The 72,089-nt window shown below is 33.0% G+C and overlaps 1 protein-coding gene across 1 annotated transcript; it reads right to left on the minus strand.

Annotated features, from left to right (window-relative positions):
• Window positions 1-4,487: 4,487 nt before the first annotated feature.
• LOC129913807 (neurogenic locus protein delta) lies at window positions 4,488-43,880 on the minus strand. Its single transcript, XM_055992672.1, has 6 exons — window positions 42,871-43,880; window positions 32,095-32,403; window positions 26,208-26,274; window positions 17,964-18,212; window positions 11,747-11,801; window positions 4,488-6,872 (listed from the first exon to the last, which is right to left on the minus strand). Exons 1-6 carry the CDS (start codon window positions 42,925-42,927, stop codon window positions 5,117-5,119), a joined length of 2,493 nt encoding a protein of 830 aa, XP_055848647.1. The 5' UTR covers window positions 42,928-43,880; the 3' UTR covers window positions 4,488-5,116.
• Window positions 43,881-72,089: the final 28,209 nt, after the last annotated feature.

The following is a 72,089-nucleotide window of genomic DNA, read 5'->3' on the forward strand; positions in this document are numbered from 1 at the left end:
TGATGGAAATCTTGGAACATTTTGGCTACATATATAGAGTGTGTTTCGGAATATTTTTAAACATTTCACTTTCGTGGTAGGTATCATAAGGGACTTTTTTGTATTTGGCTCTAAAAAAGCCATTTTTGGCTGTTTTCGCGGCTATGTTTTTATCTGAAGAAATTCGTTATAAATAAATCTGTAACAGTGCTTATAAGAACTGAACTTCCAAAAAATAATTAAATCTTTCCGATATCTCTTTTACTACCCGAGATATTTTGTAAGTAAGTCTTTGTCTCAAAAACACTACTGGTCTATCAAATTAACTTCTTCGTTGCCACAAGACCCAGAATATACTTTTCTGAATTTTTAGAGTTGGTAAACTCGAATCTGAAGTCAAACAAATTTTACTAGCTTCCGTTCTTGAAATTTTACCGTTATAAAATGCAAAAATAGGTTTTTTTTTAACGGTTTTAAAAAAACGGAGGGTAATAGAATATTTCTGACTTCGGATTCGAGAAGAAAATCTGTTCTTAAAAACATCATTACAAATTTGTTAATATTGAATTACACCGCATAAAAACATAAATAAATAGCCAAAATGACGTTTTTTGACATTTTATAACGGTAATATTTCAAAAACTGAGGCTAATCAAATGTTTCTGACTTCACATTCGAGTTCAGCACCTCAAAAACCTCTAGAAAAGTGTATCTTGGTTTTTGTTGCAAAAAACAAGCTCAATTGTTGACCAGTCTTAAAAATAGCTTGTTGTAGGTAGTTGAAGTTAGCAAGAGTTATTATTATGAGTCAGCTGAAGTGCTAAGCCTCAAATAAGACCTGAATTGCTTGCCAAATATGTTGTGAAACTTGGCTGATTACGGTCCTTTCTTAACATAACAAACACTAAAGTGCGACCCAGTCGTATAGATATACATTATTTTCTTTTAAAAACCCGTCGTAGGCGTTCAAATTGGTTAATTTTATTCAAAGCATCAGTTTAAAAAGGCTTCATACCATGTCTCTTATCACGTACGCACAATCTATCAGGATATCACACAAATTCTCGTAAAACAGAACAAATACAAAACAGGTATTTTAGTGCATCAGACATGAGAAACCATGAGACCATTTCGACTCTTTTTGAATGACGTCCAGTCCAAACACTGCAAAAGTAAAAAAACAAAACAAAAACAAAGCAGGAGCATTCAAACAACGCATTTCATTAATCTGAAGTTGCAATTTCTTATTAAATTGGGTCTCAATTGGTGGGTTGTGTATCTTCTTTGAAAGAGTTTTACGTGACCGGAGTTAATAAAAAAAAAAAAACCGTGCAAAAAAGTTCAGCATAGGTGGTCATTATGACAAGAGAGCTAACTTTGAGTCCACCAAACCACCACCGACGAACACATAAATATTGAACCACCAGGAGGAAGAATAAAGTTTTTGTTTTTATTCTTTTTTGAAATTGAAATAGGTACATTGCCTTGTATATTCCATATTAAGGGAACGGCGTTTGAGAATGTACAATTTATTTTGTTTTTTTTTTTGGCTACTTGGAGCGGAAGAGAACTGTTTCTGTATAGATACAATCAGTAACTCCCACTTGTAAAAGTACAATGCCCAAAAGAACATTTAATGTAAATGTAAGATTGTTTTCGTTTACGTTGTTCAACATTTTGTAGCTACTATCGGTCAGTTCTTATTTTAATCAGCCCTATCGTGAGTTTCAAGTGAACAAGATTCCACCCGGAAAATTTCAATTTAACTTTTCCCTTATTGTGAGTTCCGGGCCAAAAGTTGTTCACGTTCGGACATGTTCCTTTATTTTCAATTTTTTTCAGCTAATTTGCGAGGTTTTCGACAGCTCTTATCTCACTTAAATTTTGGTGCCGAACAAGAAACAAGTTTAGCGGAAAATGTAAATTCCCTTGCGGTGAAACTCATAACAGCTTTTGAAATTCCGGGCGAACAAAAATATCCCGTGTGGAAAACATTTCACGTGAAACTCATGATAGGGCTGAATGTGAAGTTTAATGTGTGCACTTCCGGTTTGTTGTGTGCATAGGTTTTTTTTGTCAGAGAACTATTTTTTTAACATTGCATGTTTTAAAAAGCTTTCAACCTATAAAATAAGGATTAGAAATACTAGCCTGAGTGAACATTTAATCTTTTGCCTCATTATTTTGTTCATGTTAAGAAGTTTCTTCCTCACATAATCTTTCATGGGGCCCTGTCATCTGTCGAGGGCCCTGGGGCACTGCCCCGTCTGCCTTAATGGTATGTACGCCCCTGGCTGAATCCCAATCCGAAAGCGAAATTGCACTGGCCTGAACACTTACAGGTCAAAAACGCTGTTTTTGGGTACTTTTAACGACGATTACATCCCCAATTAATTTTTGAGCGAAAATGTTCTGACTTAATTCTCAATACTTCATATTAATTTTCTGTAAATAAGCTCATTTTCATGTCTACATATATATTCTCAGTATCTTTGTAAATTTTTCGAGCTGTTAATAGACATGTTCAGGAAACAATCGGCCTTATCACGAATTCCATTCGTATCGGAAATTTGCTACGATACCCGAAAAAACAATCAAGGAATCCGTTCGTAATGGAAAATCCCATACAAATTGTCACTACGATCGGATTTTATGATTGTTTTTTTCGGGAATCGTAGAAAAATTCTGATACGAATGGAATTCGTATCGACGACTTAGGCGACTTAGGCTTTTCTGACTGCGCTAATTTATCGTAAAACCGGAATGTATCCCGATTTGATAGATTTCTATACGCACTTTGTTCATATTTATCTCTTACTGTTTAATTAATTATCACACTGATACGTGACGATGCGATGACACTACTAAATATACTGAAAGGTGCTTAGGATCCCTTCGATGTTCAAGAGATTTGTCTAACTTTTTGATCTAGCTATAATCCATACACTATAAAATGTATACATCCGTTTAAAGCTTAAGTACAGCACCATATCAGTGCAGGTGCTCTTTAAACTCACGTTTAAATGTAAGAAAATAGAAGTAAACAAAATTGTTCGTACATTCCTCCCCTTAAACAATAAATTTAGAAATCATTTTCGTGATTTACACACTCCCTATCACCATACCCTCGATCCTTATCTTTGTAAAAAGATGAATTTTTCGAATGTGGAATATATTATCCATGATTTCCGTTTCTTTTAATTAAATACAAACCATTTTCGTTATCTTCCCTTATTGCAAAGCTGAAATATCAGCTCAAAACCCATCCAGAACCAACAATAGAGTGAAAATAGTGAAACCAATCATTTGCAATAATAACACAATGCTTTTTTATGTTTTCATTTTTTTAATAAATTATTCATTTGTTTCTTTTTTGTTTTTGTTTATAATTCATTTGTTTTTATAGTTCTTTTTTTTTTTTGATTTTTGTGTTTTTTTTTTATTTCATATAATTTTAACTAGTTTTAACTTATGAATTAATAAATTCTATTTTTATATATATATATATTTAAAAAGTATTTTATATATATAATATGTATATATGAGAAATTTATTATTCGAGAAAATAATAACATACATATTTTTTGGAGTTTTTTTTTCAGATTTTTGTTTTTCATTTGTTAAAAATTATCATAAACAGAAGAAAATATATTTTTAAAAATTATATACGTAGTTTGATTTGTATAATTTGGTAGTTTTTTTTTTGTGACATATTTTTTGAGCATTCAATTTAATTTTTGAAACATTTTAAAAAATTATTTAAGAATCGAAGAAAAAATATTGAATCGTGCCTGATTATTTTTTTCGGTTTTATTTTTGTATTCTTTTGTTTGATTTCTAACTAGTTTTAAAAAATAGTATTTATATATATATTTAATTACATATATTTAGATTTCTATGTATAATTGGAATTTTAATTATAATATGTACAAAATTGTCAATTTAATTCTCTTTATTTTCTTTGCACAAAAAAGAAAATAAAAAGAATTTTTAATTTATGTAATTTTACATAATATTAGTTCACCTAATGGAATGAAGGACATATTTGAGGGAAAGGATAAAAGGGATATAACTGGCCAATGCAAGCTTAATATGCATTTTAATATTTCTCTTTTGTAAAATCATCATAATTTCCAGAACTTATTTGTCAAAAATAAAGAGAAAGAAATTAATTTTAACAAAAAAAAAAAAAAGATAAGAAAAGAATATAAAATAATGATAATGTAATTTAAAAAAAAACGAATTTAGGTTTTTCTTTTTGTTTGTTTGTTTTGCTTTTTGATTTTAAAAACTAAATAAAAAATGTCGTAAGTTAATAAATATATAATATATGCATGGGTTTCTATGTACAAATTTTTAGATTCGATAGGTACACATTCATGGGGATTTGTTTGATTCGTTTGTTTTTTTTTTTTGCTTTTTTTTATTTTTTTGTTTTCTTAATGACTATGAAAATATATATATATTTAGTTTATATAATCATATATATCGCACACTTAAAAAACTAATTTTATTTATAGTCACGTTGGTTTATTTTTGTTTAAGCATTTAAATCATTTTTATAGTATTTTGCCGCTAAGTATACAAGTTGTCCATATTTGCTATAACACAATCAATTTTTGTAGCTTTCAATAAATTTTTTTTATCATAAAATAAATTACATATGTAGGTACTAAAGCTAGGACTAGACTGTAAGTCGAAATATGGTTCATTGCTTGAAGAGAACATGTTTGAGAATCAGAATCGGGTTGTTTTAAAACATCCTTCAATTTAATATTACAATTTTTGATTTAAACCAATATTTAATCTCAGTCTAATCGAAGCCATAGCGGAGAAAAAATTTGTTTAAGTAAGACAATTATTTTTTGAGGAAACATTTTAATATCTACAGTCAGTCAGCGAATAATAATTTAAACACAATTTTTGTTTTGTAAATTTAACTTATTTAAGATAAAAATTAAAAAAAATTCCATAAAAATGTAAGATTTCGTTTGTTGTTGTTGTTATTATTTGTGGGAATCAGGAAGGTAATACTTAGGCTTACAAATGAAAACATGACTACACATGAGATGAGGGAACTATAAACCTTCAGTTATTTTTACAATTCTAATATAAAAAATATTTTTTTATTGGATAACTACATATGCGGGGTCCCACAAACGACTGTTCGCTGATTCTGCGATGACGCCGCCGCCACTGACGACGGCCACCTTTGACTGCAATACGCTGAATCACCAAGGACTGATATCCTTTTACTGCTGTCCTGCTGGAGCATGTATTCTTTGGTTGTAGGCGGACTACTGAGTATCTGTGATGCTCGATGCATCAATGATGGATCTGTGTTGAGCTGCTTTTGTGACTTTGCTCTAGCCAGCGGTGTTATTGTGCCAACAAAGCACTCACTATTGGCGTTGTTGTTGTCACTGTAACCGGAGATTACAGCAGCTCCATAGAGGCTGGTGTTCATGAGACAATCGTCGCCGACACCACCACCACCACTACCACCGCCTGTTACACTCGCGACATTGTTGACACTTTTGTCCCAGGTGTTTTTTATGATGTTTGGATTGGTGTTGTCGAACGCCAAGGCACTGCTTGAAGTACGTTTGGCTGAGAGTGTGGCAGCGCCACAGCCACCCATGCCAACGACTCCGCCAATGCCAACCATACCGCCACCCATGCCATGACCGTTGTGCATTCCATTGGCGGTGGCATTTTGTTCATTTTGTTTTCTCGCTTCGGCGTCATCTTTTTCCTGGGCACGCTTGCGTTTTCGCTTCATACAGATCACAACTGAGGCAGCAATCACGGCAACCACTGGCATGGCAACTGAGAGAATGGCTATTAGAACTACTTGACCACTTGTTAGACCGTCACTGCGAGGTATTTGGGGATTCGCTTCGTATTGTTGGGCGTCGGGTGATGCGGGTGAGTATGTATATGAATCTTCTTCACATTGTTTTCCCCCATAGTTATTGGCACAGATGCATTGGAAACTATTTACTCGATTGACGCAGGTTCCTCCATTGCGACAGGGTTGTGTTGCACATTCATTAATATCAACGCTGCAGTCTTTACCCTCGAATCCAGCCCGGCAAATGCATTGGTAATCGTTATTAAGATTTGTACAGCTTCCACCATTGGCACAAGGCTTTGTTAGACAGAGATCAACCTTTTCGCCGCAAACCAATCCAAGATATCCAGGTACACATTGACAACGGAATTGATTAACCATATCTATGCAAGTTCCTCCATTTAGACAAGGATTACCCTGACAATCATCGATGTTCTCTTCGCAGTGATCTCCAGTGAATCCGGATAAACATTGACACTTGAATGAATTTTCGCCAGTACTACTGACCATGCATGCTCCACCATTTTGACAAGGATTTGGATTGCAATTGTCTACATGAATTTCACAATGAATTCCACTATATCCATACGGGCATTCGCATTTAAACCCCGACTTTGTGTCCCGGCAATTTCCAGTTTTACAGGGTTTGTCTATACACGTATGCACCTTATCCTCGCAGTGTCGTCCTGTCCAACCTTTACGACAGTCGCATTTGTAGTTGTTATTCGCACTATCATCGGAACAGCTGCCGCCATTCAGACAGGGTTCATATTCGCAGGAAGTGACTTGGGTTTCGCATTCAGTGCCATTGAATCCAGGCGCACATTTGCAGGTGTAAAGACCTTGTCCCGTATTGAAGCAGGTTCCTTGATTATGGCAGGGTCGATGGTTGGTGCAGTAGTTGAGATCTTGGTTGCAAAACAGACCACCCCAGCCTTCGTCGCAATGGCACTCCCAGGGTGCGTTGCATGTTCCATGCACACAACCAGGATAGGGTTCGCATTGATCGCAAAGTGGTCCTTTCCAGCCAGGGCTACATCTGGAAGAAAAGAAGAAGAAAAAAAAGTTTTAATAAAAAAAAATCTTCAAAAAAGCTCCCTTAAAAAGCGAGCTGTTGCAAAAAAAAAAAAACAGATTAAGAAAAGTGTGAGAGGAGCAGCAGATTGCACGCCAAAAGCCCCTCAGGGGAGCACTTAGAGAGAAGAAGGTGCAACACAACAAGAAGACAACGAAAAAATCGAAAAAGTGAATGTGGGTCCGCCGAATGGCAAGAATGCAAATAAGCTAACTGGTGTGGTAGTGGCACTCTGGCACCGGTTGTTGGTGGCTTTCGATTCGTTGGCTTCTGCCGGCGGCTGTGGGACGCCGCTATAGTCACATGCAGTGTGCATGAACAACATGCTGCTGTTGTTGATGTTGCTTTTGCTGTTGATGATAATGATGATGGTGTATATTTGTGAGTGTGTATTCCTAACTGTCCATCGTGAAACAACCTGGAAAACTGAAATACGAACAGGTGATATGACGACGGCGACGAAGATGGATGAGAGTGCTGCTTGCTGCGCTGCTGCTGCTGCTATTGTTGCTTCAAAAAATATAATCTGCTTGTCTTCTTTTATCTCTTGTTCTTTTTTAACTACCTTTCTTATACCTATATGTAGTTTTATTTTTATATTTTTCTTTGATTGTTAGTTTTTTTTTTTTGTTGTATTTTGTTTTCTTCTTTGAATCACCAAACGTAGTGATCGCGCGTACGTGCGCCGTGTATGTGATTATATTTGCGAACAATTTTTCTCACGCTTGGCTTCTCTTTAGCCAGCACTGCTGCACTGCACTTCGCTCCTCTCTGCTCCACTCCACTCAGACCCCAAAAGAACCAAGAAAACTTAAACAACACAGAACCGGCTGATTGTGTTTAATAATGAAGCCACCGCCAAGGAGGAATATCTATGTGTGTAGAAGAAGTAGAAGGATGTGCGATGATTATGGTAAAGAAATTATGATGTATGCAGACATGATGATGATGATGCACTGGATAAATATGAGAAATCAAAGGCGCAGCAGCGAGTTTGATGGATTCTTTTTTTTTTATTCATTTTTTTTTTAGACGACTGGACTCGACAATGGACATGTGTCAATTTTCTAAATAGAAGTCAACTCTAAATGGCGCCTTTGGGTGTCTTGTTATTAGAGGACAATATAATCGGCGCTTTGGTTTCAAAAGGATAAAGGTATAAATGGTTTCATATTTCTTATTGTGATATCTTTTATCTATCTTTGACTCTCCCCAAAACACTTCCAAGAATAGTTGCAGTGTTAAAAGTCAATAAAACACTTAATATTGTGCAATAATAAAAATCAACACAAGTTTTCGATTCCATTTACCATTTACAGTTTGCCTAACATTATTTTGACATCTTTCCTGAGCCTAAAAATGATCAATCAATTAACTCTACAACGGAATTTCAGCATCAAATTCTTTAAGCTAACAACTAAATAATCGTTTAAAGCTTAAAAGAGGTTTCAAGACTCTTTAAAATGCCAAATACAAAAATGCCTTTACTAAGAAAAAGAAAAAAAAAAAAAAACAGTAATAACCTCCCTTGAATGGATTTATGTGACTTGCCATAAATAGTTATGTCGATCAGTTTTACGTGCGACTTTTTACTAGCTCGTTTTTGAGATTTCAAGTGTGCGCACATAGCATATCTACAATTATATTGATATTTTTTTATTTTATTGTTTTCATGAATCTTAAGCTTGTCTTGTAGTTTGTCCATTATTGTTTTTTTATTCTTCTTTTTAACAAACAATAAGAATAAATAATACTCTGCTGATGATATTTGCGGAGCAGGGAGGGGTTTTCAACTTGTCGATCAAAAGAGTTTTTTTTTTCATTTTTTCTTTAGAGTCGTTTTCGTGGAATCATCAGACGTTTTGAACTAGAACAATCGCGGGTGATTAACCACCACTAACCACCAACTGTCCCTTAGAGGTGGTTCGACTGAAGAACTCCAAGAAATACCGTTGAACAGTTTTTTTTCTGGTCTTCTTCATTGTAGTCTCTCTATCTGTTTATTCGTCTTCTATGGGAGTTGAAAGCAACATTATCGAAATCATTTTGCGCTCATTAACATTTCGGGTGGCCACTATGAATATCAAAAAGTGTTGATGCCTCAAGACAAGACAACAGAAAAACTATAAAAAAAAAAATAAAATAATACACAATCTGTTCCTAAAGTAGGTAGTAGGTATAGTGTGTGTGGTGGCTTACTCTGTGTGACCATAGCCATTGACAAGGTTGCACGATCGTACAAGAAATGTTGTTTTCCAAAGAAAAAATTCTTTCTGAAACTGAGTTTCCAATCATCATTGCGGCTGTCGTCGTCGAAGCGCGATCGTCACATTATTACCATCATCAGCAGCACATAATACACCCAACAAATATCACCATTGCCACCCTCCTCCCAATAGTAGGTAGAGGTACATAATATTATTAAGTGCGGTGTGCCCGTCCAGTTTCAGCAGTATTGTGTGTCTTTGCAACAACAACAAAAACAACACGAAGGAGGTTTGTCCGTCCGTCCGTACCGTCCGAAAAAGCCCAAAAGAAAAAAAAAAACACAAAAATAAATTCACGGTGTAATGTGTGGGAATGTTTTATCAATTCCAAGCATACACTTATGCTTCCAGAATACGAAAGTTTATGACATTGTTTTATGAGGTCTGCTTTCGATCGTTTTTAAGGTATTATTCGACGATGACAACTACGGCAATCACATAGTCATATTGTTAGTGTTCGTGCTGCGCGATGGATGATGATGATGGTGTGATGGGGCTTAACCACGTTTATTCTTTTCCTTATATTCTGGATGAGTTTTGGTGTCTCAAAAGAGTTTGGGGTTTTTGCGTGTGCGTGTGCATAGGAGTTATCAAGACTAGCTTTTGAGATGGAGGTTGAGGAAGAAGCAAGTTGTGATGAATTGCAAGTTTGTATTGTCATGTTTTCATAATTAATGTTTAAGGTGATGACAAAAGAGACATAAGATTCTGGGTTAGTTTTAGTTGAAGGCTTGATTTTATGAATCTCGTTCGTCAACTAAAATATCGATGTATGGTGTTCAAAACTTTTATTACAGAAATAGAATAGCTATCATCGGAATTTGAACAAAATACTATTAGGCAAGTTCAATGCCCGAGTTGAAAAGAAATTAGATATTTTGTAGAGTTAATTTGTTTTGTTTTCCTCTTTTGCCCCCGTGTCGGTGTAAATTTGAATCCAACATTGACAGTAGGTCAAGTCTTATAATAACGAAAGGCAGTATTTTATATATTTTTGTTCTGGAATAACTTCTCCACTTCAGAGTATTTTTTATAGATGAAGGTCAAATATTACAGCAATTGAGTATTCTGCATTTATAAAATCCCTTAGTGACCTTGCTTTAAGGCAATTTAAGTGCCTCATATTTGTGTTGTATATTACAACTGCATAACTGAATGGCTATCACCTGGGAAACTTTTTTTTTAAATTTCTTCATACAATCTTCTACCCACAAATTGTTGTATTTTTATGTATTTATGTATAGGTTGGGGCGCTGGACTTCACTGACTCATTTTTAGAGCTCGGTCAAGTTCCATCTTCGCACATGCATTATGATGACGGTTTCGGTGGCGATGGTTGTGGCGGAGCAGAATTGTTGATGACGAAGCTCTGGTGTTGTATATATCAACCTGCAAAAATTTAAAACCTCCCCAAATACAATCCTCACAAAACAAAAAAATATAAGTAAAGTAAAAAAAAATGTAAAACGAAACAAAACAAAACGAGAACCGAAAGATAAAACCTGAACACCGTACTGGAGTGTTGGGTCTGTGGGAAAAATTGAGAATGCACCAAGCAACACCAAAAAGGCATTCTTCTTCTTCTTGGAGCAGTATGTAGCTAGGCTCTCGAATGCTGGCATTTTTGCCCTTTCCTGCTTGCTCGTGCAGTATTTTTTTTATTTTTTTTTTTTTGTATGTTTCTCGGCGCGTTTGGTTCCGATTTTCTCATTTTCCATTTTCGTTGAGAGTTCTTTTTGGGTAGATAGTTTTGTTTTGTTGTTGTCGTCGTTTAGTTTTTTGTTGTTGGATGGATAGATATTCCTCTATTTTCCAGAGCTCAGTTTCTGTGATTAAATAACTGCTGAAGGTGTGTCGTCGTCTTCGTCGTAGTCGTTGTCGTCGTCGCCGATCGATGTATAGTCGGTTGTTAGGAGTCATAGCCATTGCGATCTCTGTTCGTCGTTATGTTGTTCCTAAGGAGGGCTGTATCGGTGGGGTAGATGGTTAGCTGGCTGGCTGACTTGGTGGTGTTCTGTGCGAGGTGCCATTGTAGCCGGTGTGCTGTGCTTTGCTTGCTTGCGATTGAGGCTCATCAGGTAACATCGTGCAATGCAAGCTAATTTATTATACAGCCAGGTTCAGTTTCTAGGTTTTCTATATTCTCAGACACACATATACAACCAAAGCACAATCACAAAGGGAAAATGGGTTCCTCAAAAGTTCTTTTTTTTTCCTGTTGCGCTCCTCTCACAATTCAACCGTTGGAAAATCTTATTGTTTGTTCAAGTTGATTTCGGTAGGGCAAACTGATGATATTTCGCTTTAATGTGGAATGAAATTTAATTTGTATTTGTCATTTACAATTTTTCTAATTTTTTCGCACGCATAATGATTTGATAACACGCATTCACATTCAACAGCCGTCAAACGACTTTCTTTTTCTCTTGTGCCATGGATTTAAACAGTGGGTGGGTTTGCATTACAATATTAGTTATAAGGCGGTGGCCGGGTGGGAACTAGGTTGGTCAATTCGTGGTAGAGAGGTAGCAGACGTTAAAATATTTGTAGGTTTGTATATATTATACTTACTGGCAAGTGTTGGGCTGGTCGCATGTTCCGTGTTCACAACCTTTTGTGCAGCGTGCTGTAAAGAGAGGAAGCAAATTGTATAAGTAAGTAATAATTAGACATGGTAATATGAAAAATAGGGTATTTGGAATAGAAGAAACAAACATTAGAAGACGAGCGATAAATATCAATGAATGAGATTATATTTTTATGAATGGTCGTACCCTTACATTAAGGAGTGTAACGCAAATCAAAATGTCATAAAAACTGTTGATTGCAAGACATTTAAATCCTAAGTGGGAGACGAAGACAATTAATATTATTTTTTCATAGATTAAATCTGAATCGTTTTTATTTTTGTTATTGTTTGTATAATATCACAAAAATGTGCTTTAATGAAGCTTTTCTATTTGGAAGATAATACATTAACGAATTAAAAAATTAAGAAAATGCGGTAGGTAAAGGTTGTTTTCCCTGCTCACTCAACGCATAAAGTTCTACAAAAATCCTATCAATCCATGAAAATACCTTATTCCGTCAAGTTTTGTTTTCCATGAAAGTATAATCTCGAAAAGATTTGTTTTTTAATCTCTATTTGATCTTAAATTTCTTGTATCTCCACAACACATCGACCTTAAGGATTAAGCAATAAAAGAATTTAAAAAAAAAATCTTATAAATCCTTTATTCCTTCTATTTATCGATTATCATCGCTCAATAAGATTAAAATAAAAAAAAGATATCAAGATAGCTTAAACAAAAATTCCAAAATCTCGCAGACAAAGAAATTCTCTTGTCCCCCAAAACACCAATATCAACAACAACAAAACAAAATTCGATGAAATGTGTATTAATGATGTGATGGGCCAGTTTGAAGAGTCTCAACAAAAACGAAAAATTAAAAACTGGTCACACTGATAAAGAGAATCTTATAAAATCAAATCAAATCCAATCATAGCTAAAGACATTTAGAAGAAAAAAAAAATGAAAACAACAACCAACTCTGATTTCCTTTGTCTGTCTCTGGCTGTGAACCCCGTCTTCACCAGGCCCAACAACAGCCTGCAGTAATATGTTGCTCACTCAATCAGTTAATAATTATGGCTACTTTGGAAACATTTTCTTGATTCCTCTTTCATTTCTTACACAAAATCTTAACTCTCCTCCTGTTTGGAAATAATCTTGTTTATTATTCAAATTTAGATCGATCCATTCATTCATAAAAAAAAAACAATGTGTCATCGTCACTCTATTATGTTTTCGATTTAAATCGAGAAAAAAGGGATTTGTATGACCAACACACACTATTATATAAACGATAAACCATACAAATGCCCCTCGTCCTCTATTGGGGTTCCCCCAAGACCCAACCGAGGCATAAGAACTTAACGTCAGCGGTAAATATTTTATTAAAGACCTTTAAGACGTTATGGGTTCTCTCGAGGCTATGAGAAAAATCTTCCCACGCCAGTTGAAAGGCTGACTAAACCAAGCTAAAGCAATACATATACATATGTGTATAGTGGTAATTGGTAGCATGGATAAAGGAGAACAAACGAACGAACAAACATATGACTGATCCAGGGATTGCTCCTATAAACCCTACCTGTATTTTGTGAATATTCAACAGATAGATGCCGCTTTACTTCTTCGTCTTCTTCTTCTAGAATTCTACATCATCTATACAATCGACAAATGCCTTCCTTTTTTCGATGTTCCTTTTGTATATACACTTCGCGTCACTTGAATAGAAACAACAATTTTTCTTTAGAAAATACCGATTGGCGCTTCGGTGAGGTAACTTAGTAGATTTTTGGTTTTGCATTTTCAAAGAGGAATTTTTAATAAACAATGTTGTAAAAACAAAAAACCCAAAACAGAAACCGTATGGCTACTAGTTGCGTTTTTTCGCATTACTTCACAGAAAACAGTGTTTTTTTTTTGCGTCACTTGAATAGAAACAAGCTCTTAAATTAGATAAAAATGATGAAAAATCATGGACAACACTAATTTTTGTAAAGCAGTCTTAAGCTTTGACATTATTTGCACATTATAACCAATTATGGGCTACGAGCTACCATTAGGCATCACAGAAAATGCATAAATAGAATTAAACATTGAAAATGCACTTGTACTGTACACAATCGTGGACCTAATTGGAGAAAGTGACTATAGTGTTTGGTAACTTCTTACAAATTAAGAAAATGACATTTTCTACAATTTAAGGTTTGAATAAGTGAAATAAACTTTCGTTTTCATCCGGAATGCATCTGTTTTGTTTCTATTGCGTTGTTTTTTTCTGGAACTCTCCTTGTGCAATCTCTAAGAGGGTTGTTTTCCACGTTCCTAAACTTCCCAAGAGCTTCTTCCATTATTTCTTTGTAAAAGTTTGCATCTTTTTTCGAAGCGTGAAGCTTCAATTTTCCTATTGCACATCATAAAAACAAAGCGTATTACTATAACACATTTTATTGCCCTTTATTGGCGATGCGATAAAAGTTATTCTTTCATAAACCAATGAAATAGGACTAATATTAACGTGGTCCATCTGAGTTGGTATGTTTTCCTTTAAAAAACCACTCTTTACCTCACTTCTTTTCAGTTCAAATGCAACTATAAAATAGTTAACTTTTTTGTAATCTTAGTAGAACTTAAAATGTTGTTATTTTGCATTTTGAGGCTTTTTTAATGTTGTGCACCTTTTATAACTTCCAGGATGGAACAAACCAACACGTTTCCATCGCACTAACACCACGTTTTTGACCGATTTTAGCGGCAAAGTGAAGAAAATTGCAGCTAGTTTTTAAGTTATTTTTTTCTCTGCTCGTGGCTTGGGTCTCACCTGTCTTATTTTTTGATTTGATCACTAGTTTACGATATTTTAAAAATTATCTCATCCAAATTTGGCAAATTTTCCAATATCTTTCTCGATTTTGCATAGTGCAGGTGCATTAGCTGCTATTTATGCATTTTCTGTGGTGCCTATTGGTAGCTCGTAGCCCATAATTGGTTATAATGTGCAAATAATGTCAAAGCTTAATATTGCTTTGTTATAATTAGTGTTTTTCATGATTTTTCTTCATTTTTATCTAATTTAAGAGCTTGTTTCTATTCAAGTGACGCAAAAAAAAACACTGTTTTTTGTGAAGTAATGCGAAAAAACGCAACTAGTAGCCATACGGTTTCTGTTTTGGGTTTTTTGTTTTTACAACATTGTTTGCTAAAAGTTCCTCTTTGAAAATGCAAAACCAAAATCCTACTAAGTTACCTCACCGAAGCGCCAATCGGTATTTTCTAAAGAAAAATTGTTGTTTCTATTCAAGTGACGCGAAGTGTATCTGGTCTTGAATCGCGTCTCGGATTTTTTCGTTCGTTTCCTTTGTGCGTGTTTGGACAAATCCCTATTGAGAACCCTTCTTCCAACTCTCTCTTGCTTTGGGATCCCATAAGGTTGTTGATACCTGTTTGTTTTTTTTTTTCTTCTGGTTTCTCTCTTTCCTTGTGTATTTATATTGTTTAACGATGGCGGATGTTGATTACACCTTGTTTGAGGAGATGTTCCTGTGGGCCTTCCAATTTGGATAGACGAATTTTTCGTTCATCATTTCATATGCTCGACAGAAAACCTTTTATTTTTTGTTTCTTGTCCCGGACATTCTTTAAGTCTTTTTTTATTCCGCGTGCGTGATCTTCATCTTTCCCGTTGAACGAAGGATAACAAACCCACAATACACAAACTATACCAGCTGCCAAATATATGTGAACCAATTATGTAGAGTTAAGCAAAAAAAAGCAAGAAGAGAACAGATGAAATGCCAAGTTGTCTTAAATCGTTGAGGAAGCACACCATCATCGATTTAGAGAGAAAGAGAGAGACGGGGTTTCCATATACAGGTGAAAGTGTATCTATAGATCCTTTCGATGTTCGCTTTCAAGATCAACCATGGGAGTGTCTGTGCCTTCAACTCACGATTCTGTGGGTTTACCTCCCACCGTCACCGTCGGTCGCGTCGCTGCCGCCACTGTTCATCATTTTTTTTTGTTTTTTTTTTTGTTAAGTGGTATTTCGTCTCTTGTAACTCGGTTTAGTGCTTTACCGGCTAGTGCTGCTAGATTAAGGAACTTATCTATATCTGCGCGTATGGATGGGATTATAATTTTTTATAAAAATCTATACCATCCATGCACATGCACGTAATAGCATCAGAAGATGATCGGTACAAAATCGAGTAAAATATATAAAACGCCAGCGATATCTTTTAAGATAGTCTTTTTGGTCTGCTTCTTTTGTAGTAGTTGTTGTATTCCACCACATCACCACCGTTTTTCATCTTATACCTTTTTGTATTCATGAGCCACGAATGCATGGGAACATTTTTCCCAACTCTGCTGGATAAGATGATGATGATGATGGTTAAAGGTTTGCTTTTTTGATTCTTGACCGTGGCATACATATTTTTGTGTGGCAGTCTCTTCCTCTGTGTTCCTTCTTTGCCTTCCCAAGTTCTGGTCTTTTCATGTCTGATTCTTCAAAATGAACATCTGATGATGGTCGGGGCTTTTGGACTTTTTTTTTGCACACACAGAGATTAGTGGATACACCACCAATAATTTCGATGAATGATGCAGCAGGAGTAGCAAGCAAAGTAAGCAGCAAGAAGAAGCAGCAGCAGCAGCAGAAGTTCAAAGCATTTCATTCAACTTGGATGACTATTGGGGAGAATGAAGAAGAGAAGACCGATTCGTCCTAAAAATACCCAAACCCGAACACACAACCATTTGAGCACATTTTTGTAATGAAAAGGTATAATTTTCTTCTTCAGTGCTCCTCGAGCTTGTCTTCCTCAACCTCTATTCTCGGTTGTTGGTCGAATGGTTTCGTCGTCGTCCGGTTTCGGTTTGTTCATCTTCTTCTTTATTTTTTGGAGAGTTGATTTTTCGGTTTTGGGAAAAAAAATATACAAAATTTACCAAGTGAAAAGGAATTTCTCAGAAAATCCCCGCCGATCAAACTACCGCACAACGATAATGATGCTAATGATAATGACGATGGTATGGTTGCTTTGGTAAGCTCTTGGTATGTGATGATGATGGCGGTGGTGGTGATGGTGGTGGCTATATGACCAGGAAAACAGTCAGTTGTCTCTCAAGTATTCTCAAACAGGTCTTGGAAAGGAAGTAGTAGATTTGATTCAGATTATGTGTGATTGTTTTATGTTTTCAATTGATTTCAAATTTCATATTTTTTTTTTCTTCTTTATATAGGTACCATTCAATGGTTTTTGATTGAAAGCGGACTGTGTAACAACAGAAACAGACATCATCTAACTCAAAACAACAACAACAACAAACTAAAAAAATAGGGAAAGATATCTTTGTATCCTCTGTACAGGGAAGGAGACGGGTGGTGGACACTCAACAGGTGGTTTTCTTATAATGTGATGGTATACCTATTAGATGTTTGTGGGTGTAGGTCGATGAGATTGCAAAAGCAAAGCTCAAGTTACAATTTTTATGGAAGACAACAACCACACTGTTGAAAGTGTGGCAGTACGAAGATAAAAAAGAAAACAAATGCAAAAGTAAATAAAAATGAAAAGTATCTATGCAGAGAATCAATTGGTAGGGAAAAGCCATGTATCATTCAGCTTCAAGGGGATATCAAGTCTCTTTGTCACTAAACTTGAAGGCTGAATAAGTTGACATTGTTCAGAAAAAATATTAAATTTACTTAAAATTCGACAGTAAATTAAAATATCTATTAAAGGATGCAGAAAAGATCTTAACAAAGAGGATTTTTTTCTCACAAAAAGGCTTGAAATTTGAATTTGAAATAAATAAAACCTGTCACAATCGTTAGTTCATCTTTTTTTAAGTAAAAGTCATAATTTGTCTAATATTTTAAGTTGCATTGTAAGCTTCTTTAAGAATAAAAATTCTAGTTTATATGATTGAAATTTAAACTTTTTGGATTTACTTATGATTGAAAAGAATTGTTGCAATAAAAACCAATACCTTATCGCTGTTACATTTTCATAATCCCTATGTTGGGCATTAAGAGCTATTTTACATAACAAAGGCAAAATTAAAAGAAGAAAAACAATAACAATAAAATCAAAATCTTAATCCGAACACTTGCATGGTGGGCTATATAGTTTTTTTTTTCAAATAACCAAAATGGAACATTCATGATATTTAACCCGTTTCATATGTTTTCAAAAAAATTAAATTGAACTTACGTTTTTCACAATAATCACCCTGCCATCCAGATAAACAAATTTTTTCACCATTTTCCGAACATGTATAATGACCAAATTGATCATCACGCGGACGACATAGATTCGCACATCCAGCACCATAATAATGCGGATCGCATGTTACGCGAAAATCATATTCCAACCATGTATATGCAGCTTCGGATTTATTGGTCTTCCATTCGGGTGAAACTTCTAAAACCTGTTGCACTGATAGTCTTTGGATTAATAGACCTGCAAAGAAAGATAAGAAGAAATATATTATTATATCAGAGAGACACACTAGAGAATAAGAAAAAAAAAAAAAAATAAAATAGTAAAAATTAATTTTAAACTTTTATTGGAGAGTTAGAGAGAGAGAGATAATTTATGCATAGATAATGGCTAAGTTATTGTAAAAAGATGTAAAAATTATATTTTTGTCAGCCAGCTATACAGAGAGAGAGAAAGAAAGAAAGAAAGAGACACGGGACACATGCAACAGTTGTTAATTAGATGATTATTAATTTAAAAGGCTTTTGTGTAGAGCCTTTGTTGTGAGAATTTTTTAGACTTTACTATAGCTATTATGGTACAGTGAAACACGCGAGCTATAGGTTTTTTAAACTCAATCTACACACACCTTGAGAGAGTTATCCAAATGACCTAGTTAGATAGTGTGGTGTTAATTGGGACGAATAGGAAGCTTTTATGGTGGTTTTTAATGAGGTTGGTGTTAGCAACAGGTGTTTTCCGTTAATAGATTTGGTGGAAAATGATTCAGGAGGGAGAATCATTTTGAACTTGTAAGAGTTCGAGTTCGAGTTTGGGTTCACACGAAAGTCATTTTTGGATTGCTAAAATGTGTGAATCAAATTTTTCAATTAATGATTATCCCACTTCTGATCTTCGATATCAATCAATTTTATGAATATAAAGATAAATTACTCTTCTTTTAACATATTTCTTTCGATATCGTGAAGGCACGAGTAACTAGTACTAGATTTTTTAACTACATCTTCGACCAAAAGACCATCATCAAAATGAAATTAAACAATAACAATTAAGAAAATGGCCACGAAAAATGCATTCGATGAAATAAAATCGCTCAAGGAGAACATCGTTTGCATCAAGCAACAAACTATGTAGTATAGTAAACAGGGCATTGTTGTCAGTCGAGAGATCTATTTAGCAAGCTCTCGATGTAAATGTAAGAGTATCTTCTTCTTCTACGGGTTTTCGTGTTTTGTCTTATCCTGTTCGGGTTTTTTTTTTTTGTATTATGTCTTGTTTTTCTTTTGGCTGCTACGTGTATCTACACAACTTTTTCCTTTAACAAATCTGATTCATTTGTCGTTGTGGTCGTTTGAAGACGACACTGCTTTTCGCGAACTTCAAAACATTTCTGCAAGCGAGAGAGAATGTCAAAAAAAATCCAAGGCTCGAGCAAGGCTCTAATTCTATACAGAGTGTATAAGAAATAATCGTGCATTGCAAATATCTTTCAAGATACATATTTATCTTTGAAAATATCGCGTTTCCTTCCATCCCATATAGCCAGCCAGCTAAGCGGACAACGGAGAGCGTGCTCTACAACAGCATAGCCACCGCACGCCGATCATCATCATCATCTAAGGTATAATACTCGTATATCTCTCTGTTGGATGGCTGAACATTTTGACATTGTCGGCGGTGGCAGAGCAGCAGCAGCAGCAGAAAGCAGCAGGGCACACAGTGCGCGCATAGGTGAAATTATTTTGAACGGAACTCATCGCACATTGCACAGACGACAACGATGACGATGACGACGAACGTATAGAGATGAATTAAATTGCAGCAGGATGAGGTGAATTCCGTTTGATATGGTGGATGGCATTTTTTTTTGCTTCCTTCTTGTTCCTGTTTTTCTCTTAGCTTTCATATTAAACAGAATACAAAATGCATCATTTTATTCGTTTCATTTGTGGCGAAAATCTCCTCGCATGATCCACACCGAAAAAGCTAAACACTCTGAAATGGCATTTTCTATATTTTACTTCCAAAGGTAGACAGACTATCCCACTATAGAGGTAATATCTACTTGTTGCTGCATTTGACGATGATGCATGCATTTTTCATACGTAGGTAGGAGATAAATAGATATTCGTACTATTTGTTGGATGTTGTTGTGTTGGTAGTTGGGTTGGTTGATTCCTCTTTTTTTTTTGTTATCGTATTGGATTCAGCTGTTGTATGTTTCCACTGCTTAATCTAGGTGGCTAACTACTTGCGAGAATTGTTTTTCGTTTTTGTATTATTTTATTTTGCTAAGCGGTCTTGAAACTGGACTGGTGGGTTTTCGTGAATGAATATCGTCGTCATACACGTACGGAACAACAAATGAAACGAATGCCATAGAGCCAATACATTGCGATGCCTGGCTTTAATGCGCCATACTCGTAATGTATCTGCACACTCTCGAAAGAAATACTGCTTGGATGATCATATAGTGGAACCACACCATTGACGATGTAGGGAGGAGGATTGGGGGGAGTCGAGGTTGTTGGTTTCAAGCTTCAAGTTCTTCAGGTGGTAACGACGACAGTGTGCAGTGTATGGTACACTGCTACTCCCGTCACTGTTGCTGTTGCAGTTTCTGTTGCTGCTCATGATGATGATGATGGTGGTGGTTAGTATAGTATAGTATAGTATAAGTACCCAAACCAAACTCTGATGGTTACCATGGCAGATATTGCATATGGGTTATTGAAGTTGATGCAGATAGTGCACATACACCGACTATGCACTTTCGTGTGGATACGGCATGCACGCACCACCAAAGCAGATAAAAAACCAAATGAGCAACAAAAAAAGAAGTTTTTGAAATATTTTTAGAAATAAATACTGCAGGTGCATATCTTTTCGCTTCGTGTATCTGAACACATACACTTTGGTATCTGTGTTGGTTGTTTTTTTTTCCATTTTTTTTATTTTTTGTTGAGTCTCTCACTTCACTTGATGTTAGGCTGCTGCGAAAAAAAACTCGCATAAATCTCCCCCAGAGCGAGTGGCGGCATTGTGTAGAGTGTAGTGTATAGCAGCATACATTTGGAAGTTCGTTCCTTTGGAATAAGTTAATCGTAGAATGCAAAAAGTACTCGGAGATGATGATGAAGAAGAAAAAAGAAGAAGTAGGTATAGAAGCTGATGAAGGTGATGGAGTATAAGCAGAACCACCATAAGAAAAAAGAGGAGGTGTGGTGCTGAAGGGCGGGCGGATTGGGGATACATAGCAGGTTAAGTAAGAGCTTCTCATGTACACAAATGGGTATGCCAATTACCCACACCGTATACCACACGCTAAAACGGATGAACGACTACGGAAAACGAAAAACCATATAGGCGCTTGAGCATGCGTACCTACATAATTTTTTTTTTGCTTTTTTTTTATAATCTTTATAACCTGTGGGGTTTAAATTTTTTTTTTAATTACTTTGCTGCGGGAAGATACATAAATTTGTGAGCCATCATCACAAGAGTCTTAGGACAAGTGATTCTTGCAAAAAAGGGTCAATACAACTATAGAATTAATTTTACAGCTAAAAAAGAAAAAGATTAATATAAATTGCCAAATTTTTTTAAATCAACTTTTATGCGTTGCAGATTAAAATTAAAATGCATAAATGAAGCCTGTTCCAATTCGCCATTGGGGGGAATTGAAATCCAACAACAACATTAAACTTTTTTCTGCACCAAACTTCAGATGAAGAAAATGTAGCTTGGTCATGTTGTGTGACAAGTTATTACCAACATATATGTATATGCTGGTTGGCGAAAAATATAACTCGCTTGAGAAGTTGATGGTTAAAAACAAACGAAAAAGTAAAAAAAAAAAAACAGAATTCGTTGGTATTTCGAATTAAGCAAAAAAAAAGAAACATTCCAATATACGTATCTATAAGACAGCTGTGAATAAATTGATTGGTTGTTGGTTTATGTTGATTCAAGAGGAAAAAAGGAAAGTTTTTTTGTTTTTTAAATATTAAAATAGACCTGCTATATAGTGTTTTACAAGTGGATTCGATGAGAAAGATGGTTATGACAGTTAGGAGTGACAGGACACATTCTCCAATAGTAATAGTAATTGAGGGAAAAAATTGCATGAAACTCTTCAACATTTGCAGAAAATAATAATAACGAACCATTTGGTTTTATGATTTCTGATGTCAATTTTTTTGACAGTAGTTTAAACAATGTGATTTTGAATTCATAATACTTGAGTTTTATGATTTCAATCCGGAATGTCAAAAGAAAATGGATTAAACATGTTTGGTTTAACACAAAGGAAGAGATAAATGGTGTTTTCAGTTGTTCAGGCAACTTTTGAAAGTTTTTTACTGACTCCTGGAAGGATAATGTAATCTTTATTGTTTATTGATTGTGTTATTGCTATTTTTAAAAGACAAACAACAACAAAGAATAACAAAAGACTTGCGGAAATGCTGTTCTTCGATTGAAAACGTTATTAATCATTTGGTCAGAATCATTAGATTCTAATTGACGACAGTTTATTAATCAAAATTTAAAAAAATAATTTTTGAATATTAAAAAGATTTCCCTAGCTAAGAAAAATTTATTTATGAAAATATTAAAACAAAAAACTACACATTTTTTTGTATTAAATTACAAAACAGAAGTTTAAGAAAAAGGATGGTTAAGTGAGTTTGAAGAGGAAAAAAAATCACCTTACGGCAACATTGTGCATAATATTAATGATCATACTTTTTCTCTCACTCCTGGGAAACTTGTAATAAGTTCTTTAGTAGGTAGGGACAAAAAAATCCACAATGATAGTCAATTTAGCTGGGAAAATTCTTTTCAAACGGCCTGGGGCTATAACTACATTTGTACTATAGGTACAAAGAAAAGGAAAATTAAAATCATTTTAGCTCCTTGATAGAACAACTTATTACACTTACATATGGGGTTGGGAAGTTTGCAATAAATTAATGTTGCTGATCTTCCTGGATACGTTTATTGTTGTTGCTATAAAGACACCTATCTTATTTTTATGACAAGAAAACCACACATTGGCATTGACAGCGAAAATCAACGATTGAATGCAAACAAAAATCATAGGACACTCATTCTATATAAATACCCATTCAGCCATCCATCAAGACCGTTTTTTTTTGTTTGGTTTACAATGTGGTCGAATCGTTTTGAAAAATAAAAAACTACTATGTTGTTTTATTTTTCGATAGTTTGTTCGTCGTTTTGCAATAACACACCATAGCATGACATTAAAAATAAAATTTGTGAACAGAAAATGAATAAAAAAAAAAAGAAAAAATTCAAAAGGGAGTCGGACAAGAAGCAGAAGTACATGCATTTGGCATTGATTAATTGGAAGCTACCTTCAGGTTGAGAGAAGTAGATATAGCTTGTGCTCATTGGTACCTACCATCAGAGTACCAGCAGCATGGGCGCAAAAGGTCAAGTCACCGGCTAACAGATGCAATTTATGTTTTTAAATGAAATTCCATTCTCTGTTGTATAGTGCTGCCCCGGTGTTTTGCTGTGTGTGATGGTGGTGTATGCCATGCCAAGGTGGCATTATAGCATCACCACTTGATCCCTTACAAAATGCTATAAGAAAATAAATGTAAAAAAAAAATCACAAGAACCCCAAACAGGTATTTAAAAAAAATAACACCAGCATTTAATGGAGAAAAACAAAAACAACAACACCCAGGGACAAGGTAAGGCAGGGCTGGGTAGGGTGTAGGGTAGGCAGCACTATAGCGAAAAAAATGATCATCTTTTTAAAAATGACTTTCCATGTTCGATGGCAGTGCAACACACATATTTCAGGATGGTTGGCTGTTTGGTTGGTGGAAGACCGGCCGGGTGCCTTAAACCTTTGCCAGCTTTCAGGGCTTAAAAGGATGATTGTCTTGAAATTAATCCTCACAAAGTATCTTACAGGAATCTGTGCTATGTATCTTTTTATCTTTCGATGAGGATGACGAGGCTTTACAGTGAGAATATGTACATGACAACAACAACACACACAACAAAAAAACATACAACTGAAATCAACAGCTTGCTGTTGCTGAAAAGGAAGAAATGTTTTCGAATGTTTGTTGGAGCTCTTTAAATACTATCGACGGCAACGACGGCGGTGGTGGTGGCGGCGGCGGCGGCGTGGGTCTGTTTCCTTCTAGTCTTTTCACATGTTTATAGGGCTTAAGCCCACAGCACACTAGCACCATCGGCATACCCAGGTACTCTACACAATATACTGTCAAGTCAGACAGACAGATAGAGGAAGTCTCTTACTCCTCCCAAGGATTTTATTTCTTGATTCATTTCGGTTTTTATTTCCTCTTGTTTTTTTTTTTTTAGATCTCTCTTTCTTTCTTCTTATTCTCCTCATCTTCGACGGCTTTTCTTCTAAATTACTTGATTGTGTTTAAGTATTGCACTGCATGTCCTGTTTTTGTTGGAATGCAGTTGAAATAAAATACAAAAAGAAAAAAAAAAGTGGTAAAGGATGGATTTTTGTTTCCCTGGGATTTTGTATTTTAAAAAGAATTCGATGTCATAAATCTTACACTTATCCATGGGTAATGGGTTTTCTAGGGTCGTAGTCGATACTAGTTAAAATAAGAAAGAAAAAGACGAAGTAGGATTGGATGGTATTATATTAGTCTAGCAGGTATTTATCACAGGTATCTAGGATTTTTCATCTTCAGTTGTACCGTCTGGGAAAGAACTGAACAAAAAAAAAAAATATATGTATATATGTACATATACCCAAAGGTATAATCATTCAAGCAATTAAGTATTCCATTTATAATCTTTTCAGTGCAGCACTTGTTGAATTTTTTAACAATAGAAAATAAAGAACAAGGTTTTCATACATAATTTAGTCTGTTTTTTTTTTTGTAACATCTGCTTCACAGTGATTTCGATGCAAAGACTATCTAATTGATGCGTACGTTTCGTTGAACAAATCTAATAGATATTTCAAAGTGACAGATAAAAGTCATGTTCCCGTACTGCAAAATTGCATGAAATTCTTTTCATACGAATTGAGCATCGAACTGTCAAACGCTTATTTTAGTTGTTAACGTTTTATCATTTTTAAACGAAACTTAAAGCTGATATTTTTCTTAAAGAAAAAATATCTGCCAAATGAACGTTCCAAGTGACAATATGCTAAGAAAATTTGCTGACAAACACAAGTGTCAAATGTTAAGCGAATACAGACTTAACATTCACATTAAAATGTATAATTACTTTTTGTTTTATTTCGCCCCTGTGCTGGAAATGGAAACTCACCTCACTTTTAACCTCAGGTTCTACATTTTTTTTTTTATTTCGCAACTAAAAGGCAAACTTCCGTTCTTTTATTTAAATTCAAAAAGCCATAAACTATACAAACTCCCTGGTTGTATCTTAAGTTTATCCTTTTTTTTGTTGTTATTATGGTGTCACCGTACTTGCGCTTCAGTTTACGTAGGTAACTGACAAGAACAATAGTTAATTTTTTGTTTGTTTTTATTAAAAGAGAGAGAGAGACACTCACACAAACAGGCTGTTGCGGTGGTGAAGAGTAAAAAAAAAACAAGAATTAGCCTTTATACAAGATTATAAGACAGAGAATGTGTCAGAGATGGCGTGTTATTCAAAACCTCAATATGCCGGAAATCATTATAATGTATAGGTATGTTTGTATGTGTAATATCCTTGTAAGGAGGATCACAAAATAAAACAAAACAACACAAAAAAAAAAACAATATTCAAGAAAGATCATAAGTGTAAGCGTGTTATTCATGCGCAGAATATAGCACACGCACAAAAAAATATCAACGAAAGGAATGTGATCAAGTGTCAGTTTTTTGACAGTTCGAAAAAAATTACTTATTGAAAAGGATCATGTGACATTTTTTGTGGATATATATATATATAGGGACAGGAAGGAAATTAAATTGCTAACCCGATAACGATCGTTAATAGCATATGTTCAAGCATATTATATTATTTCAGATCTGTTTGCATATACTTTTTGTTTTATATATTAAAAAAATTAAAAATGTTGAATCGAAACTAACCAAACAACTGCTTTAACTTCGTTTACCTCTTTAAGCATAACAAAATATAAAAAACGTGTGACATAAGAAAGCAAACAAACCTTATAACTTTTTATCATAAAATAGAACTGTCATATTTGACATTTTAAAGTAATATAAAATGTATACTTACTGTTTGATCTCGCGTTGGAGTCATTGTTTGTATCATGCCATGCTTCAACTATAAGCGTAAAGGTACCCTAAAAATGAAATTAAAAAAAAAATATATATTAAAAAATGAATATGTATATTATATAATACTCAACAAAAATGCAGATAAAAACCATAACCGCATCACTTGTTGCTTAAAAAATATGCTAATTTATGACCGGAAGATGATGCTGACGTTTGTGCAGAGGTGGCATATGTTACCATAGGTATAACCATATAGTTTCTCTATTAAAATCTCTGAGGTTTTTCCTCAACAACAAAAAAAAAAAAACAACAAACTCAACAGTAAACAAAAAAAAAAAAAACAGAGTCAATTTAATAACATGTTACAATAAAAAATAATAAAAATCAGAAGCTTGTGGGTGCTTGTGTTTGTTGTCGTCAAAAAACTCAAGAGATGATGATGAAGTTTCATTTTCATTTCGGGTTTATTTCCCAAAGCCAACACAACACCGCACCACACAAAATGATGTTGCTCAATCAGAGAAAAGAAGAAGAAGCAATCAGTTGTTGATGATTTTCCACCACCCAGAGGGATGGGCAGGAAATAATCCAGACATACATTAGTGTTTCAACAAAAATTTCATTCGTAGGTTGAAGCAAGTTTTATTTTTTTTTTATTGTTTTTGTTTAAATTTGAAATGAGGATTGGTTTGGTCTGATGACTGTTGCACTTTTAAATGACACGCGCTTTAGGGATTGTATCGTGCAAAATTAAAATTAAAAAACAGCAAAAAGAAATCAAACAGATCAACATTAAACGTCACTTTTGCATACATCTGTCTGTGTTTACGTTTAAAATAAACTCATCATCATTCAAAAATAACGGTGTGCAGACTTAAAGATTTCTTCCATATGGAGAGCGAGGATGCACTCGTTAAGGTTTCATCAAATGAACAAATAAACACACGCAATTTGTCCAGAAATTGTTTGTGTAATATAATAAATCGGCTGGGGATAAACGATTCTATTTTCAGAAGGCTATTTTGTTTTTTGTTTTGTTTTGTTTTCATTTATCTTTTTGTATTCTGCATCGATATTTTTAAAATTACTCTTCTGACCTACAATTTCAGAAAAGATGCGGTTTTAAATGCATTAAGTGTGAAGAGATAAAAATAAAGTATTTTGTGTAGGTATAGATCATCTTTATTGCAAAAGGAACATGTTGGACTAAATAGACCATGACCATGAACAAGTCTTGTTTTATTTTGACAGAACTCTTATAAGACGTGTTCATATTATGAAGACCTACGAACGAATTTTTGTTCACAAAATATAGTAGAAAGAATATCAATGGCTGTGTTCCTTTGGGCTCAGCAAAGTCATGGTATAAAAAGACAAGGTATGATCATTAGAGCCTCCATCTTACAAAATGGGGTAATAAGGTTTTGACGTTTGGCATTTGGCAAAGTCAAAAGCAACAACAATTTCGAAGACAAATTTGTTTACAACAACAATTTCAATGGGCTGGGCTGTCAAAACCTTAAGTAGCCATAAGTTTTGACAGTTCTCGATACTGAGTTTTTTCTAATGATCATACCTTCTCTTTTTATACCATGCAGCAAAGTACTTTTTAGTACTCCTGAATCCATTCAATGACATTTTTTCTATAGAAGAAATGGAGTTGAATAGAGCCAGAAGTACTTAACAGTAGATACCTTAGGCCAAAGGAACACAGCTCATAAAAATATACACGTATCTTTTACTTTAAAAAGAAATAAACACCCATATAATAAATGCGGTTCATTATTATTCATTTTCAGTGAACTTGTTCACAAATTAAGCTGATAAAAATCTGTCATCATTCATTTGTCACTTTGGCCCATTAAATTACCTACCTTTAAAATAAAACCTGTTTGTTTCAGTAAAAAAAAAGTTTTTTAACTACTTCCCTCCCGAAAAAAAAAATGTTTATGTACTATGTATCCAGTATAATTTTGTAACGAACTTATCGATTTTTTTCCTGTTTGTTTTTCAAACTTCCCCTCAAACATTGCCTTTCACAACAACCACCATTAGTAGGTATATATATGAAAATATCCATCTGATCAAGCAGGCTTTTAATTTCACCCCTATCCTATATACATAATGTGCCTTCAAGTCGAAGAAACATGATGAGGATGAACGATCAGAAAAACAAAAAAAAAAAAAATGTTTAACATAAAGGTACAAGTATAGAGGAAGGAACAAAAATAAACGAGTAACTCACTATAGTTCGTACAGGGACCACCACAACTTCCACTTTAACTAGTTTCATACCACCGGGTGATTTTGTAACCCCTCTTAAAGTAGTAGCACGATTACAAATAACAAAAAAAAAAAAATTGTATTGTTCCTTCAGTACCTACGTAAATGGTGAATTTATTTTAGAAGAATATAATAAAAAGGAAACATGGCATTTTTGTTTTTGTATTTTTAAGTTGAAAAAGTTGAAAAAAATAAACCGCGCGATCGTTCTTAAAACGACCAACATGAAAAAATACCTATCTCTATAATGTTTTGGTAGACTGACTTCTTTAAAGACGAATGGCCAACGAATAGTTAAAATGACGTTTTTTTTTCTTTCATTTTTGGAGTGAAGCACAGGGTGAGGTAATAAATTACAGTTGGTGGTAGTCAACTACTAAATTCACTCAAGCGTGTGTTAATCCACGTGCGGACACCAAGAAAAAAATAAAAGAAACATGATGGCTGACAAATGTCAAAATTGAAGAGATGACAACTAAACAAGTGAATCATGAACCTTTCCATTTGAAAATACCTATTTTATTTTTGATTTTGATTAATATGAGAACTTTCTCTTTCGGCTCATGGCTAGTTCGTACAAAACAGAGAATAGCCAAATTGTATTTGGTTGTGCAATTTTTGCCGTGAGAAAATTTGTTAAAAACTGTTTGATTCCAATTTAATAAATAATGCGAACATTCACATCTGTCAAATATGACAGGTGCTAATTTTTATAGATATTAGATGTGTTCATAACAATTTTTTATTTCATAAAGAAAAAAAAACGAATTGAATTTTCTCATTTAAATTGGCAACAGCTTACAGGTATGATATAGGGAATATCACGGATGTTGCACAATATTAAATCTTCATGAAACAAATAAAAGCATAAGTATTAACATTTTGAGCGAAATTGGATTAAGTTGCTCTTTAAGTTCTGTTTGTATACTTTTAATTTCATGGAAATTTACGCAATTTGGAATTATTTTTTAATTTTAATTTTTAGTCATTTCAATTCTAATGTAAATTGACATTTTAGTATAATTTTAATGTAATTTCTTACGTTTTATTCAAAGCAACACAACATACTCCACCTAGACAGTAATTTCTCTGTCAAGGCAATGTTGTTGGTGTGACATACAAATTCCGTGTATGTGTCATCATAGATCATGCAACAGTTGAAAATATATATCAAAGTCATACAAATTTTTCTCGCCTTTATTTAGAAACTAGTTCAATGTCCTACCACGAAGACTGTGAATAAAATGCAAAGTGATTCAAAAACATATTAAGAGAGGTGAGCATGGTACGTTGGTAATTGACACTCATACATTTGCATGCAGATTTTCTTTTTTGACAGATGTTCTGCTTTATAAAACACAAGAATACACCACACAAGGGGTGTGCTGTGCACACTTTATTTCGAAAACTCCCTTTATTAAATATAATTTTTTCGAAGTACCACCAGAGGTATTTTTATAAATGTAGGTATGGATTTTATGTATGTATTCATTTGTATGTCGCGAGTTATGCAAAATCACACTCAAAAACTAATCGTTTCTCTTTTCTTCTCTCTTCTCGCGTGTTTTGGCTATTTTAATGAAGGGGAGGCCACCACAAGGACATTCCAAACGCCAGTAAAAAAGCATTTCAGGATAAAAATACACGCAAGTACCTTTAACAAGATCTCCAAAGCCACATCATCAGGGAAACAATTTTTTTAACATACAAAATAACTAAAAATTCATGAATAAACAAAAAGAAACAACTATAACCAGTATAAGTATAATGTAAAGTTGCTCTCGACGCATGTATACCATTAATGATCGTTTTTCCTGCAACAGCGACAACCTACTATATACCTACGCTACATAAATATAATATGTTTGCGTATTGTATTTTTAGAATATTATAAGCGTCAAGTCAAGAAGCAAGTGTTCGTTTTCGGCGCTTCGCACTCTTTTTCTCAAAAATATAATATTATGTCGTCGTGTTTTGCAGACAGTAGACATGAAGTTATAAATAGCAAGGGAGAGAACTGAGTTCTTTTTTGTTTTTATTTTTCTGTTTGATTTTGAAACAGCTACAAAATATATTTTTGAAATATTTTTTTAAACGATTTTATTTATTTATTTTGATTTTTTTACAGTTATTAAGTTAAAAAAGTGGGAAACTTCATAAAAATGCCAATTTGGAACAAAATATCTCCATAAAAAAATGTCATTAATAAAAATGCCTAAATACTTAATTTATTTTTGACATTCTCCAATGACAAAATGGAATCTTTTTGTTGAGTAAGTTTTATTTTTTAAAGAAAATCTTTTATTTGTTTTTTTTTTTTTTGCTACTTGAAGGAACTTTTAACTAATTTATTGCCATTTTCCTTAGAAAGGTCGAATACTTTAGAATAGACACGTGCCAAACAACAGAGATATTCAATCTTTGCTTTTAATTTAATTCTTTGGATGTCAATTCTTAAGTTATTTTTTAGCTTTGACATAAAGTGACAGTTTTTTTTGTATTCTTTTGTTTTTTTTAGAATGTTAACTTACATTTGGTGAAAAATTTATTATTTTTGAATTGAAAGTACACAGAAATCTACCATCTAAATATTTTCTAAACAAAAGAAAATATATACAAAACTGTCAATAAAATGCAAGACAAAAAGGTCTTTTATTCATTGTATTTCTTGTATACATATCAAAACATTCCATTCTAAAAGTGTCAAAGTTTTTTGTTCAAATTTGGAGATTTAGAATAAATTGAAATACCTTTATAACCATATTATTTTATTTGATTTCTGTATGGAGAAATAAATAAATTCATTATGGAAAAAAGGAAATTTGCTTATAGACTAGAATGAAAACCAGAACCACACATAATTTAAATGTCAAAGTCATCACATTTTCGGTTTGGAATGTGCAGTTGAGTGTTTAGTTGCTCTCAGTTTCTACTCATGAAAAGAACATTATTTAAATACCTAATAGATGTCGCTGCAGTAGTTAGAAAACATCGCTTGACAGGATAGTTAAAGCTTGAATTACTTCTATTACAATAATATAATAATAAATTGTGTTGGTTTTATTTCTTATTAAAATTTCAAATCGAACAGTTCTTGAGGATTCAAAAAGAACAAAAATGAACGCGTCAAATTAAATGACACATTAGGCGCGTCCCACAAAGAGAAATCTCTTAGGACTAAAATTCTGAGACAAAAGTTCAAGAAACTTGATTTGGATTTTATTTTATTTCAATAAATATTACTTTTTATATTGATAAAATTCATATGATTATGTCTTCATTAAACAATAAAAATAAATAAATATACCATCAAATATCAAACGTCACATTATACTTCCAAAAATAACAAACACAAAACAAAAAATCCTATTTGAATAATGATATCGTTAAAAACAATCACACTCAATGAATAATGATTTTTATTATAACTGTCATAGAATAATTATATGCAAAAATCATGAGACCGTGTGAAATACAAGTTTCAATCGATCGTTTTAAAAATTTAAATTCCTTAACCAATAATGTACATTATTATATATCTATTTAATAATCAAAATGTAAAAATAGAAAATAATAAAAAAAATAAATGTATATAAACTTACCGGCCATGCAAAATTAAATGCAAATTGTATTGGATTTGTAAAATCCATCTTCTTCTGATTTGGTACATTTGTTAGATTTACAGAATTTTCGCCAAGTATTGGTGTTACAACATCACCAAATGTACATTGGGATGTTGTATCGATTTTCGCTTGATAATGCTTTAGACAAACACGAAATCGTGTTTTACATGTACCGATGCATTTTCCGACCGCATCCGATTGTCCGCTACAGCACTGACCTTCATGATCTCGTCCATTGTCATTGTTGAAGTATTTAAGCCGTAATTCAAATAAACCGGAACTGTTCACCTGGTGTTTTTTAGTATTTTTGTTTGGAATAGAACATAAAGAGAAGAGTTATTTATTTTTTTCTATTTTAAGACTTATAAATGGTGTAACGTTTTTGTTTTTTTCTTTTTAATAAATATACAACAATAACATAAAAAAAAATACATCACACGATTAGAAATGTAATTACTTTTAGATTTTAAATTAGCATAAGCTAGAGACTATTATTAGCAGTTAGATCTAACTCTGTGTTGTTAATTAATTCCAAAGGTCTCAACAGGAAGAAAACAAAGCGGTATGGAGGGAAATTTATTAGCGCGGTGTGCTCAGATATCTTTCAAATTAACATAATATGATGCTGGTTGGGTATGAGACATAGTGGATGATGACTAAAGATACGGCGCGATTTTGTAGTCTTTTTTTACAACCAACAAAAAAAGAAAGAGAAAAAAAAATATATATACAAAAGGAAGTTAACAAGAACAAAAACAAAAGAAACATCAAGATGAATTAGTCTGATCGGGTCGAAGTGTGTCGTCGGTTTTAGGTACGCGCTTAAAGGTTAGGAGAATGGAAAGAGAGTGTTGTATAATTTCCCATGCAAAGGTTAGTTTCAGTTTTTTTCTTTAAACAGGCATTTGTCAATTGAAATCCTAAAAAAATATTTCTGCCGACAAGAGTTTGAAAAACTGCTGATTATTTATCTTAACTAACCTAGTTTTTCAGTTTCATATTATTTTCTATTTTAGGATTAGTTTGCACCTTAAGCCCCTAAATATCAAGACAGATAGTAGGAAAGTTTTATGGTTTTCTCAAATTGTCCCGATGACAGTTTAAAAGTAAAAAGAAGAAAAAAGAAAATTATGTTCCTAACAAAATTTTCAAATGAACTTCATTAAATGTTCTTTAATTAGTTTCAATATCCATCGTAGAAATGATTCTCCTTCAAAATAACTCTTTTTATTTGTTTGTTGGTCCAAACAGATGTGCAGACTATGCATGCGGTGGCGGCATTGACATGCGGCACTTGCGGCCCCGGGGAATTATAATAAATGTTTAAAGCGTGTCACAACCCCAAATAAAAACACAAAAACCCCCAATCCCATATGCTGTAGGATTGAATTGGAAAAACTAAAAATAAACCAGCATCTTCCATTACAAAAAGTCTGTGTGTTCTTTTGAATACATATTATGTAGAGTCAGAATCTGTTCTCCTGCCAATGTTAAACTTAACTTGGATAGCAGTGTTGTGTGATTCTTGTGGCTAACTCGTAAATTATTCTATAGGGTGGCTGGCTGACTGACTGACACTGCCTGTGTTTGTTCTTGTGCCCTGGCTGCTGCTCCAATCTCCTCCAAATTGAAAATTCCAAAGGTTTTCTCTTTCTTTTGCCCGTTTGACGTCGCTTATGTCCCGTGCTTCCACCAGATAATCGAATTAAAAAGCCATTCGTTTACTCTTCACCAGTTTATGGAGTTGAATATGCACGGCGATAAATCTTTCACCATGGTATTTAGCGAGTCGAACAGAACAAAAAAAAAAAAAAAACATACTAACTATTTGGACAGTTCACTTAAAAAGCGGCGCGTAGTGACTGCTCGCCTCCGCCATCAGCCACTACCACAGAAAGAAGATACTTTCAGGGGATGAGTGAAAAAAAAAAACATACAAGAGCGGGCGCTGAAGGCTCTTTTCCATTAAGAGCTCTCATCTGATCAGGTTACTAGTCAAACATTAATCATTCGATGGAAATGAAATGCATCTGGATATGGTAATGAACTGTGTTTCGTTTCGTTTTTTTTTTTATAACATTTCCATTTTTTTTAAATAAATTCAACAAACAAATTGGACAAGTTTTGCGACACAAAAACAGCGGCAACATCACCATCAGACTAAAATCATAAATTCTCAAAGTTCTCCATCCTCGGGCCAGTCACAAAAATTAAAAAAAAAAAATCTACAGAACTGCGGTAAACGATTGCAAATTTATGACAACTGCTTTTTTTTATTCAGTTGTATTTTTTCGGCTATCTTTCAATCTTCCAAATCGAGCAATAATAAATTAACAAAATTAAAAATGCATAATAAATTATTATTGGAATTATAATAAATAAGAATTTAAAGATGTCAATTCTTTGCATTATGATTAGACCAACGAAATAGAATCGAAGTGATAGAGATTGGGAGACAAATTTTTTGAGAAAGGTTTTCATCCGCAGTTTGTGTATGCAGTGATAACAAACACAAAAATAGTCTAGGTACCATTATGATGGGAACTAGCCCTTTTATGAATAAGAAAGAACCAAAAACGGAAATGTGGCAAATGGGTTTTCATTTCTTTATGTATTTGACAGGTTATTTAAGCTAACTTAACAGTTAAGTATTCATTGACAGACCAACTGTTTTTTTTTTTTTCTTTTTTGTTTTGTTTATTTGAAACGGCATTTATGTGTCAGAAGTGATTGTCATGAGATTTATTCAGAATTTTATTTTGTTCAATATTTTGGCATTTAAATATGGGAATATACCTAATGGCGCCGGTACTTCTGACAGATGTCAGTGACATTTCAATTTAGAGTGTGGTGGAGTTACTAGGTATATTGAGTTCATTGGAATTGTCGTTAAATGAAATTGTAATGACTTCTGTTCACTTGGACAGTATTTTATTAAGATTTGTGTCAGCATCTTTCAAGAAAATACGTTTAGTCATTAGTCTGATTGTATAAATTACTATTAAACCTTGAATTCTTTTTTTTTTTACTTAAAACATCCATGATGTAGAATGTGATTCCTTATCTTAATCCTCCATTTAATATTATTCGCAAAAACGAGTTCCTTGTGTGAATTCAAAAGTATGCGAACGGAACTTCTCTTTATCATTAAATTTCGGTTGATAAATTTTTAGGTGTGTTCCATTTGAACTTCCAGTGTTCTTAAATAATACAGTTTTTCTTTTCCATTTACAATTGAACGTATCTATTTTTATACCTTCTTAAAACTAGGTATGTTCGCATACCATGAAGTTGCGTTGTGTTGAATTTTCCTTCATGATTTAAAAGGATCTTTTATATAAAACAAACAGTTAATGGAAAAATATACGAAAATACAAACATTCACTAGTTTGCGAACGGATCTATTTATTGTGACTGTCATTTGTCAACTGCTTTCTGCTAGGTTTGTTCGCGTACTATCAAATTATGTTAAATGATCGTTTTCGAAACAAAAAATCGAAAGAAATATTTACCTTTGTTTTAATCGCTCATAAACAGTCACTATTACAACTATGACTCACTCAACTGTCAAAAATAACATTTTAAAATGCCAATTATATAATGACAGTTAAATTTATTTACATCGACGTCTTTTTTTTAAAGGTTTACCTATCAAGATGGCCCATTTACATAGTAGACAAAACGCATTCTCGAGTTATCAAATATCCTACCACTATACTTCACTAAAAGTATATAAAACAAAATTAATAAACAAAGCCTCCGTCAAACTAGACATTGACAAACTACCAACCAAATCATTGATCGATATCGACACATTTCTATCAAAATATATTAACACTTAAAAAAAAATTCAAACAAAAGAATACCTATAAATCCAAAGAAAAAAAAAATAGATGGAGATAGATATCATTTTCTGCTTGTGTTGAATATCAAAGCGAGTTTTTTTCTTTTTTTTTCTCAAAGAAACTATCAATGCAAATGTCATCTTTTTATATTCTCATAAGAGGAACTTTCAAAGTCAGACGGGGTCAAGACCTTGCTAAATACCACCGGAAGCCGTCGCAACTACTACAAACAATCGCCACCAATCATTTTGACCTAATTGACTTGAAAATTATATAAAATGAAAGTGAACGAACTATGATAATGATGGTGTGATGACTTATGATGTTGATCAAAATGATTGACCTACATAACTGACAGTTGTTGTATGAACACAAATTTGCTGATTTGCTGACACCTGTCAAACAAACCATCATCATCGTTAATTATTCACCAATTAACTATATATTTTTATTTTTTATTTTAAACACCCACCATTCTTTAAAAAAATAACATTCCAATGTCTTAATTGCTTGATTAGAAATATGGAAAATAAATGACACTACGATTAACCAAATTATGCAATTAAGAAGCAGCTCCTCCACCACTCCTTCCCATTACCATATGGGAGTTGGGAGAGTTGTTGTATAGTATCTTAGTATCTACACACAAGAAGGCCCACAATCATATAGCAAATAGCTAGCACTAGTGCTAGCCTAGCGCTGATGTTTGATGTTTAAAGCCAACCAACTTTGTTCACATAGAATCGAGTAGAGTGTGGTGAAATCTGACAACGATGCTCTTCGAACAACAAAAGCAGATCACCAAAGAAGACTGAGGAATAACAAGTCACACACAGAGAACAACAATAACAAAAAAAAAAACTCCCAAATGGTAAGTTAAGTCTAGAGGAGACAGGGCCAGGTAGAGAGAGAGAGACAGTTTAAGCCAATGTAGAAGAACACAGGCCAAGAGATTGCCAAGAGGTAGGTAGCCGCGAGTATAGTGTTAGGTCTCAAAAGGTAGGTTACTCCACAGACACCTTGTTTTATACTCGTCGGATCCCTGGTGGTGCTAGTGATCTCTTCCACCTCTTCCTCCTTCTCCTTCTCAGCCATAGATCTTCCAACATCTCTTTTCTCTCATCGGCATCCGTGATTCATTTCAAGTTTATAGCCAGGAAAAAACCTAATAAAAAAAAAAAAAAAACAAAAATAATAAAATTAAAAAAAAGCAAAAAAAAAAAAAACATAACAAACCTCCAAGACTACACAAACGACGACGACGAACAACACACAAAATGAAAAGGCAAGGAAAAACATACACAATAAAAACAAAATAAAAAAAAAGAAGAGAAACAGAAGAACAAAAAAAGCAAAAAGAAGGAATAAAAAAATTCAAGAAAACCGAATTGTTTCCCACGGCATACGATTCGCCGGTCAAACATTGAATCTTGAAGTGGACATGCCGAGAAGTGGAGGGACAAGAGAAACTGCTGGCACTATAGCTCTATAGGTGTATAAAGATACCACACGAACGGTGCGGTGTCTGTAGTGGTATGCACATGGAGTGCATACTTGTGCTACTAGATGGCCCGCATCCACCACACTGCGTGTTGGATTGCGCTTTCATGCGCGATCGTAGCCGATCGATCGACAGGAGATCGGCAGCGCTGCGCGGCGTGGCGGTGGCGGCGGCGCGGTCGGTGAATTGCTTGGATTAAAAGCGACTTTACAAAGAAGACCATGGTGTATACTGGGAGCTGTGCTAGCTAGCTGGCTGGCTGGTGGATCACGAACACGATGATAAAGACGAAGGTAAAGATGAAGAGGTGAGGAGAACCTTTCTGCGCGCAGCACTCGACAAGAATTCGGCCAATTGCCTTGGTAGTAGTTGTTGTAGTGTTGGCTGCTTTATCATGGTGCTATGCCCGTGCTGAACGATCATCCATGAAATGTTGAAAAAAAAAAAAATAACTTTTTTAGTGGTCGATACTTTCTTTGTCAGTTAAGTTAGGTAGTTTTTTGTTGTTGTTTTAAGACATTTAGAGGTGTTCTTCTATTTGACATTTCTTAGCTATGTGTCAAAATTGTAGTAGATGAAGACAGCAATTCTAAATAGTATTGACATTTTTCTCTTCATTTTAAAGAAATTAGCAGAAAATGCACTTTTTTGGTGTATTTTTCTACCCAAATAGGTATAACAATTGACTGCAGTTAGAAACTTAAATCAATTATTTGTTAGTTTGTGTGCAAATTCTTACTATTTGTCATGTCCTCAATCTATCAAGGTTGTAATAGATTAAAAGACAACCACAGCACGAATTCAATGCACTTTTTGACATTTATCTTCTTAGGTATCTGAGAAAAATGAACAAAAAATTGCACTTTTTTGACATTACACTAATTCAATAGCTGTGTTCGATGTTTGAAATGCAGCAATAATATTGGAAAGGTGAAATAAATATACAAGAACGCATTTCCATTTTGAAAAAAAAATAAATAAATAAATAATTAAGAAGAGAAGAGTGAAGTGGAGGATGAGAATCACTCAACCATTGAATTTCTAGTTCTGTCAGAAGACCTATTGTTAAAGTGTTACATATATGTAGGTATGTTTGTTTGTATATTTACGTACAATGATAACACAAACAAAATCCACTAGTTTAATGAATTCAGTTTGCTTTGACGTGTGTATTACAAGTTAGGTAGATACATATATACTCGTATGTAAGTTCTTTTTTTATTTAATAAAATAATAAAAAAACAGTTATGAGCGCCGCGGCTCTTAATTAAGCCACGCAAAGAAAAGGAGGCACAGCCAGTACAACAACAAAAAAACGTAATTTCACCCATTAATTATGTTGTTTTATTTTCTTTTTTTTTTCTTATTGTTTGTTTTTGTCTCTTCCATCGTTGTTGTCGTCATAATACAATGTATAATACCTATATAATGTACATTATATAGATTGCGCGCTCTGAGAAGAAAGTTCCTTCTTCCCATTGCAATATAATTAATAGACGACACATAGTATCTGTCAAACTTGAAGTGTCTGAATGAGATGAGATTTTTTGTTTTAAATAAAAGGCAGGTATCTAGTTGAAGAAAGAGTGTACGAAGAGTTTTGGAATCAATTGATATAACCACAATTCTATTTAACAGGTTTAATTTACTGCGATTAAAAAAAATTGATTCATTATTCATTGAAAGGTAATGAATGACGTTGTTTTTAAAAACCTATTCGAGACATAAAAGTATCTCTGTTATCTGTTCAATACGGTTCCTGTTCTGTTTGATTTTTAGTGGAACAGCAAAATATCTTTCAGTGGGAGAGTAAAAATAAGAATTTCTTCGATTATAGAGAATTTTTTCCTCACTCTACTATATTTGACAATCGACACTTTGGTGAAATAGATCTTAGCTCAAATTATTTTGGTACTGAATACACTTATCCAGAACCAATTTAACACCGTTAAAGTACGTTTCTTAACAGTACCTATCTGCATACTGAAGGTAAAATGAACACACCTATTATCCTACCTAGCCGCGTTCCATTGCAAGTGGATATCTACTCTTTAGAAGATGATCTAGTACATTTACTTTCACTTGAAATTTACCTCAAAGGAAGGCGGCTATTATCCGATCATGATATGAAATGAAAACAAACATTCCTTTTTATCCTTTTTTCCGAAAGTTTTCGATCTGTTTATTTTCCCTTTTTGCCATAATCTGATAAAAATGGTGAATTTAAAATAAAATAAGGGGAAGTTTCATGCTTGTATTTTTATCCATTTATAAACCCAGATCAGATTTGGGGGGATTTCACTCGGCTTTCAAAGTTAATCCTATTATAAATCTTTTTTTTTTCATAACATATCACCACTGTCTTCTTTTTCTGTTAAATCCAAGATTAACTTTTGATGAAAATATGGTGAAGGATTTAAAATTAGGTTTTAAGTCATGACATAAAAGTCATAATAGCAGACTGTGTAAATTTAAACTCCGACTGAACTTCCGCTGATCCTCTTTAATCGGTGCATTATTTGGTGTATGATTGACCCCAAGAAAGATCATAATCAATCTTAATCACCAAAAATCGCACGATAAAATGATAATAAAGATATAACTCGTTATAAGTACCAGCAGAATTTTGTAAAATTAATTGCTAAAATGATATATCACACTGTTTTAACTGCTCAATTAAGCGGGTATAGTCTATCTTTTGTCCAACAATCATGAAACTATCTTGTCCTGCCATCTTAATGTGCTCATACTTAGCATCGCTTCTTTTTTATTTTATGAAAATCGGATAAGTTTGAATGAAAATTCCTTTAAGAATATGTAGGTATATTTTTAGACAAATAACTAAAACAAGATTAAACATGCATGCAATTTTTTTAATAATGAAGATCATTAACTTTATTTTTTTCATTTGTGTCAATGTGCAAGATTTTGTTTTAAGAATTGCAAAATAAAAACAAATAAATAAGAACCAAACAAAAAAAAAAAAAAAAAAACAAGCACACATGATCCACGAAGAAGGAGACCATATGTGTGTACCCAGTTTCAAGCTAAGATGCTGTCATTTGCGTTTAAGTTCTTTTTTATTTTTATACATATTTTTTTTTGATATAAGAACATTCATTGAAGAAGAACCCCAGGAGAGAGTTTTTTTTTTATATATATTTTTTGTTAAACAAGTAAAGTAAATCGACACTTTTACCCGTACAAGTGGGGATGATGTATTTTTATTATTGGTATATTCCAGGCATGATGTTGTCTGTGCACTTTTTAATCATGCAAAATACCTACTTGAGCAGCTTTTTTGCTTTTTTTGTATCATTTTTGTTTTTTTATATTTTGAAGGGGTCTCTCTGAAACAGCAGGAGAATGACATTTGCTGGTAGACCGTTGGATTGATGACCTACGCTGAGCATATGGTTTAAAGGAGGGCAAAGAGGAGTCAAGGAATGCATGCTTTTTTTTTAACCTACCAACTACAAAGAGAAGCGAAATACCAATAAAGGTAGATATAGGTAAAGGTAAGGTAGGTAAGTTGATGCGTTTTTTGCTCTTTTTATTTTTTGTTGATATATTATCTTGAAGGCTAGTTGATCTGGGTTTATTAATTAAAAATAAAAAAATTAACTAATAAGGAATGTTGAAAGGATGGTGCTTTAATAATAATAAAAAAAAAAAATGGGTCTTTATATATGTACTTTGAACTCATGTTAACATAACCTACAAAGTAAAATAAACTAACACAAATTCTGTGACATTATTTTTAATTAAATTAAATAAAAATTTAGAAACAAAAGAGTTTTCATTACGCATGGCACAAAGCATATAGGTACCAAAGTACCGACTCAGCGAAACGAGTTTTTTTTTAAATTTTTTGTTAGAAATTGTGTAAGTAAGCTCACTCAAGTCTTCTATTAATTTTAAAATAATTGTTAAACTTTATTTTTATGAATGAGCTCTAACTGAGGTTTATCTGATTATTTTTAAATACCTATTGGCCCTTATTGAAAAACTAATTGTGGATTCTCAGCAAGTAAGTTTTACGTGAACGAAGCTGTGTTCCTTAACGCTACTATGTACTTAAAGTTGCTTCCAACTACTATAATATATTAATGAAAATCTTTAAGTACTAAGCAGTAGATAAATGCGCCCAAAGGAATTCAGCTAGTATTGTTAATGGATTTCAACAAATTTTGATTTAAAAGTACTTTGCAAAGTGAAAAAGAGAAATTCATTTGAACAGCTCGAAAATCTTGATTCAGAATTTTGGCTAGTCTAAAACTAGATAACTTTACGATCACCTTTTTTTTAGAACCAAAGTAATTTTAATGTACTTTTAATTTCAAATTTAGATTTTCAAGAAAAGGTCAAACAATTTCAAACTGCCTAAACAGAAAAAAGGTTCTTGGAATTGGAATGATTCTACATTTTTTTTTTTTTCGACAAAAGCTAGATTTTAAGTTGCTATTTTTAGTTAAGATTATTTTGTGAACCAAAATTTTAAGGTCTTTTAAATGAAAATTGCAAGGCGTTAGAAGGATCCTACGGAAACTGGGAAACAAATTAAAGAATACTGCCTAAAGTGAGGCAGCATTCCTGTATATTAGCAGTCAAACACTACATTCACTGTCACCCGCAACTAACTGCAAGGATTTTTGATCCAGAGACCGAAAACTTGACCAACATTTTCGTCGCTAACGTTTCTGAAAATGCAAATAGCAATTTAAACCAAGTTGAAAACCTTTAAGCATTGAATGAATGTAGGTTTCTTTATCCTAGAGGTTTCTTAAGGCGACAAAAGTTAATTTCTATTAAATTATCTTTTTCTTAATCCCTAAGGTGAAGTTTTTCAGTTAACTCTAGATCAACTGAATTGATTTTACTATAGAAAAACAGTTTCGAGTTAACTGGAGTCAACTTCTGAACTGATAAAATGGGCCTAATAGGAACATTTCATTTTCGATTTATAGGTAAGAGCAAGTAAAGGCTTTCACACCTTGGAAAGGATATGTACTTTGATCAAATGTATGTGTTTGGAAATACTTTGATCAAAACCATGTTTTTTGAAAGTTGCGTCCTTTTTTCTTAAGATTCGGCCATGAATTGTAGACTTTAAAAGTCATTTAAGTTGAATGTCAGTAATCTAAACAAGATTTTTTAACTCTGAACTGACAAAAGGAAATGTAGAATTTGTTTGGTTTTCTTTCGGAAATAAATTTCCAAATTTTAAGGATCTTGGTGGATAGTTTATTCAAAACCCTACCGAATCGTTTTCATTACAAAAATCTAATGTGTGATATCTCAATGTTTAAAAATAGAAATAAAAAGATATCAATCGACATTTTTTTCATTTTTTGACATAATTTTCTTAATCAAGAAAAAAATCAGCCAAAAAAATGAAAAAATACTCACCTCACTTAAAACTAATAATAAAATCCATGCAGACAGGCAAATTTTAATCCAATTCATTTTGTAAAATGAAGTTTTGTTGCAATTTGTTGGGCAGCAAAAAATTGTGTGTTGTTGGTTGATATTTTAACCAACAAAAAAAGTAATAAAATACTTTTTTGTGTTTTCAAGTTGAAATAAAAAAAAAATTAATTTGCGCACTTTTTTTATGTTGTGTGTAAAGATGTGCGCGCTTGAAAGAGTGTAATCCAAAATATAATTTATATATTTGTGTGTTATTGCACAAAAAATTATAAAATTTTCTTTATTTTTTTTTTACTAAATTTTACGGTTTGACAGTTTTAATTTAACCATTTCGTCAGAATTTTTGTTTTATAGTGTATCACAAAACTTTTAACCTATGTTTTATTATATTTAGCACATAAATTGTTACACTTTTCTCATTTTGTTTTGGAGAAATATTTTTTAATCCCAAGGATATTTTTATTTTTTTTTTTGGTGGGATTTTCTTAAAATTCGCTATTTTCTTTACGATAAATAACGTTATAAGCACATGTTCGTCGTTGACAGTCAAACACTTTAATTTTTATCCACAATTCGAGTGAAGGACTGTTCGTTTTTACTTTTATAACGGTCTTTTCACGATTTTTTTTGACAGAAGTTGATGCGCGCGGTAAACTCTTGTATTTTTTTGAGTGGTGGATTTTTTTTCAATAGAATTCCGCCGATTGTTTTAAAAATTTGTCACTTTCAAATATTATTTTTTTTTTTGATGATGATAATTTAAAGCCGGCGTTTAAATAAAAAATCAATGAAGACGAGTCTCTTTAAATTATCTTTTTTTGTAAATATTGAAAATTTTTTAAAAAATCGTATATTAATATAGCAATCGTTATAAATTTTTTTTTTTTTAAATGTGTATGTGTGTATTAGCAGTGTGTGAAAATTATATAGCACGGTGCGATAGCGATTTGTAATGTCCGACCCGACATTCACCACGCAAACTTCAAAACTGGCAACTAGTTCGACGTTTGGCTCATCCGTCAACTCAAACATTTTCAACTTTGCATTCGAAATGAATTTTTGATGCAAACAGTACAAAAGTATTCATTTCTATTTATGTTGTTGTCTCTTTTGCACTCATAATGAAACAATGATGGTGGAAAAGAAAAAGCAAACTGTGTTTTGTGTAAATGCAATATAAAATACAACAACAATCAATTGCAAGGGAAAGAGGAGAAATATATAATACAACGAGAAGTAGCAACATAAAAAACAACAAACAACTCTCGTCTCGAACTCGACAGATGTTTTCTTGTCTTCTCCATTCTCTCTTCGTTTGATGTTGTATTTTTTGTTGTTGTATTTCGAATTGAATTCGAAATTTGAGAGGATGAATGTGAATGATGATGGTGGTGAATTTATTTTTTTCATTCTACTATTGAATGAATAGAATGAATTGCCGGCTGCAATTCAAATTTGTTGGATTTATTTCCCCTTAAATTGATTCATTTGTTGTTATTTTTATAAAATGAATTCGATGATTTTTTTGTTTACTTGAGAGAGGAATTTTTGTGTTTTGTGTAGCTCTTTGCTCTAGTAGTTAGCAGATTAGACGAAGGCGAAAAAATAAAATTGGCGCTAGTGTTGTTGTTGATTTTAATTAACACATTAGAGCGAATAAAATTATTATCATTCTATTGGCGGGATGATTTGAATTTGGTTATATGTTATGTGAAGTAACCGTTGGGTAAGGTAACGATATTTTTTCTCTCGAAAGATAAGAATGCACAATACATACTTACCCTAGTTGTAAATAAATCATTAAAACAAATTATTGATAAACAAACATTCAGAAATTGCAAATATAGATAGGTACATATGTACATACCTACCTACCAAAGCTATTCTTGGAAAAAGCATTTATAGTTAAATATATGTAGTTCTCTTTGAATTTTGGTGGATTACCTACTAAAAGGTGGATCGTAGGGACGCGTCCGGACGTAGGCTAACCAGTATGTGAGGGTGCCAATTGCCAATTGCCAATAGTTTACTCTTCAGGGGATCTTAAAAATCTATGGAGTTTGGTGTTAACAAAATCGTCGTTTGGAGATATAATACATTTTAAAGTTGGAAAAATTCTTCCAAACCCAGTTTTATTTAGTTACAAATTTGCAATTTATCTTTAATAAATAAATTTAAAAAGTTAATATTTGAGCGTAGTGAGATATGTATAGGTAGGTATGTTGTTTAGACCAAACTATTTTTCGTTCAAGAATAAGATTATTTCGAGTTGTGTCCTTTTTCGGACTTACCGCGATTTACTTTTGTTTTTTTTTTGAAACAAATCAATCGATTAAAATATTTTTCAGTCATTTCCGTCATTGGTAAAAAAAAGGAAATGAGTTGTGCTGTTTTGATTGGTCAAAACATCACAAAAGTTTTAGTTATGGCATTACGATCTAACATAATTTTAGAAAAAGGACTTAAGTGTGGTTAGGACCATTTAATCTCTTTGGAACTAGTTTACTTAGAGTTATGCTGTTCAGACCAAACGAAAATAGATTTTTTTTTAAATAGTTCTGCATACTTAACTCATTTTGGAAAAAAAATGGACTTATTCTGTTAATACCAAACTCCATAGAAATAGTATACCTACTACCTATCTACAATTTTTTGTTCTAGTTTTAGTTTTAATTTTAATTTTTTATCTTAATTTATTTAAATTAATATAATATCACAAATAGGTAGGCACGTTTGTGTAGGTACACACAGAGAAAAAGTAACTATTTTAACCGGGATAACTATTTTAAATAAGTAGATAAAGTAGTCATTATTGACTAGGTATTTAAATAGTCACATATGTATAACTATTTTAATAGTTAAAATTCACTCATTAATAGTTAATTTGGAGAACACGAGTACTTCGATTGACTATATTAAAATAGTCACAAATAACCATTTTACCATTTTTTAACTATTTTAATAGTTATCCCGATATTAACTATTTCTTCTCTAAGTGTACCTAAATATCGTGGGCACAGCGCCAAAACCACTAATCTGCAAAATTGTAGTTTTGAGAAAAACGACTTCAAAGTTTTGGAAATTCATGCAATCTTATGGGAACTCGTGCTACGGAAATTGATATTTTAGGCTTTTAGGCAACAGATGGATGATTGGGGTCGAAGCAGTGGAAAGAGGGACCGATAACAAGTTAAATAACGCATTAAAGTGAAAATGTCCAAAAATGCAGATTCGCGGTTTTAGCTTTGTGCCGACGATATGTAGGTAGTTCAAATACAGTGGCGTACGTTGAGTCGTCTGGGCCCCTTTCATATTTGGGGGCCCTTTAGATACAAAAAAAGTACGTATACGCCATACATTTTTTTGTATGGCTTATATATTTTTAGGTTTATTTTAATGTTTTAATATGTTCGTAATGCACTTTGCCTAAAATGAAATATTTAGAGACCCCTAAAATAATTTTGTTTTTAGCTTAGAATTAATAGTTCTTGGGGCCTCTGTTCTGAAGTAATATGTACATGTACATGTACATATTTGATTTTCCATCATCAAACATAATTTTTTTTTATTGTTGGGCCCCTGAAAAATTCATTTTGGGGCCCTCAAAATTAAATATTGAGCGGCCCCTAAAATAAAAATTTTTGAAGCTTAGAATTGATAGTTCTTGGGGTCTCTGTTCTAAAGTAATGTACACATTTGATTTTCCATCATCAAACATAGTTTATTTCTTTTGGGGCCCCTGAAAAATAATTTTTAGGGCCTCAAAATTATCAGAATTAAGTGCTTAGAGGCCCCTAAAATATAATATAATTTTTTTGGAGCCAAGAATTAATAGGTATTGAAGCCTCTGTTCTGATGTAATATTCGGAATGCCACCAAGAACGTAATGTTTTTAGTTTGTGCATTGATGTATTTATGTTGGGGCAAAAAAAAACAATTTTTTTTTAAGTACTGAAGTAAAGGCATTTGGGGTCCCTGCAGGGCCCTGGCTTGAAGTTGTTTTTTGCTTTTTTGGGGCCCCTAATGTATTATTTGTGGTTGCAAAGATTTTTCAAGTAATATTTTTTGGGGCCCTAAGATAAAATTATAATTTTTCTTTTAAAAAAGCAGTTTATTTCCTTTTGGAGCCCCTGGGGTAACCTTTTTTATCAAATCAATATATATTATGTGGCTACATTATACATTACACTGAATGACATAATTTGTCTCCCTTGTATCCAAAGTGATTCAAATTCATTTTAATTTACTTCGTAACTCAATTTATGCTAACAGTTTCCTTCTCTGCATTGTCTTCAGTGGGGGCCCTGAGGTCGGTCGGGGGCCCCGGGGCGTCGCCCCGCTTGCCCCAAGGGAGTGTACGCCCCTGTTCAAATATATTCTATACCTACTACATATCGTCGCCGTAGAGCAAAATTGTTCTAAGTCACAAAAAGCTAATTTTACACGGGACGATTTTTAAGTTTCAAATTGATTTAAAGCGACAATTCTCTGCTCGTTTGCCATTCAAGTTATGTTTTTTAAAAAGTTTGCTCTTTTCTCTTTAATAAAATATTCAAGTTAACCTCATTAGTAGGTAGGTATAGTATGCTATTTCTAAATAGGTATTTTTAAAAACTAAAAACCCAAAATTTAACATAGAACAATTCCTATGCAAGTACGTTTTTTCCTTAAATAAAAAGTGGACTTAGAACAAAATATGATGGGACTTAGAACAATTAAGAATACTCGGGCTCATTTTCAAAAGGCTACTTCCCATTAAATTATATTATCTGCGGAATGAAATTTTTTTTTGACAAAAATGGTTTTAAAATTCGGAAAGAGCACCCTCAAATTAGTAAAACTGCATCATTAACTCATTTTCGGTAAAAATTGGATTTAGAACAATTTTGCTTTACGCCGACGATATATCTACCATATCCCAAAGAAATTTGATTGTATGGAGAAGATTCGTGCTTTTCCTACTCTTAAGTGGCCTCTAAAAATATTTTTTTTTTGTCGAATTTGACGAAAAATTTACTATTTTGTTTTTATTTTGAGTTATTTGGATTTTAATTTTTTAAATTATGAAAGAATTTATTAGTTGAACCTGGAAACATTATTGAACAGTCGTCACTGGCGAAATGAAATTCGTTAGACCTGCGATATCGGTACGAATTGTGTCGTACAGTGGTGCCTTTGGTGGTTTTTGGCATCAAAAATCATTTGCACGGCCATTTCTTGACGAAAAGACATGAAACTTGGTAGGTATCCCGAAAGATATGGGCCCTTAATTATGAAAGTGGACTAAGTCACTGGTAAAAAAACGATTAAAACTAGCATGGAGCTAGTAGCATCGTCAAAATTGATGTCTTCAGGCTTAGGGGGAAATGACAAAGAGCTTCAATCCTTATATTCAGAATATGAATTTGTGTCAATTTAGCCGACTCACATTAATTGAAAAACTCGCGATATTTAATCTCCTGAAAACCATATATATGTAAGGCTGCGATTTAAAGCTGCCAGACTTTTGAATTCGTTATTAAAACCCTTAAGGCTATAAAACTGCATAAATTTGCTGTGGGCTCTCGGTCTATTAATGTTTATGGGCAATATTGTCATTCTCGCCTCGAATGTTGCAAATGATTATTAATATGCTCCAACCTCCAAATATAGTACCTACCTAGAGACCAGAATCCTCATAGTGAATACCATCAAATCAAAAGTATTAATATTTCGAAATGGAACTGTTAGGTACCTATGCCAGAGAAGAGAGATAAACATGGGAAAATGACTGCATTTGGTAAAGGAGTATTATAATACCTTGGAGTTATAACTTATAATTATCCCCAAAACTAGTGAAATCGAAAAAAGCCAACAATGTGGCCCAAGTGCAAAATGTAAACTTTTCGAGGTCGAAATTATGCCAAGTAACGGCCAAGTATGCGGTATTTCAACAAAACTTCATGGTTCTAAAAAAAAAAAAATTTGGCAAGACAACACATCAGTGAACATTTTGATAATGCTCGAAAAGGTTCATAAAACCTTTTTTCAAAGTAGAACTTTTTTTTAACCTGATACGAATGAACCGATAACGTAGCAAACGTTCCTAAAAAGGTAGAAACACGTTGTTATATCCACAAAATTCAACATATCAATATGAACTAAATAAGAAGATTCGAGAACCTTTAGTCAATATCGTATTTCTTCGTAATAAAGATGTTTACCTAAATTCGGAAGTAAAAAACCTGCATACAAAAAAATCTATAAAACAAACCGGAACCACCTTACAATTTTCCCATACCTACCTTTCTCATTTCGCAGAATAACAAGTTGCAGAACCACCATATGCTTTTAAATCTCTTAACACCAACAAATCTTTGCAGTTTGACTGTGGGAAATATTTTTTCGTTTCAATTTATCCAAAATCTGTGTTTTCCAAAATGCACCACCTTGTCTCTTTCACCTTACAGATCGTTGTAAACAGTTTTTTTTTTTGTATTCGAGTCAGATGTTTAACAATGCGATCCCCCCACACACAATAATTTATTTATCTCACCAAGGATGAGGATGCATTTACAAAACGCACTAAAATCTGAAAACTGAACCGAGCATGTGCGTAGATTTCTTATCTTCGTGTGAAAACCTCACCATCATCGGAGAGTGAATGATTCTGAGACAAGTATACCTACAAAAAATAATAATAACAAGGATTCAAGGCGCTCAAAATGCAGTATATGCACCCTTAACTCAAGAAACTACCTGTTTTCTTCCAAAGCAGTTCACTCTCCTGGAACATACACATCCTCCAATATCCGGAATTGAATTTGTTTGCTCTCGATAAAAAGGACGAACAACATGGGATGCAAACAAAATTTGCATTAAGGATGAAAAATAAAGCAAAAAAAAATAATAAGCAGGAAGATTGTAAAAAGGGAAGCAACTACATACAAGGATGAGGATGTTCTTCAATGCAGGAACATCCTACCGATTTCTTCATTAAACAATAACAACAAGAAAAAAACAATAAATTTTTTCGCCATTTACTTCAGCTCTGTTCCCGCTTCTGGTTCCTCTTCATTTTGCATTATATGCATGTGTGTATAGTTTGTAGGACAGGACATGACGAACAACACAAACTGGCTCCTTTTTTCTTCCTCTTTTTTTTTGTGTGCGCTTCGCTTGATATTAATTTATATTTATTTTTTTATTTGTCAGCAAAGCGGATATGTCCTACGCTTCTTAATGGAAGAGCAGGAACACAACAAATATATGGAACTACCTGCCATCGTGCGTCTCTATTGCCGAGGACAAGAAGAAGGATATTATTCAAGTTTTTTTTTTTCATGAGAACTTTAAACAAACGGAAGTGCGGAATTGTGAGTTCCTTTTATCATAAACAAAAAAACAAAATGTGAAAGGTGCAAGGATATGCTGTTTGAATTAGAGTAACCTGATAAGCAGAATAGATAGTTTAGACTGGCAGGTTTAAAATTTCGATGGCCTTGCATTTAGGATGATTTTTTTTTTATTTGTTTGTGTCCCGAAACCAGACTTTAAATTATTTTTTTGAGTTTCAAATAACGAAAGGTAGGATGGAATTATTTAGGATTGGCTTAGAAAAAAGAAATAACAGTCTGAAAAAATCCCATCCAAATTATTTTTTTTTTTTTAATTTGTTACTTTCTGCGTTAATCTGATAGTGGCAACGCTAAAAGTATATGAAATTTTCAAAAATACGTTCCCACCGAAGTAATGAAATGACATAGTTTTTTTTTTCGCAATTTAGAAAGTTTGACGGAAAGAACACCTGGTTTGAGAGTCAAACATTAATGTTATTTAGGAAAAATGTACCTAAGTATGTATTTAGTTGGGAGTGAAGTGGACTTAGGTCCATTTTCTTCACTCGGAGTTGAACAAAACTTGAGAATTTTTATATTAAAAATTCTCAAGTTATGTTCAACTCCGAGTGAAGAAAATGGACCTTAGGCATCTCAGATTTGAAGTATGTCCCATTTCACTTCTTTCCTAAGTTGTTTTCAAATGATTTCTAGCAGGTTCGACCAGGCCTATGGATAAAACCAATAGTTTTCATAGAACTCTTTGGTGTATTCGTCCCATAACGTCTCCTAGGGAATGGTCGAAATGTATTCTATGGAAACATTAAGAGCTAAACTGTGCCCAAGACCAGCCCAAGCTAAATAGGCGCCCGGAGCAAGCTTCACATCATCGCCCCCTTTTTTAGTTACCTACTTTAGACGCGGAGAAAAAAGACCAGCTAAAAACAAGCGGATTCCACATTAAATTAAGCGGATTTCTGCATGGTTTTTTTGGCAAAGATGACTTCCGTCTTAAATTAAACGGACAAATCTTCATAATTTCTTGAATGCGCAAATTCAAAAGAAATCCACTTAATTTAAGCGGAATATCATCTTATTTTTATGTGGAAACATTTTAAGTAAAAAAAAAGTCACTGAATATCGAACCTACTATCTCACTGTTGGAAATGAGTTTGATAAACTGACTATAATTTAATAATGAAAATTCACATTAAAATAAGATGAAGTTCACCTGATCAGATTCCCCTTATTCTAAGCGGAAATAGTATTGTTTTAAGAGGATCATGGCATCATCTTATTTTAGGGTGAATTTCGAATAAATGAACTGAATCCGAAGTTTTTTAGGTTCTCCGCTCCCTGTGAAACCGTGTCTAGCTTATTTTTCTGCATGATCATTTTCTTAAAATTTCATATGATAAGGTTCATTATGTAGTAATCAACCATTTTAGTACAACTCTATCCATTTTTCAATCTTATATAACTTGTTAAAAGGCTCTAACTTTTTCCCCACTATTAAAGGATACGGTCAACCTTTGTAGTATAATTCTTCGCTTAAGCTACGAAGCTTTTCTTCCTACTAATTGAATTTTTTGAAAACAGCCGGCAGATATAACTTTCTAGTTGTTCTTTGAAGTCTATTATATTAACCTGATAAGAACCGGCACAACCGATACTTTACAGATCAATTTGCAAGCGAAAAATTCAACCGAGTTGAGCTTCGGTACCATGGTATAAAAAGACAAGGTATGATCATTAGAGCCGCCATCTTACAAAATGGGGTAATAAGGTTTTGACGTTTGGCATTTGGCAAAGTCAAAAGCAACAACAATTTCCAAGACAAATTTGTTTACATCAACAATTTCAATGGGCTGGGCTATCAAAACCTTAAGTAGCCATAAGTTTTGACAGTTCTCGATACTGAGTTTTTTCTAATGATCATACCTACTCTTTTTATACCATGCTTCGGTACTAACTGGGCCAACACCAAAACGTAATACTTACGGGAGCAATAAGTGGTAGGGTAGAAGGGGGAGGATTTGCCAGGATTTAGGAAAATTGATATAACGCAAAGTTTTTACGTTTCTTTTAATTTTTTTATATCTGATATTATTATTGACTTTATCATCTTCACTTAAATATTTTTTTCATCTTGATATATTAATTATTTATATTTTTAATAATTTATTCAAAAAAAACAAAAAGTGATGTGGCAAAGCCTCCCCAGGTGGGAGGCTTTGCCACGGGGGTGGGGAGGGATTGCCAGTTACCTAAATATAAAAGTTAATACAAATAAAACCAATAATCATAAACAAAACTTCTTTTTAGCTGAAAGTACGAAGAAGGGATTGATTTTTAAGGATTCTGTCATCCTCTTTTGAGGAAGCTTGCTTCTGGCAAATGTACCCCATGGGGTACATTTGCCAGAGCAAAACCTACCCAAAAACAAATGGCAAATGCACCCCACAAGCTAATCTTTCAAAAATTCACTTATAACTTTTTTATAAGTTAAACAATAAAAAAATCACTTGTACACAGCATAGTACACATAATTTTCAAAAGATATTTGTATAAAAAAGTAATTTAACAAGACAAATATTAAAAATTTACGACGATTATGTGCCTTCATATTTTGGTTTTCAACATTAAAAAACTAATAAAAACAAACACAAGCGTCTAATTTATTTCGTGTCCAGCCAAAAGCTGTCAAACTTTGTGGAAAGTTTTCAATCATAAATGTGCAACAGAAAATGATTTTTCGGTATTTAATATTCTGTTGGTTTGGAAAAAAACCTGGACTGGCAAAGGCACCCCACTGGCAAATGCTCCCCCTTCTACCCTACATACTTATCGGAGCAATCCGTGATACATGTAAAAACCGAGGAAACCAGTAAAACTTCACGCAGAAAAATAATGGACCTACCGAGAAGTGGGTTATACCTTATACAGTATGTGGCCACATGATTATGACCGATGAAAATTTTCACAAAGGAGAATGGGCATTTTGGACGTTGAGCGGCCATTTATGAAATTGGTATCAAATGAAAGAACAGTAACTTAGGAAAAACTTTTACGATGGAAGTTTGGCTGTATTGCGTAAAGAATGCATGAAATTGCAATATTAGTATTGTTAATGTATCGTTCAATGTGTTAAGGACAAATCGAATTATTTTGATTTTAAATACAAAAAATGATACTCTGTCATTTTCCCTAAGCCTCAAGACATTATTCTTGAAAATCCGGCCAATAGAACTCATAATATTAGATTTTTAAGCCAACCACTTCTAGATTTTGTTCGAGAGTTTTCAAACGATTAAAACAAACTGAAAAGCCTTATAGTTTGAATTCTAGTGGTTGGATATTCAAGATAAAGGTCTTCATACTCAGGTAAAATGACAGAGTATCATATTTTGCACTTAAAATACCCATTAAAGCTACAACATTGAGACAATCTATAAAAAGTGTTATATGCAAAAATGCATTTTAAAGCTTTGTGAAGTACATCATAAGGATAAAACTTCTGCACAATATATGTACGACTTAGTTACATAAAAAAATAACAAATTCATTCCTGGCCGCGTAAAGTCCACGTTCCATACAAACTTGCCCATTCTCCTTTGTGACGCTTAAACTAATTTCATTTTATTTTTTCTGTACAGTTATTATTATTACGACTTTCTACTACAACGCTATGAGTGTCACGTCCTTTCTAAGTAAGAAAAATTAAAGAATAAACAAGCTTGGTAATTTTCCGGGGATGAATTCCACAAATAACGCTCTTTGGGGATTCTTAGCGAAATACTGCAGAAAACCTTATACCAACTGGTGGAAAAGCTTAGTGGTGAGTGGCTGAATCATTACAAGCACAGGACAACAACTCATTCAGTTAAAAACGGAGTTCCCGAAAGAATAAAGGCATTTTGCAACAAAACGCAAACACGAAATATTGAAAAAATCGTCATCAACTTTATTACTTTGCCTCTTTAAAAAAAAATTCGTAGTGGCATAATGTTTTATACAACCGTAATAATACTGTACTGTACAGAAAAAAAAAAAACAAAATAAAATTAGTTTTTAGCGTTCTAGTTAAAGAAATTAGTGACAATTGGAAATTTTCATCGGTCATAATCATGTGGCCACCTACTGTATAAAATGTGTTAAAAATAACGTAGTCTTGGTTAAAAACTAAGTAGTTCTCGTTGCTAAAATCAACGTAGTTCGGTTAAGTTAAATTGTTTAAAATTACCATTTTAGAAGGTTATTTTAATATTTATCAAGAAACTCGGTTAAAATTTGAGATTTTATTAAAATTTAACCCAGAAAGTGGGTAAGATTAAACAATTTTTAATAACCGAGTCGACTCGTGTAATTATAACCGGGGTAAGTTTGCAGGTGCTATATTAACAATCTTCTCTGTTAATTTTACACGAGTTTTACGTTGTATTTAACCGATCATTTTTCTCCGTGTTTCTGTCATGATGTCACTGCTGTTTTAAATATTAGGTTGTACCTACCATAATTCTAAGTATTCTTTTTCTTCCCTTTAACTTTCTAAACCTTTTCCATCTTTATTTTTGTAAGAATAATAAGATTTACCTATCTATATTCAGAACAGCTGAAAATGTCAGCAGAGAAGAATATAAATTTGACTGTCTTCTTAGCAGCAATTTCAATGGCAATTTCATTGCATTTATTTGAAACCGTTCAAGTTCAGAATAAGAGTTATTTTTAAAAAGATATAGGTATAAAACATGTACATATGCAATTTGAACATCTTTAAAGTTGATTGAATGTTATTCTTACTCCTAGTTAAGCTATAAACATTATCTGAACTACACATATCCCCATTATACATAAAACGTTCCGTCCAAAAACGCATCCAACAAGGAGTCTTCCCTTTACCCAAAATCTTTATTACCCATGCAGTTTTTATTGCAAGGCCACCAAATTCAAATAAAATTACTCTTTAAATATATATGAAGCGTATAACTCAACTCATAATACAGCTATTATCACATAAAGTGCAAATGAGAGCAATAAAATCGCTAAAACGGGAAACATCTGCCTTTTTTTTTTGGTTTCATATTCCTATCTAATAAAACAACTCCAAGAAGCGATAACATATTATTATTATTATTTACAAATGATTTTATTACTCGTAAATTCTTATCAGAAGGTTGTGCCCCAATATAGGTATATGGATGTTATATTGGTTTCAATCCTTCTAAGTGACGACACGCGACAATCGATCAAATATTTGCTCATCTTGAGAGTAAAATAATTTTGATTAAATTTTTTTTTTTGATAAGCTTGCGTTATAGGAATTTTTAGGGCAATTTACGGCTTCATAAAAAGTGGAAATGTGTTGTTGTTGGTAGAAAATAACTGCAAATTCTATCGTTTTCAAAAACTACTATTTTAAGTATAGAATTCCAGAGTGAATAGCTCATTCCAAAATGTTTTGGGTTTATGTAGATTCAAATTTTTCGTTAGAAATGATAGTATTTTTTCCATATTTCTTTATTTTTAAAATTGAGTGATAAGATTACTGACCAGTTGTCAATCATGTAAACGAAGCATCACAGTGATAAATTTCGTTTTAGTTTTGAAGGAAAAGTGATTCGACATGAAATAGTTAAATAACTATATTACTATATTCAATTTTGAGTAAAAAAAAAAACAAAACGGCAACACTGGTAATTTTTAACCTATAGAGATTAAAGAACTTTTAATTACCGAAGTTTTTAAATAAAAATCATCAAAATCGGAGCTGTAATTTGCTTTAGTTACTCAACTAAAACATAATAAAACGATAACAATGCAAAAAAAATTATACATTTGTTTTTTCAAAAAAAAGTCAAATAAATAACATGGTATTAAATAACGTTTGAGCAGAATTAATACCAATATAAGCATTGTTCTTGGATGAGAAATGACTTTTAACCGTGCAAAATACTCAAAATTTTTTAAACAACTTCCGAAAACAAATTTTTTTCGAAGTCGTACCGATAAATCTAATAACTAATGATGGCAATCGATTTCTCCGGTCCGAAATAAGGAGGAAGAGTCAATGGTGCAGGCAGAAATCTTAAATTTTTTTTTTTGAAAAAAACTAGCACAGTGTTATTTTTCTAACACATTAATTCGAAATTAAAACATTTTTAAAATTTTGTAATAGACTTCTAGCTGAAAGAGCAAGTTCATGCTACACAATTGTGCACTTTTTGTTTACTGATTTATAAATTTTTTACTTAATTCAAGAGAAATCCAACGCTCATTACGTTTATTTAATCTTAGAAGGAATACGTTAAGTAAAGTATGTATTTTTAAAATTCATAAGTTATTATCGAATTTCAAAGAAACTGAATGCCAAACATGTGGTCAAATATGCTGAACTTGTTTCGCAGATTGTGTGTTGAAGAAAAGTGATTTTTATGTTCGTCTTTAAATGTAGGTATATATTGAATAAATGGATTTTCCAGCCGGAGCCATATCCTTTTTGAGAAAAATACCGAATACTAAAGAAAACACCGAAAACTAAAATCCTTGAGGATGTTCTAGTTACCACCCAGAAATGAGTTTAAAATTGTGTTTTGTTTTCTTTTTTCCTTTTTTTAAATTCATGTTGGAAATATTGGTCACAGCTCACGCAGACCTGCTTTGGTTTTTGTTATAAGAGCTCAGTGCATTGCATATGGTACAAAGACTACCGCTCGATGACAATGGAACGAAATATATTGCATTGCGTGAATGCAATTCTTAAGGACATTCATTCCATTTCTTCTTGTAGGAGGATATAAAAATTTTTTTTTTCAATTTTGTACCATGCACGTCTGGCAGGTATACTTAGAGTTTAAGTTAGGTAGATACGGTTATAAGAAGGATTTCTTGAGGATTTTTTTTCTTTTGCTTATGGAATTTTTGTAGTTTTTCAAGATCAAAGAATTAAGGATGGATCTATGAACGTGTAAGGGATTTTCTTTTTTGCCGCAAAGAATATAAACGAATGAAAAAACTACATGGTGCCACTTTTTATAAAAAAAAAAAAAAACTACACTAGCTGTATGTACCTATATGTGTCCATATTTTCAAAGAAATTTTGCTTCGAATAATTTTTTATATCCTTCTCAAGAACTTTAATCTTTAGCTAAAATAAAAATCATATATGTACATTTTGTACATGTACATATTAAAAAATTCTTTTCGAACTTAGGTCAAATAAATAACAGAAAGCTCGATATCAAATCTATGCAAAAAAAATTTAAAATAACCTAAGATATGCCCAATCAGTGAAACATGTGAAGTGATACAATTTTATCATTTCAGTTTTCACAGAGACTTTTCATTTTATCACTTCATGATTAGTTTTGTCATTTCTACGTTATTTTTTTATTTTTTGTGAAATTAGTATTCAGTCTATAAATTGTGTGTAATTACCTACCTACTAATTACTAGTTTTATTTATTAATATATTGTTGAACAAAAATGTATTTTCATTACTTAAAATAAGACACTTAAAAAAAAACAAACACTTATCGCTAATTTTTTTTAGTAATAGTCTGAGTGTATTGCGACGTTCCTTTCTATGGTCAGAATCCATTCGGAGATATTACCAGAGGAACATTTTATTCAGCTGTACAGATTCCCGAAACATCTATCCTTGGATTTTATAGAAGAATTAAAGCCATTCTTAAACTCAATTTAGGAAACGAATGCGATCTCATGTCACATCAAAGTGCCATTATTTTTTTTTTGCAAAGCCTTTTCACGTTTTCGCAGAAGAAAATGACTGTGAAAAAAAAAAAATGTTGATATGAGAAGATTTTAACGTTTGTTTAAATTTTTTACAGATCGTGAATCGAATTTATCGTGAAGACGTGATAGAACTTATTACTTATCACTTCACAGTTTTACAGATCGGGAATCGATCGGAATTGCGAAAATTCGTAATTTTGGCTATTTTCGAGGTTATGATTTTATGTGAGGTAATTCATTACAAACAAATTTGCAACGGTGTAAGAACTGGCTTTAATCTTCCAAAAAATATTTTTCCGAAATCTCTTTAATTGGCCGAGATATCTTTAATTTAAGTTAATAAGCTAATGACTAACTTAACATTATTAAAAGATAAAATCATTGGTCAACAAGATTTCTACCACAAGAACCAAAATATACTTTTCTTAAGGTTTTAAAGTTGGTTTAGTCGAATCCAAACTGGGAAAAATTTTGTTTGCATTTTATAACGGTAATATTTAAAGAACGGAGACTAATGAAGTTTTGATTGACTTCGGACTCGAGTTCTGCATCCCAAAAGCCTTCGGATTTGGAAAAGTACATTTGGTTCTTGTGGCAAAAAAAAAATTAATTTGGTTGACCAAGAAAGCTGTTTTTGAGCAAAGGCACATAGGAGTATTAATTCAATTTAAACGTACAAAACACGAAATTTTAAACTGATCAAAACGTAAAATTTCAACATTCTACTAAAATTAGATAACTTACGTAGCACTGTCTTATATTTTAAAATTGATTACCACTCCAGGTGACTAACAGCAGCGCTCTGAAAATCAGAGTTTTCAGCTCGAAGATAAAATTAAATTTTATTATAACTAAGCGACAGTGCTTAAGTAAGTACTTTTTTTTGGAAAAAAAGTTGTTTTGGAATATTGATATAGAGACACGCCTTTTAACAAACCATTTGTGTCCATTCTTGAGACTTTTTGTTTGATCAAAAATTGGTTTTGGAAGAAAAATGGTTTTCATTGAAATTAACAGTTAAAATACTTAATTCCAGTATTAATTACCTTGTCGATGAAGAAAAACCGGAAAAAGAATTTTGTCCGCGTAAAACTGGCTAAAAAATGAGATACCGGAAAGATTTAAACAGTTTTTTGGAATTATTGCCATCTTATATTACCTACGATTTTTAAGTCTATGTTCTATGTAATAAAAACTTCAAAACTTTGAGACTCATGAGATCGGTAATAAGAAGTACTTCAGTTCAATTGTAATTATGTTCACTTAAAATATGTATAAATGTGTATACATACTCATAATACTGAAGTTAAAAATTTGCTGAATAAACTTAAATAAAATGTATATTGAACATAAACTCTTATTCTCTACTTTTTCCTTTGCGCAAACTGTCACATAAGGATTTATATTGAACTGAAATGCTTAAGTTTTGATTCTACAAACGGCTCCTAGTTGCTTTACTAGTATCTGTAAGACGCAGTAACCAGTAGCTGACTAAACGATTAATGTTCCGTAAAGTAACCCCAGTTAAAATTGTATTTATTATCTTTCTAAGCATCAACAATTTCTTGGAAATTTATATTAACTGGTCCATAGATCAACTAGACGATCCTTATCATAGAAATTAATAAAGTCCTTGGCTTAAACAAAAATCATTTTCTTTTTACTGTATCAGACTATCTACCTGGCCAAAGAAAAGTATCTTGCTGACAAAATGCTCAACTTCTGCAATCTGCCGCCTTCTGACAATTGCGATCAAAAAAAAAAAATTACCGCTCAAAATCTGTATCCTCCTTCGTCAGATTTTTTCTTAGGTATTTTATGATGTGTTTTCTTTTGTCCTAGATCCTCTAATAAGGATCGAACTATAAAAGATTATTTTCTTTACCAAGAACTTATGTTTATCTTTATCCTTGGTCATTTAGTTGCATGGTAACAAAACTCGTGTCTGTCCATAACGCAACCCAATTCCAATAGGTATTTGATTGATACTCGAGGATCATCAAAATTTGATGAAAAAAAAAAAAAACTTCTGCAAGATGATATTTTTATTGAGATGCAATATAGATATATGCCCGTTCACAAACAATACAACACAACAAAAGGACGACGCAATATGTATTAAAATGAGAATGGTATTGTACATACTTGGTTGATTTTGGACAAAAAAAAAAAAAAAAGAAAAAAAATATAAAAATACAAAAATTCAGCAACGGTAGTTTTTGGCGATTTGGTAATCTTTTATTATCTTTTGGAATTTTAAGGGATAAACTGCAATTTTGGCAGCTAATGAATGTTGAATAATTTTTTGTGGTTGCGTTATCATGTTCATTGTGGTTTTTCAAGTATCTATTTCGACGTGCAATGATGTCCTTATTAAATGAGGGAAAAAAATGCATCCCTCATTGTTATAAATTTCTTTTATATTTGATCCCAATACTGACCTATATTTAGATAGATGGATAAATATGAATGATATTGATGCGTTGGATGATAAGTACCTACTTATCTATAGTTTGATGTTATGATCTAACAATTTGATCCAGCATTAGCATCTGTTTTTAACATAACCTATGTAAGGTATTTATATTTTGTATTTCGTTTTTTTTTTTTTTATAAGTGACGTGAGAGACACTTTCTGAAGTTCCCCAGACATTGTCTTTTGCTTGAAAAAAAGATATCAATTAATCGAATTTATTTATGGAAGAATGCATTACCAATCTTTTGAAAGAAGATTTGAAAATTCAATTTCAAACTTAAATCTAGACATTTTATGAGAAAAGAACTTAATTTAAAATGAGAAGACCTGCACAGCAAATAGTTTCCTAAGACACAGAAATTTTCTAAAAACTCAAGACAAAAAAAGACAAAGGTTGACATTATTTGGAATTAGAATACTGGTCCTGGGACCGCCCATGATTAATTTGGTAAATAAAATAAATAGAAGTGAAACCGTAAAAACTGCTGAATCGCTTTCAATTTGATTCGCCGTCATTTCATTAAATGGTTTCAATGAATAGAATAATATAAAAAAAAAACTTTTAAATGAACAAAAAATAGGTATAACAAATCTTCTATACAACATAATACAACCAAAAACAGCCAAAACACATTAAAATGGATGGTGTTTTCTTTCACCTGCAGATTGTTGCGACTTTTTAAATCATGAAACTTTCCACCGAATATCAATATTTTAGAAAATTTGTCTGGTAATTTTTGTCGATCTAAATATTTTAAACCGAATATCAATATTTTAGAAAATTTGTCTGGTAATTTTTGTCGATCTAAATATTTTAAAATGAGCCAACATTTTGACAAAAGTTTTAGAAACATTTTGTCTTAAGTTGCATATAAGTGCAGCTCACTCAAGCATTCGTATCTTTTAAAACCAATTTCACCGAATGTCTTGGTAGGTAATTGCTATACCTCACCACTCTGCTATGCAGACGGAATCCTATTGTATCATCGTCGATCGTCGTAACACCTGATAAGGGAAAGATACAAATAACAAAAAAAATTAGATTGAATTGGAGGAGCGCGAGAGTAATTTTCGTCCATTCGGCCATTCCCGTTCGTCTTGATTGGACTTCGGACGGATGTCGTAGTTTACAGCAGATGTTTGAACTATTTTCCTCGTGTATTTATTTTTTTTTGTATTCCCGCACTCAAATGATCAGTAAGGAACTTCACTGTTCCCGAACTCAAACCTCTTATTATAGTCATTATCATTACAATCCTTTCTTTTTTGTCTCTATACAACCATCAGGCTCTGACTGAAAATGTGTGAGTTGCATATAAGGTCAGCCATAAGGCTCAAATGTGAAACACTTATGCACTAAGTTTCATCTTCCCCCGATTGGCTTATCCCATGTGATGACCTAACGACGATTTTCAAGTATAAGAAAAGCAGGTTGACTTGGCTAGCAGAAGTGTAGAGCAGCTTGGCTGACTGACGACCAACGACGACGACCGGACTGGACGGGCGAACGACTAACAATTCGCTTCAGCTCATTAAGTCACAACATGTCTATTGAAGCGCAATGGGATGGTTTGGCTGGTGGTGGAGTTAGCAGTTCGATAATGGCCAACCATCATGAAATTGGAGAGATCCGATCATCAAATTGTTTCTAAACTTCTAAGAAGTTTATATGCCTACATTAAATCAAATTAGGAATGTGTGTTGCAATATAGTAAAAGTCTGTCGCTAATGGCGAAATCAACACATGCTAAAAAGTCATATCTTCGTCATTATTTGTAATCTAAATGTTGTGAGAATCAAATAGGTGTTGGGTGTTGCATAAATGTATATGAAGATTAACAACATGTTGGAACAGTTTTCTTGAAACTCATTATCACAACAAAAACATTACTGTTAAAAAAGAGCCAAGTTCTCCTATGTTGAAATTATGCTGGCACAAAAAGTAGGTACTGAGATGTAAAGTGTACCAAGTTCTAAAGTTTGGGTTCAAATTCGTATCAATAAAATTTTGATTGTTCTCTTGACAATTTTTCTTTAAATTACAGATTTTTGAAGTTATTTCAAAAATTGCCAAGTAAACAATCAAAATTTTATCGATACGAATTTGAACCCAAACTTTAGAACTTGGTACACTTTACATCTCAGTACTTTTTGTGCTAGCATAATTTCAACATAGGAGAACTTGGCTCTTTTTTAACAGTAATGTTTTTGTTGTGATTTCACAACTTTTTGCAAGGTATGGATGTAGAATTAAAAATCTCTATATTTGAAAAAATGAAAAAGTGAAAATGGGCGGTTGCCACGCCCCCTGGCTAAAATCCTTAAACTTTAAATTTTTTCCTTTGTATAAACTACCAGTTCTACCATTCTACCAAATTTCAAGATTCTACGATTATCGAAGCTTTATAATATTTGATGAAAAATTGATTTGATGAAAATTCAGCGGAAATGAGCGGTTGCTACGCCCCCTGGCTGAAATTCTCAAATTTTAAGTTTTTTCCTTTGTATAAACTACCAGCTCTACCATTCTACCAAATTTCAAGATTCTACGATAATAATAAGCGGAAATGGGCGGTTGCCACGCCCCCTAGCTGAAATTCTCAAATTTTAATTTTTTCCTTTGTATAAACTACCAGCTCTACCATTCTACCAAATTTCAAGATTCTACGATAATCAGAAGTGCTCTATAATATTTGATGAAAATTCAGCGGAAATGAGCGGTTGCCACGCCCCCTGGCTGAAATTCTCAAATTTTAAGTTTTTTCCTTTGTATAAACTACCAGCTCTACCATTCTACCAAATTTCAAGATTCTACGATAATCAGAAGTGCTCTATAATATTTTATGAAAACTCAGCGGAAATAAGCGGTTGCCACGCCCCCTGGCCGAAATTCTCAAATTTTAAATTTTTTCCTTTGTATAAACTACCAGCTCTACCATTCTACCAAATTTCAAGATTCTACGATAATCAGAAGTGCTCTATAATATTTTATGAAAACTCAGCGGAAATGGGCGGTTGCCACGCCCCTTGGCCGAAATTCTCAAATTTAAAATTTTTTCCTTTGTATAAACTACCAGCTCTACCATTCTACCAAATTTCAAGATTCTACGATATTTAGAAGTGCTCTATAATATTTTATGAAAACTCAGCGGAAATGGGCGGATGCCACGCCCCCTGAATTGAAAATCTCAAATTTTCGATTTTTTCCTTTGTATACAATACACCACAAGTCCTATCACCTTGTAAAATTTCAAGTTTCTACAATATCGGGAAGTTCTTCATAATTTTGAGTCAGTGAGTCAGTTACGGTTTTTACGATTTTTGAAGCCTTATATCTCAGAAACTACTCATCGTAGGAGGCTGAAATTTTGTGAGGAGTTTGGTTTTGACCAGCTCAACAGCGAGTTTTAAATTTCTAGCATCTTTGGTGTGGAAGTTAGAGGGGGGTCGAAAATGGCCTGAGTTGTTTCCTGTAAATAAGGGTGTAGTGCCAAAGTTGCTAGAGAACTTGGCTGGGCACTACCGTGCCCCTTGATGATACCTATTAAAAAAATGGGATCATCTACTTTTAGTGAAGTTGCTGTCAAAGTCAGTAATAATGTACCCTAATTGTGAGACATAAAGGTTCAAAATCTTGATTCTTTTTTTTTTTCAAAAACTTAATGCAATTTTCATAGACTCGCTCAACGATCTTCATGCTGTGTAAAATAAGCCAAATCGGACGGTAATTATCACAGGTATCACCCTCATCCTTCCTTGGCCTTGATCATTGGTAATGAACTTTGTGTTAGAAGGGTGAATATCAGCTAGCAAAGGCACCAAAGTAAAGCTTTTCAAGCCATAATTTTGATAACAACGACACGTCCTCCAAATTGGTCCATAACCTCCTGTTTTTTTCTGAATATTCGGTATTCGGCCGAGGAGCGTGGCCGAATATTCGGTATTCGTTATTCGGCCAAATCAATGTTCGAGGCATCTCTTTCTTTTTCTAATCTGTTCAGCTCAAGCAAATTTGTTTTCTTAAGATTATATGTTACAGCCATATTTTAAAGCGAAATAATCTCAACTGAAGTGAACTAAATTTCAAGCTATAATGGTACATTTAATAGAAATTAAGATTTGTTCGATTTGAAAACCCAATGTACCTACTTAAAAAAGGCATAATATAACAAACGAGCAAAATTGCCAAAAATAGACAATAGGCAAAAAATGCACATTAACGGATAAAAAAGGCACTAACGGGTAAAAAAAGGCAAAATTAAAAAACATAAACATATTTGGAATCAGGGGGCATGCATCTTGTTAGTATAAAGTCTATACTTTCTTACAATAACGCAGAAAATAAAATGCACGCTGGGGTCGCACGTACTTGCTTTTGTAGTTCAAAGTATCGTTATCTAAAATAGCTATTGGAAATTTAAGATTTTGTTAAGTGTCAAGAAAAAAAAATTGCAAGTTAAAAAAATTTAATTAAAAATTGTTTAAAAGCAAATTTTCAAGAACTTTTTAATTTTTTTTTTTATATTTGACACTTCAAAATTATGGCTGTAAATTTGAAATAAAATTGACTTATGCTTTGATGAAATATATGAACTTAAAAAATATGTCGATTTTTGAAAAACGGCAACGCCATATTTCCGTTCTCCGCATTTTTTGAGAAAAACTAAAAACGCAGTTTTGTTAGAATCAATAAGTCTATTACGTATGCCACATTTAATTGTTATCGTTAGAGCCGTTTTCGAGAAATTTTAAATACCTCGAAAACGTTATATGGGAGATATGCGTTAAAATGGAGATATTAAAAAAATAAAAAAAACGGGTCTAGGGAATTACACAAAAATCATCTATACCAAGTTTCAAGCAAATCCATCCATCCGTTTAGGCCCTAGCTCGATGTACAGATGGACGCACAGACGCAGGCACAGACCATTTCTACAAAATGGCATACCAATTTTAATTTAAATATTTTTTTTTTTAAGAAAATCGGTTTTCGGCCGATGATTCCTAAACACCCTGTAAAACAATTTTCTTGAAATTCATTGGTGTAACAGCCCTTGAAATTTCCTTCAAATTAAAAAAAAAACTGTACCGCTACCTCAATCCGTTCAAAAGTTATGATTTTTGCAACGAGATAAGTCATTTTGGACAACAGTGCGACGGACGGCATGACGAAAACCACTTTTTTGATCTTCTCCATCATCGTAATGTTGGTTTTGATTAAAACCTCAATTTTTTTTTTTCTACACGAAACCAATACTTGCCCTATAGAGCAAGTAAAAAGGAAAAGTAAGAACAAAACCAGTATTGTAATGACCTGGGCGATAGCGGAGTGGGTAGGTATGTGGAATTTTCATTCCAAGTTTTCTAAGTGTAAGAACCTTTTGACTTTTTGTAGCTCCAGGACCAAGTGTATTTGAACATTCTTTCACTATGACTTCAAAATTGTTATCTGACTTAAGATCGATATATTTTTTGGACTTTAACTCATAATATTTTGTTGCAATTTATGAATGTTGTTAATTTATTTCCAAAGCCCTAAGTCCCAGCTGTCATACAAGTTTTTTTTTTTACTCTTTAAATACTTAAAGATAACAGCTCCTGCGTTAATTTAACCAATTGACACTCTTTTGAAGGCGCTTCACAACAAGGCGTTTCTCTTTTTTATTTAAAGTCCTTAACTTGATTAAATACCTCAAACCAAAAACAAAAAAAACAGATGCTTTCTTTCCTTAAAATTGGCATCCAACATCTTTCCGGTTACGCATATAGTTTGAGACTTTAAAAGAGGTCATTTGGCATGTTCCACGTGCGTGCAAAGATACTATTACATATTACCCAAAAAAAAAAAAAAATGAGAAGAAATTTATGACAAACCGGAACGTAGACTCCTGATTATCCAGTGTGTACCACTAGTGGCTTCATGCCAATGTACTTAAGCAAATTTCATCATCCATTAAGGAAGAACAAAAAAAAAACAGAACCAAAAAGATGAAGAAAAAAAAAATTAGTCGCGTGGCTCCTCCATCCTCTCTCATTCAACTATACCAACAAAATATCAAAATTATTTTTCTGTCCTTTTCTGGTCTTATTTCATCTTGGTCAGAATTTCAAGGAAGTCAAACAAGTGAGCGACCCCAAAACCGGCTCCAAACGGTGGATTTCTGGCATAACTACTACTACAACTCAAAGCAGATATCACCACAGGGCAACCAAAGACATGACGACGTTAGGACGAAAGTGATAGACTCCCTAAAGGCACTTGATTGACGCAGATGTCCATTTTTTTTTCGGCGACGAACTACGACGACGAAGACTCCAATTCGTCCAGTCTACCCCCTCTCCTCACCAAAGAACCAAAAAACTAAACTTCAACAAAGCAGAGCCACACCGCACACCTGATGTGTGATGTGTTACTATATAGCTAAGTGGCATCTCTATAGTGGGACACGGGGGATGAAGATGGGGCAAGTTGGAGGGTATTTTTTGGCGATGGCATCAGCTGCCGAATCGCATGTCCCACAAATAACCCAAAACCAAGTGGTAACGTGGTGGCTCTGGTTCAGAGCTGAAGCAGAGAAGGAAAAAAAAATCTATTTTGAAAGTTAATATATGACAGTAAACCTCGTCGCAGCCCTTGATAAATATGCTTGTGGTAGCTTCGTTTTGCGGATTGTAAAAACAGGTGTATTTTGTTTATGGCTAAGTAAACACAACTTCCGTGCCACACAAACTCTACCAGCCACAGCCAGCCGCACCGTATGAGTGCAACAATTAAATAAGTGCATTCATTGAATGAAACACGCGACTTCCAATATATATAGCGTCGTTGTTGTTGGTCGTCGTCGCGTCCATCGCGTCGTCAATCGTCTTGTAGAGTTAGTTAGGTTTTATCATTAACCAGGGGGGAGGAAGATCTTGTCTGATCGACATTGTTATTATTATTTTTTTTTGACGGTTTGTTTGGTCGAGTGAAACGGAAGCCAGAAGAAAATATGGTTGCAGCAACGAAAACGTTGGCCGACCAATCGACAACGACGACGACGGACGATGCACTGTCGATGTTAATGTCAAATTGAATTTATAGCATTTTTTTTGTATGTTTTTTGTATTTTTTGTTAAAGACTCGTTTTGAGGTCTTAATTTCTCATTCATGCCACGATTATAAGAGAGTTCTTGAAACACACACCTGCCTTGTTGTTGATTGCTAATGTACAATTGAGTAACAGAGTCATAAGTATAAGTGAAAGGGATAATCCTGTGATAAAAATCCTTCGTAAATGTTAAATGTTAATACAAGCAATTGCTTAACTTTTTTTTAAAGGGGCTCCCTTTTATGTATATTATTTCGTATATTATATTATTTCAGGCGTAGAAATGGTTCACAGTTTATTCTGATGCACGAGCTCATAGTGCTAAAGTGGTTTCAGAATATCATCAAGACGTTGGTATACCAATTTTCATTGACCATTCAGAATTTTTGAGTTAAATTGAATAGAACATGCCTGGAAAATGCTAAGGAAAGGCGTCACCTGCAGAGCGAAAAGAGTCGGAGAATATTTCATAGCAAGACATTTAAAACTTTAGAAGTTTAATGGAATACTACAGCGTTTAGGGTATTACCTAAAAAACGTTGAAAAACTAATTTGACTTTGATTTTCTAACTAATCTTTATAGTACAATAAAGTTAGTAAAAACACAGGCATTTTGTAACGAAATATAGGAAGGCTAATTTTTCGAATCTAAAAGAAAAGGTCAAGGCCTGTTTTTCGGGAGACCACCCTACTTGGCGTAATCCGCAATTTTTTAAATCAGGAATTGATCTGTACAGGGTGATTCACTAGGAATGTGCTAAAAATCTAGAACGTGTAAATTGGGTCGAGACAACAAAAAAAAAATCATATGGTAGGGGGGTCTATTCCCCCACAATTTAAAAAAAATTGACTTAATTTGGAAAAAATTTTTTTGATTACACCTACAATAACGTGTTATATCTACCTTCTTGTAAAGCCAAAAAATTAAGTCATTTTTGTAACATTTTTGTAACATTTACTCTCAAAATCAAAGTTTTGAAAAAAAAAATTGTAAAAAAAAAATTTTTAAATATTTTTTTTTTTTCAAAATTGTACGTAATTAAGTAATAATTTAGTTTTTAAAATTGCTCTTATGCTCTTATTTGTCTTTAAACAAAAACAGAAAATCGGATCAAAAAATATCTTGTCATTTTCGACAAATTAACAAAAAATATTAATTTTGCTTGCCTTCTCCTTAGTGACACTTTAATTCTCATTTTACTATGAAGGTTTTGACGTATGTAGCTTTTCCTTTAAGTCATAAATTTAGTAAGCTCAAGATAGCTCAACTTTTTTTTCTGTATTCCACTATTTTTTTAAAGATATGACAAAAAACTTTGTTTTCATATCAGAAACCGAAAAAATTGTGATTTTTTTCCTGTGAAAAAATCATTAGTTTCAAACCGTGGTTTGTTTGCCCTAAGTTAGCCCAGGATAACCCAACTTTTATTTTCGCTATCCTAAACTTAATTAAAAAATTACAAAAGCATTAGTTTTTATTCACTTCACAAAAAAAAAAAAAAATAGTACGCATACACCACAGTGACCTTTTTTTTAATTTAAAATTTAGAAAAAGTAAAATCCACTGGTGTGAGCACTGCGCCTCAAATGTTACTTATTTGAAATAGAATTCTTACTTGTTTGAATGTAATCCATATAACATATGAAGTTAATATTTTTCATTTCACATTAAAACCACAAAATACAAATATTTTTTCAAGTGTAAAAATCATTTATTTTTTTGTTTTGATATATAAAGTAACAACAAATATAAAATTGTGTGTGATGCGATTTCCTGCGTATTGATGTTAAATTCTCGGGGTTTTCCCAGGATTTTGCGTAGTTTGAATGGAGGACTTTGCAGGTGCATTATGCATCTAAATAATGTTCGTGCAGAATCTTATGCATATGGTCTTCCTTTGACTGCGAATTGTTCCAATTGAGTTGGCATTTCCCTCATAGTTAATATCGCAATCATTCATTTACTCTTGTCCGATTTAACCCATTATTAACGTTTCTAAAGAGATATCATGTCGGCGTTTATTTTGGTGTTGGTTTCGATAAGCTGACAATCGTTAGCTAGCCCTTTGTCTTGTTTGCGCACTTCAATTAACTTTTTTTTTAATACTTAAAAACTCACACTCTAATAATAATAATCTATATAATAATTTTTGTATTTTTTGTGATTTCTATATCCAAACGTACACAGGTATTTACTGTCACTTATATTTACAAAAAAAATATTTTTTTCTATGAATTAAAATAAGAAAACAATTTTGACAAGATTTAACAACCGTTTAAAACCGTCAACCACGAAAACATTTGATCTGATTTCTAAACGTTAGATCAACTTAAGATTTATCATTCTATTCGAAAAGTGTCAGCGTTCTCTTCTATTCAATTGGTATAAAGACCAACATTGAAGAGCTGTGGATCCTAAATCGAAGTTTCTTCGACTTAAGGTAAATGAAAGAGTTGAGGTTAAAACCTTTTTTTTCGTTCTATTTTAATTTTAGAAAATAATGTCAATAATGTACATTTGATTTTCCTATGATTGTGTTAGTTGAAACATATTCATGCATTTTAAATAAAAACTATCCATATAGCTTTAATTACGCATGCATTGATTGGAGAGTTAAATTTCAATAGATTTCGATTAAGATAAAAAAAACTGAAACAGGGTGTATACCTGCGAGAGTTTTTACACTTCATATAATACTACAATTCTTTTAAAGTGTCAAAATACAACATAGAATACCACTCAACTATCTATGAATACCAAATAGAGTCATCTGCAACCTCCTGCCGCTCCACTTAAAACTACTCAGATAAAAATCAAAAGCAATAGAATTGCAGAGTCAATCAAATCTGGCGTCTGCTGGCACTTAAACGCTAAAATACAGCATGTGCGGTGCATTCTTATAGTTTTAGCAAATTGATTAGAAAAGAACAGAAACACCAGCTTGTCTTTATACAAATAACGCGCATATACACACAAAAAAGAAAAAAAAAACAACTGTTGCTACATTTATATATATGTAAAATCCCAATTGGCAACGCTCCCATCAGGTAGTTGCAAGTTATCTGTCTTCAAAATTTCAATGTCTCCATTTTTAAATGCTAAGATACTTATCTATCTTTTCTGGCTCTAGCTCAGAGCCATGAAATTGTCTACGGTCTATGGTCGTTTTCGTCTACACCTACAACACAAATGCGGCATCTGAATTTCTATAAGCATTGTATTCTTATATCGCAGGTACCTCTGGCAAGGACACACACAATAGCGTAAACGATTCGTCCTAAATATATCGGTCTACTGATGGTTATCTAGAATTTGCTGGACGCACACAGCCTGTTGCACACAACACACCTTTCCCTTATCAGGTCGAATTTGTAGAAACTTTGTGCTATCTAATGCTGGATATTGCTGCAGGCAATAAATGTTATGAAGGCATCCTGTTTTTTACGCTTAAGAAAATTTAGATCTTTCTGAGTATATTTGTGCGCCAACAACAACAACAACAGCTAGTATCTTGTCTTCGCTTACATTCATCGAATTCTTATTGTTTTTGTTCGTTTGCTTGCAATGTGCGTAGATTTTAAGAAGAAAAAAAAAAACATCTGCCCCATAAAAAAATATAATCCCTGGCTGACGAGAAGAGAAAAGGCCTGCTTTGAGATATAAATTTTTTTCGCTGCAGGGTAAGTTTTAAAAAAGTCATTTTTGACAATGTTGTCAAGGTCAATAAAGGATAGAATGAAACGCGTCTTCTTCATAACAGTCTAGAAGGTTGTGTTACAAATTTGAGTTAGGTATACCATTTTAAACCGATTCATGTGTACTTCAATGATGAACAGAGGAGATTGTGGTTGAAATTTTTTTGTGAATTTATTAAAGATTAATACTCTTGAAAAGTGTTCAAGAGTATTAATCTTTAATAAATTCACAAAAAAATTTTCAACACAATTTCTCGCAAGAGGCAGTAGGTACCTCTGAAAAATATCTTTTTTTAAATTTTAAGTGATGGAGGCTGGGAATCGAACCCTGACCTCTCGAGTCATAGTCCATCGCACTTGTACTTGCTTGTACTTGTTCATCAAATATATTGTTTTATTAGTTCATCTTCAAAAATGTCCTGTTATGGTTTTTGCAGAAGCCTGATTTAATTATAAGAAGCTTCTTTTTTTTAAATTAAAATTTCACTAGCTTAAATTGAAAATTTACAACTCTAATTCACAAACTATAAAGATGCGATGTCCTTCGCACATTAATACATTTCTTATTATATGTACTTTAAGATGATAATGGCAGATGTCTTAATGGCTACTGTACGTAGACGCGCGTGCTTCGCGATTTCGCAGTGATTTTATTTATTTATCTTTGAGTCTATTTATAAATTGAAATTGTATAAAATTGCATACCTAGGTCTATACCTACATAAAATTACCCCCATGCCCTCATATCTATAAACATTGAATACCACCTTAGTTATTTTGTTAAATATAATTTTGCATATGGGGGAGATTAAAATTCTTGTGACATCAGCAGCTGTGTATGTCAATTTACCTATTTTAATCCTTTTT

This window comes from Episyrphus balteatus, chromosome 3 (genome assembly GCF_945859705.1).
Source record: "Episyrphus balteatus chromosome 3, idEpiBalt1.1, whole genome shotgun sequence".
Classification (NCBI taxonomy): domain Eukaryota; kingdom Metazoa; phylum Arthropoda; class Insecta; order Diptera; family Syrphidae; genus Episyrphus; species Episyrphus balteatus.

Bases quoted from the DNA above. Each gene is read 5' to 3' on its own strand.
- LOC129913807 (XM_055992672.1), bottom strand. From the start codon at position 42,927: ATGAATTGGATTAAAATTTGCCTGTCTGCATGGATTTTATTATTAGTT. The intron at 26,275-32,094 runs GTAAGTTTATAT...TTTCATTTTTAG, and splicing joins CATTTAATTTTGCATGGCCG to GGTACCTTTACGCTTATAGT. The intron at 6,873-11,746 runs GTAAGTATAATA...CTTTTCTTCCAG, and splicing joins GACCAGCCCAACACTTGCCA to ATGTAGCCCTGGCTGGAAAG.